The 72,089-nt window shown below is 45.9% G+C and overlaps 2 protein-coding genes across 2 annotated transcripts; one reads left to right on the forward strand and one right to left on the reverse strand.

Annotated features, from left to right (window-relative positions):
• Positions 1-12,895: 12,895 nt before the first annotated feature.
• Positions 12,896-58,835, forward strand: LOC144603551 (ADP-ribosylation factor-like protein 8B-A). Its single transcript, XM_078416926.1, has 7 exons — positions 12,896-13,802; positions 30,384-30,464; positions 47,946-48,019; positions 48,685-48,778; positions 50,542-50,609; positions 53,303-53,373; positions 54,731-58,835. Exons 1-7 carry the CDS (start codon positions 13,674-13,676, stop codon positions 54,778-54,780), a joined length of 567 nt encoding a protein of 188 aa, XP_078273052.1. The 5' UTR covers positions 12,896-13,673; the 3' UTR covers positions 54,781-58,835.
• A 6,635-nt stretch (positions 58,836-65,470) lies between these two features.
• On the reverse strand, positions 65,471-69,444 carry tmem229a (transmembrane protein 229A). Its single transcript, XM_078416927.1, has one exon. The coding sequence runs from the start codon at positions 69,398-69,400 to the stop codon at positions 68,306-68,308; it is 1,095 nt and encodes a 364-aa protein (XP_078273053.1). The 5' UTR covers positions 69,401-69,444; the 3' UTR covers positions 65,471-68,305.
• Positions 69,445-72,089: the final 2,645 nt, after the last annotated feature.

The following is a 72,089-nucleotide window of genomic DNA, read 5'->3' on the forward strand; positions in this document are numbered from 1 at the left end:
ATTGTGTGAAGTGCAGCTGAACTTTCTTATTAATTTTCAGGTACACTTGCACCCCGTCGAGAAGGACAAATATTAATATCTGACCATTTTGCGCCTAATATATATATTTTTTAAATGCATATTCCATTCTACGCAGCTTTTAATTGTGTGCAGAGACACTGCAGCTGGTGAGACAGATGCTGTTTACTGAAAATGCAACCAGACGTCACAAAGGTGAGTTAACTTTAGTTAATTATTGTCACGTGTCCCAAGGTGCGGAAAAAAGCTTTTGTTTGCATGCTATCCAGTCAAAGAAAAGACGACGGTGGCGGCACGGTGGCGCAGCGGTAGAGTTGCTGCCTTACAGCGAATGCAGCGCTGGAGACTCAGGTTCAATCCTGACTACGGGCGCCGTCTGTACGGAGTTTGTACGTTCTCCCCGTGACCTGCGTGGGCTTTCTCCGAGATCTTCGGTTTCCTCCCACACTCCAAAGACATACAGGTTTGTAGGTTAATTGGCTGGGCAAATGTAAAAATTGTCCCTGGTGGGTGTAGGATAGTGTTAGTGTGCGAGGATCGCTGGGCGGCGCGGACCCGGTGGGCCGAAGGGCCCGTTTCTGCGATGTATCTCTAAATCTAAAAATCATGATACAATATTACGATCGAGTCGTCAACAGTGATCAAGGATAAAGGGAAGGTGGACACAAAAAGCTGGAGTAACTCAGCGGGACAGGCAGCATCGCTGGAGAGAAGGAAAGGGTGACGTCTTGGGTTGAGACCCTTCTTCCGACTGAAAGCAATGGTGGTACAGTGGATAAAGGACGAATGAATGAATGAATGAATGAATGAATGAATGAATGAATGTTTATTGGCTAAGTATATGTGCATATACAAGGAATGTGCCTTGGTGCTCCGCTCACAAATGACAACACAAACGTACAGTTAACAATTAAGAATAAAGCATAAACACATCAAAACAATAAGGATACAACATTACGGTCTAAACATGTGGGTGAAAATAAACCAGAGTAAAAAAGAAACTACAGACTTTGGTTATTGAGTAGAACTACCACTCGTGGAAAAAAGTTGTTTTTATGTCTGGCTGTGGCTGCTTTGACAGTCCGGAGTCGCCTTCCAGGGGGAAGTACTTCAAAGAGATACATACATACAGATAAAGAATAAAGATGAAGTCCAATGATGTCCGATTGAAGATAGTTCAAAGGTCTCAAATAAGATAGATGGGAGGTCAGGGCTACTTTCTGGATGATGGGAGGACGGTTCAGTTGCCTGATAACAGTTGGGAAGAAGCTGTCCCTGAATCTGGAGGTGTGCGTTTTCAAATCTTTGTACCTCTTGTAAATTATCCCTCGTGTGTGTAGGAGAGTGTTAGTGCACGGGGATCGCTGGTCGGCGCAGACTCGGTGGGCCGAAAGGCCTATTTTTGGGCTGTATCTTAAAACTAATCGAAACTAAACTAAATTAAATTAAACGTTTGATTAATGTCAGGAGTGCTCCATCTGGTGGCTAAACCGGTAACTGCCAGAATGAGTTTGGTGTGACAGGCAGGTTAGAAGGTAAGACAACAAAAGCTAAGGGTCTAAATTGTGAATCCAGTTTTGAATGTGCAGAGTATTGATACCTCATTATGTCAATATTCTAAATCATCGATGATTTAGTAGGATCATTAAAGCTGATAAGCACTGAGCATGTCCCTTTTTCTTTTTCTTTGCAGTTTTTTATTTCTGAAATTATTCAGGCAGAGTGAAAAGAATTTACGGTGGGCGTTCCAAGTGAATCTAATCTCCTACTGCATCCGTCACCACCACATCACTCACCAAACCCAAGCCCCGGGCCTGCACCTCCATCACCACTTGCACTGAGCACACATACACACACACACATACACACACACACACACACACACACACACACACACACACACACACACACACACACACACACACACACACACACACACACACACACACACATGCACACACACACACACACACACACACACAGACACACACACACAGCCACACACACACACACACACACACACACACACACACACACACACACACACACACACACACATGCACACACACACACACACACACACACACACACACACACACACACATAGACACACACACACACACACTCAAACACACACACACACATAGACACACACTCAGCCACACACACATGCATACACACACACATTTATAGACACACACACATAGACACACACACAAACACACATGCACACATACACGCACATAGACACACACATACATAGACACTCACACACATTGACACACACACACACACACACACACACAAACACACACACACACATAGACACACACACATAGACACACACACACACACAAACACACACACACACACACGCACACACACACACACACACACACACACACACACACACACACACACACACACACACACACACACACAGATATGTAGACACATATTGCCACACATTCCAATACCCATACTTCTCTCTGTTTTGCACCCACAGGCAAGTGTAATGGATTTCATTCAGCTGTTTCTGCAGGAACAAGGAGCTAATCGAGTCCCTCACTGCAGCCTCGACAAAGTGCAAAGACATTGAGGTCGATCATGGATTGAAGCTGTGAAGCTTCCGAGTTTGCTCAGTACCACATCCTTGCTTTCACCTGTCAACTTGGCTGACAGTGACAAAGAAAAATAGACAACAGGAGAAGGAGTAGGCCATTCAGCCCTTGGGCTCTGCTCCATCCCTGACTGCTCCACCTTTACCCTAACCCGTCCCACCGACCACAAAATGTCCCAACCCAACAAGAATCAACACTCAATGGTAAAACGTGTCCACAGGGCTTACCCATCATGATTCTTCGATATGCCGACCCAGTGCTGCCGCCAGGACAACGGATCTTCAAGGCCAAGATAAGACTCAATGCTTTCGAGAACTCGGTACCTGAAAGGTACAAGATGGTGCCTTCAGATGATGCCTCAGAAGAAATCCACTATTTGTACACTACAATTGTTGCACTTTTATACTTAGGTCTGATTGTACTTGTGTATAATATGAATATGTGTAGGAAGGAACTGCAGATGCTGGTTTACACTGAAGATAGACACAAAATGCTGGAGTAATCAGCGGGACCAGCAGCATCTCTGGAGAGAAGGAATGGGTGATGTTACCCATTCCTTCTCTCCAGAGATGCTGCCTGTCCCGCTGATTACTCCAGCATTTTGTGTCCATTATATGATTTTACTAGATTATATGCAAAACAAGTTTAGTTTAGTTTAGTTTAGTTTAGTATAGTTTAGTTTAGTTTAGTTTGGAGATACAGTTTGCTAACAGGCCTTTCGGCCCACCGAGTCCACACCTACCAACAATCACCCATAAACAAGTTCCATCCTACACACTAGGGCCAATTTTTCAGAAGCCGATTAACATACAAACCTGCTTGTCTTTGGGATGTGGGAGGAAACCGAAGCACCCGGAGGAAACCCAAGCGGTCACATGGAGAACATGCAAACTCCACACCGACAGCATTTGAGGACAGGATCGAACCAGGGTCTCTGGTGCTGTGAGACGGTGCTGCTCTACCAGCTGCACCACATCTGATATGCCAAAGCTCCTAATAATGCTGAGAAGACAGCAGCTAATTTGGTGTTGTTTTATATACCATCAGGGACATGTGGAGTTAAAGCCCTTCAAGCATTCTCAACTGAAAATTAACAACTCCAATGATACAGAGCTTGATTTTTCTGTGGAGAATATATATTTAATTTCTGGTTGACACAAGATGCTTGAGTAACTCAACGGGTCAGGCAGCATCTCTGGAGAGAAGGAATGGATGACGTTTCGGGTCGAGACCCTTCTTCAGACGAAGGGTCTCAACCCATCCCTTCTCTCCAGAGATGCTGCCTGACCCGCTGAGTTACTCCAGCATCTTGTGTCATATCATATCATATATATACAGCCGGAAACAGGCCTTTTCGGCCCTCCAAGTCCGTGCCGCCCAGCGATCCCCGTACATTAACACTATCCTACACCCACTAGGGACAATTTTTACATTTACCCAGCCAATTAACCTACATACCCGTACGTCTTTGGAGTGTGGGAGGAAACCGAAGATCTCGGAGAAAACCCACGCAGGTCACGGGGAGGACGTACAAACTCCTTACAGTGCAGCACCCGTAGTCAGGATCGAACCTGAGTCTCCGGCGCTGCATTCGCTGTAAAGCAGCAACTCTACCGCTGCGCCACCGTGTCAACCTTCGATTTAAACCAACATCTGCAGTTTTCATTCCAGCTATATTTAATTTCTGCTTCGTTTGTAAGATTGTATTGCACAAGGGCAGAAGTACTCACCTAGTTTGGAGGTGATCTGCCCTTAATGAGTGTCATGGCTGGAGTTTTGTTGTTTAAAACTAGTACAGCATTTACTATAAATAGTAACTGTGCTTCAAATGCAGTTTAGTGGTTTTGAAATCCCATGAGACTTTATGGGGACATTGATAAAGTCGTGTGTCTATCATCGGTATATACTAGCACCTGCAGTTCCTTGCCACAAATCTTGTCTGCACATTTTAGTGGCACGGTGGCGCAGTGGTTGAGTTGCTGCCTTACAGCGCCAGAGACCCGGGTTCAATCCTGACCACGGGGGCTGTCTGGACGGAGTCTGTACGCTCTCCCCGTGACCACGTGGGTTTTCTCCGGGTGCTCCGGTTTCCACCCACACTCCAAAGACGTGCGGGTGTGTAGGTGAATTGGCTTCTGTAAATAGTCCCTAGTGTGTAGGATAGCGCTAGTGCCTGGGGCGATCGCAGGTCGGCACGGACTCGGTGGGCCGAAGGTACCTGTTTTTAGGCTGTATCTCTAAAGTCTAAAGTCACTGTGAAATCTCCTCTCGGTATGCCTACTTTGAAGAAGTTCTCCTCCTCTCTCCGATTCTTCAGAGATGCTGCCTGAGTTACTCCAGCACTTTGTGTCTATCTTTGATAAAGTCATGATTCGGTTGCGGCTGGCTCAAGTATAGTTGATAACGGCATAGTCTTACAAGCAGAAGATATTAGCTTTACATCATAAGTACTTTTTAAATAACTTTCTTTCTTTCCTTAAACACCAACTTCCAAATTACATCCCAGATATTTATGCAGCATACTTCATTTATTTTGCTGAATTAACTGGAGAAACTCAGAACTCCAGATGCTGTTTTACCAAATAAGACACAAAGTGCTGGAGTAACTCAGCGGGTCAGGCAGCATCTCTGGAGAACATGGGTGGGTGACGTTTCGGGTCGATACCAGAAGGGTCCCGACCCAAAACGTCATCCATGTTCCACAAAGATGCCGCCTGACCCGCTGACTTACTCCAGCACTTTGTGTCTATTTTTTTTTGCTGAATCTCTGTTGTTGGACCAAGGACTTGGATGAAGGGATTAAAAGTACCATTAGCAAATTTGCAGATGATACAAAGCTGGGTGGTAGTGTGAACTGTGAGGAAGATGCTATGAGGTTGCAGGGTGACTTGGACAGGTTGTGTGAGTGGGCGGATGCATGGCAGATGCAGTTTAATGTGGATAAGTGTGAGGGTATCCACTTTGGTGGTAAGAATAGGAAGGCAGAGTATTATCTGAATGGTGTCAAGTTAGGAAAAGGGGACGTACAACGAGATCTGGGTGTCCTAGTGCATCAGTCACAGAAAGGAAGCATGCAGGTACAGCAGGCAGTGAAGATAGCCAATGGAATGTTGGCCTTCATAACAAGAGGAGTTGAGTATAGGAGCAAAGAGGTCCTTCTGCAGTTGTACAGGGCCCTAGTGAGACCTCACCTGGAGTACTGTGTGCAGTTTTGGTCTCCAAATTTGAGGAAGGATATTCTTGCTATTGAGGGCGTGCAGCGTAGGTTTACTAGGTTAATTCCCCGAATGGCGGGACTGTCATATGTTGAAAGACTGGAGCGACTAGGCTTGTATACACTGGAATTTAGAAGGATGAGAGGAGATCTTATCAAAACGTATAAGATTATTAAGGGGTTGGACACGTTAGAGGCAGGAAACATGTTCCCAATGTTGGGGGAGTCCAGAACAAGGGGCCACAGTTTAAGAATAAGGGGTATGCCATTTAGAACTGAGATGAGGAAAAACTTTTTCAGTCAGAGAGTTGTGAATCTGTGGAATTCTCTGCCTCAGAAGGCAGTGGAGGCCAATTCTCTGAATGCATTCAAGAGAGAGCTAGATAGAGCTCTTAAGGATAGCATAGTCAGGGAGTATGGGGAGAAGGTAGGAACGGGGTACTGATTGAGAATGATCAGCCATGATCACATTGAACGGCGGTGCTGGCTCGAAGGGCCGAATGGCCTCCTCCTGCACCTATTGTCTATTGGCTCACAGAGCTGTAATGAGCTTGGCTCAACAAACTCATCAGGAAGGCTGGCTCCGTCCTGGGGGAGGAGTTGGATTCATGGGAGGGGGTCTTGGAGGGGAGGGTGCTCCTCAAACTGCAGAGCATCCCGGACAATACAGCTCACCCCCGCCCCCCCCCTCCCCCACCCCCCCCCCTCCCCCACAATGCCACACTGGTCAACCTGAGGAGAACCCTCAGCAACAGACTGGTTCCATCAAGATGCAGCACAGAACGCCACAGGAGATCCTTCTTCCCTGTGGCTATCAAACGTTACAATTGCTCCCCCTTCTGTCATGGGGTAGATTGAGACTGACTCCCCCCCCCCCCCCTTCCCAATCTTTGCACATCCCCAAGCCTTTCCATTCGTCACTTTAATTTCATGTTTCATGCATTTTGTGTTTTGTTTATTTTGTGTTTTTATGTCTGTTGGCAGATCAATTTCCCGCCTGGGATAAATAAAATTATATCATATCGTATCGTATCATTAATACAGCTTACCCTTAAAAGAAATGGAGTTGATGATTGAAATGATCTAGTTAAATCCAATGTGTTTGATTCTGTGGTGACTTCAAGATTCAAAGAAAAGGTATTTATTCACAAAATGCTGGAGTAACTCAGCAGGTCAGGCAGCATCTCGGGAGAGAAGGAATGGATGACGTTTCGGGTCGAGACCCTTCTTCAGACTGAGGTGAATACAATGTCTGAAGAAGGGTGTAGAAAGGAACTGCAGATGCTGGTTTAAACCGAGGATAGACACAAAAAGCTGGAGTAACTCAGCGGGCCAGGCAGCATCTCTGGAGAGAAGGAATGGGTGACGTTTCGGGTCGATTCCCTGAAGAAGGGTCCCGACCCGAAACGTCACCTGTCCCTGTTCTCCAGAGATGCTGCCTGACCCGCTGAGTTACTCCAGCATTTTGTGTCTAACTTTGGTATAAACCAGCACCTGCAGTTCCTTTTTATTACAAAGTAACACGGAATTGTTTTGCAGAATATGTAAGTGAAATTTGCACCATCTGCCGTACATACAGTATTTGCTGAGAACATATTGAGATGGTGAAATGGTGTATGGAAATACCATCTAATTTTTCTTGTAGAAACAAGGAACTGCAGACGCTGGTTTACCAAAAAAAAAAGACACAAAGTGCTGGAGTAGCTCAGTGGGTTAGGCAGCACCTCTGGAGGACATAGACAGGTGACATTTTGGGTCAGACTGATTGTATGGGGTGGGGAGGGGTGGGGGGGGGTGGGGGGAGAAAGCTGGAAGAGAACAGAAATTAACTAACTTAAATTATATTATAACTGACTAGTATATTTGAAGAAGGGCCTCGACCGGAAACGTCACCCATTCCTTCTCTCCTGAGATGCTGCCTGACCTGCTGAGTTACTCCAGCATTTTGTGAATAAATACCTTCAATTTGTACCAGCATCTGCAGTTATTTTCTTATAGTATATTAGATTATAATTTTATGATATTATAGTATCCACCTGTTACTTGACAGGCTTTGTCCCACCCCCCACCCCCTCTCTTCCAGTTGCCTTCCCCCTTCCATTTACAATTAGTCTTAAGAAGGGCCCTGACCTGAAACTTCATCTATCCTTGTTCTCCAGAGATGCTGCCTGACCCGCTGAGTTACTCCAGCACTTTGTGTCTAATTTCTCTCTAATTTTTTCCTTCCAGCTGGCCAAGTTTAGTTTCGCAGTCATCATCTTGCCTTTTGAAGTGGGTAGTCAATGGATTTTTATAACATGGACTTAGATGGTGAGGATCAGCAAGTTTTCTGTTTGTGGAAGCTTGTGGTACTGTGATATTACTGTGCAGGAAGGGGCTGCAAGTAATATGGTTTACACTGAAGATAGACACAAAAATGCTGGAGTAACTCAGCGGGTCAGGCAGCATCTCTGGAGAGAAGGAATGGGTGGCGTTTCGGGTCGAGACCCTTCTTCAGACTGAGAGTCAGGGGAGGGGGAGACTAGAGAAATGGGAGGGTAGGGTGTGAAAATGACAGATCAAAGGAAATGTGGAATGGTTCATAGTTAGCTGAGGGTGAAGTGACAACGAGGCATACAATCAGTAAAATTAATTAGAAGGACAGTGAAACTAGTCGGAGAACTAAGGTGGGAGATGGACGGAGAGAGAGAGGGAAAGCAAGGGTTTCTTGAAGTAGTTGAACTGTGATATTACTGGTGTACAGAGGATTTCCTCCATTTCAGCGTTGACTTCAGATGTTGTTTAACTTCCACAGTGGGCAAGTTATTGGAATCAGCTTTGAGGGAGATAATGACTGTTTACTTAGGAAGGCTGTTGAACAATTGGCAAGGATTTGTTAGTGGAGTTCCTGCCTTGCTAACTTGATTGCATTTTTGCAGAGGGTTGTTGAGGGAAGTGCATTCATGCATTTCAAACAAAGCTTTTCACAAAGTGTTTACGCCAGGGTCGTCAATTACGTGAAAGCCCCAATATCCAAAGCCAAACGTTGATCCAGATTTGGCAAATGCAGCAGAGGGTAATGCTTGGTCGGTGTGTTCATGCTTGGAAGGATGTTACCTGTGGGATTCTACAAGGCCCAGTACATCTTCTCTCGCCTTTTCACAAGTTCGCACAAGTTCTCGGAGTAGAATTAGGCCATTCGGCTCATCAAGTCTACTCTACCATTCAATCATGGCTGATGAATGTGCTTTTTGTCTATATATTAACGATTGATATATTAAATGGAGGAGACACGACCTGAAAACAGCTACATCCAGGTTCAGGAGCAATTTCTTCCCAACAACCATGAGGCTATTAAACACGACAACATTGCAGCTTCCAAATAAGCTCCGAATTACAGAAACTTGGGGGTAATGTTTTTGTCTTTGCACTACTATTATTGGGGGTTTTTTACATCTAAAAGTACTGCAATTTGTTGTTGTTTATTATGGTGTTTACACGGTACTATGTTTACATATCTATTGTGCCTCTGCATGTAATAATATCATTGTTCCATTTTAGGACAAGATGATGATAAGGCACCTTTGACCCTTGACTATTGAATAATTCACCAAAAAAGAAGACTTTCAAATCTTCAGGGGGATATGGACGATCGGGTTGTTGGGCCAGAAATGCGGCAAATGATTTCAGCTCGAAGATACTGTATGCCAGGCACTGCATCTGGGGAGGGGCAAGAGCTAAAGGGATTGTACAATAAATGGCAGCACATTGTGAAATGTCCAGGAACAAAGAGATCTCGATGTACATGTTCATATATTTATTAAGATAGCTCCACCGGAGAAGTGGGCTTTTCATCTCCCTCACTTTAAATCATGAATGTTTAGTTCAGTTTAGAGATACAGCGCGGAAACAGGCCCTTCGGCCCACCGAGTCCGCACCTACCAGCGATCCCCGCACACTAACGCAATCCTACACGCACGAGGGACAATTTACATTTTATATCAAGCCAATTGACCTACAAACCCCGCACGTCTTTGGAGTGTGGGAGGAAACCGAAAATCTCCCCGCAGTCACGGGGAGAACGTACAAACTCCGTACAGATAAGCATCCGTAGTCAGGATCGAACCCGGGTCTCTGGCGCTGTAAGGCAGTAGCTCTACCGCTGCGCCACTGTGCCACAGCCCTTTATTAACTGCCTCATTTCAGATTAGCAGGCACAAGAGGCCCTGTTCTCTAGTTGACTCCATCACATGTTGCTCTAGGAAACTATCTCCAATGCACTCTGTAATTTCCAACTTGATTAACACAATCTGTGCAAAGATTAACATTTCTCATAATCATTGCTCTGACCTTTTTACAAACACCCATTATTTTTTGAGTTATACCTTTCCTAAAGGTGTCCACTGTTTGGTCTAAACACACTTCTATCAGTGTCTTCTTTCCCTTGATGTTCCTAAGCTCCACCCAAATGAACTCATCATCATCTGAGTCAAGCTAGACACAAAATGCTGGAGTGACTCAGTGGGACAGGCAGCATCTCTGGAGAGAAGGAATGGGTGACATTTTTGGTCGAGACCCTTCTTCATCTGAGTCAAGATTGTCTCTCGCATCTATACTTACTTCACCTCTTATTAATAGTGCTACCTTACCACCTATTCCTTCTAGCCCATTCTCCCTCAAAGGACAAATATCCATGAATATAAAGTTCCAGACTTGAATCCTCCTACAACCATGTCTATTATAGCTTTCAGATCATGCTCATTCTGCTGTTTGTTATGTTAGTTCATCTACAATGTTACAAATGCTTTGCACGATCCATATACTAAAACTCTCGTTTTGTTATCTTGTTTGTGACTGAACTTCAGCCAAAACGGTACACGATTGCGCGACAATTTTAGGCCCACCTTGCTCACCATTGTCACTTTAGTGATAATGCAAGTCGTTTTATTGAAATTGGTCTTATATTTTTAAGGTTATTCACATTTTTAAGTTGAAAAGGAGGGGAGGGGAGGGGGGAGGAGGGAGGGAGGGGGGAAGTGGGGGAGAAGGGAGAGGGGAGGGGGGGGGGGTTGAGGAGAGAGAGGTGGGGGGGAGGACAGGGTGCTGCACCAATGCAGGAGAGGTTTGGGCCCACTTGGTCTAGTAATATATAAAGCTTTTATTTTTGCTTTTTCAATTTTGATCATTTATTTAGCACACTGACCCTATTGTGACCCTATTTGACTCTTGTCCGTAATTTCAAATTATATTTTTGTTTCCTTTCTTTCCTTTCTCTCCTTATTCGCTGGGCCTGAACTCGCTAGAGTTTAGAAGAATGAGGGGGGACTTCATCAAAACTTTCAGTACAGTGAAAGGCTTGGCTGGAGTGGAAGTGGAGAAGGTGTTTCCACTGGTGGGAGAGTCTAGAACTGGAGGTCATAGCCTCTGAATTAAAGGACGTTCTTTTAGGAAGTAGATGACGAAAATTTTCTTTAGTCAGAGGGTGGTGAATGTGAGGAATTTACCACAAAAGTCTGTGAAGGCAGTCAGCGGGTTATATTTAAGGCAGAGATAGATAGATTCTTGATTAGTACGGGTGTCAGAGGTTATGGGGAGAAGGCAGGAGAATGGGGTTAGGAGGGAGAGATGGATCAGTCATGATTGAATGGCGGAGTAGACTTGATGGGCCGAATGGCCTATTTCTACTCCTATCTTATGATCTTATTTCTCCCGCTCTAGTCAGTCTGCTTGTGTTTCCATCTCTCTCTAATTCTAGTTTAAACCCTCCCCTACAGAGCTAGCAAACATGCCCGTGAGAAAATTGACTTGGCCTGCACAGCCATCCATGGCAATGAATTCCACAGATTCACCACCTTGCTCTCATGTGTAGCCTTAATTTTAGTCTCCGCATCCATTCTATCCAGAGGTGAAAGTAGGTTGAAAGTGGCCTGTGTTGTCAGTCCTAATAGGGTAAATATGGGGATATGAGGCAAATGCAGACAGGTGGGACTAGCTGGGTCAGCATGGATGAGTTGGGCCAAAGAGCTTGTATCTAGTCAAGAGCGTTTTATTGTCATATGTCCCAGATAGAACAATGATATTCTTTCGTTCAGCAGCACAACAGAATGTGTAAACATAGTACACTGTAAACAATATAATAAACAAGCATAAAAAGTTAAATGTGTGTGCGTATATAGGCCCTTCGGCCCAGCTTGCCCACACCGGCCAACATGTCCCAGCTACACCAGTCCCACCTTCCAGTGTTTGCCCTATAACCCTCCAAACCTGTCCTATCCATGCACATGTCTAACTGGTTCTTAAACGTTGGGATAGTCCATGCCTCAACTACCTCCTCTGGCAGCTTGTTCCATACACCCACCACCCTTTGTGTGTGAAAAAGTTACCCCTCAGATTCCTATTAAATCTTTCCCCCTTCACGTTAAACCTATACACACATAAACACATATACACATTCAGCCTGAAGAAGGGTCTCGTCCCGAAACGTCACCCATTCCTTCTCTCCTGAGATGCTGCCTGACCTGCTGAGTTACTCCAGCATTTTGTGAAATAATATACACACACACATATATATATATATATATATATATACATATATATGTATATGTACAAAATGCACAGAATCATAGAGTCACATAGCACAGATAGAGCTAGCTCTGAATTATATAGACTTGGGGGGCATTCGTTTAGTCTTTCTGCACTAACATTGTTTGTTTTTATGTGTATGTATGTGTGTGTATATATATATATATATATATGTATATGTATGTGTTAGTGCAGAAAGACTAAACGAATGCCCCCCAAGTCTATATAATTCAGAGCCATCTCTCTCTCTCTATCTGTGCTATGTGACTCGATGACTCTTGTGCATTTACCCAATCTAATTCCTGCTGATTTTATATAAGATCCTCTTGCATCTATCTGTGTCGTTGCCCTGTGAATGTCGAAACAGCGTTAAATCATGTATTTCATGATGCTTGATCTGCGTCGCTGACATTGGGGCAATCACTCTCCCCCCGCCCGCCCCACTGACCAGCTGATGTGACGCCAGGCCCTGGCTCAGTCATATGATCACCGGCTGCAGAGCTGGAGACAGGGGGGGAGAGAGAGAGAGAGAGAGAGACACAGAGACACAGAGGGAGAGAGACACAGAGGGAGAGACAGAGGGAGAGAGAGACACAGAGGGAGAGAGACACAGAGGGAGAGAGACAGAAGGAGAGAGACAGAGAGAAGGAGGGAGAGAGAAGGAGGGAGAGAGAAGGAGGGAGAGAGAAGGGGAGAGAGAAGGGGAGAGAGAAGGAGAGAGAGAGAAGGGGAGAGAGAAGGGGAGAGAGAGGGGGAGAGACAGAGGGAGGGAGAGGGGGGAGAGGGAGAAGGAGAGAGGGAGGAGAGAGGGACAGAGAGATAGGAGAGAGATAGAAGGAGAGAGAGACAGGAGGAGGGAGAGGCAGGGATAGAGAGAGGTAGGAGGGAGAGGTAGAAAGGGAGGGAGAGGCAGAGGGGGAAGGAGAGAGACAGAGGGAGAGAGAGAGACAGAGAGAGAGAGAAGCAGAGAGAGGTAGAAGGAGACAGGGAGAGGCAGAGATAGAGAGGGAGGGGGGAGAGAGAGAGAGAGAGAGAGGGGGGGGGGGGGGGGGGCAGAGGGAGGAGGGAGAGTCAGAGGGGAGCAGCATTCAGAGCCTGAGCCGAGGAGGGAGCGGGAGCGGGAGCGGGAGGATCCGAGGCAGCGGCCCGGGCGAGAGTAGCAGGATCCCGGGGACCGCAGCGGAGCGGAGCGGAGAGGAGCGGAGAGGAGCGGAGCGGGGCAGAGACAGTGACAGAGACAGACACACGGCGACGCCAGGATGAGCATGCTGGTGCTGATCAATAAGCTGCTGGACTGGTTCAAGTCCTTGTTCTGGAAGGAGGAGATGGAGCTGACGCTGGTCGGCCTGCAGTACTCCGGGAAGACCACGTTCGTCAACGTGATAGCGGTACATGTACAACGCACCTCGCCTCCCTGTACAATACTGTACAGTACAGCACAGTACAGCAGGGGAGATCAACCCCTCACTCCCCTCCCCCTACCTCTCCCTCTCCCCCTACCTCTTCCCCCCTTCCTCTTTCCCCCCTCCTTCCTCTTTTCCCCCTCCTTCCCCACTCATCCCTCCCTCCCTCTTCCCTCCCCCTCCTCCTCCCTCCCCCCCCCCTCCTCCCTCCTCCCTCCCTCCCTCTCTCCCTCTTCACCTCCCTCCCTCTTCACCTCCCTCCCTCCCTCCCTCTTCACCTCCCTCCCTCCCTCTTCACCTCCCTCCCTCCCTCTTCACCTCCCTCCCTCTTCACCTCCCTCTTCACCTTCCTCTTCACCTTCCTCTTCACCTTCCTCTTCACCTCCCTCCCTCCCTCCCTCCCTCCCTCCCTCCCTCTCTCTCCCTCCCTCCCTCCCTCTCTCCCTCCCTCCCTCTTCTCCCACTCATCCCTTCCCCACTTCTCCCTTCCCCACTTCTCCCTTCCCCACTCCTCCCATCCCTCCCCATCCTTCCTCACTCATCCCTCCCCCCTCATCCCTCTCCTCCCTCCCTCCCTTCTTCCCATCCCTCCAGGGCAGAGCCACTATTCCAGTCCCTGCCATTGAGCCCTCTGGCTTTGCGCCTGCCCCTCTCTGTGTGTGGGGATCTGCTGGGGCTGCCCCTGCAGTAGTAGTTGTGTGAGCAGCTGAGGGTGTGGGGTGAGCAGGAGCTCTGAACGCCTGTGTCACGCCTTTGCTGTGCAAGCCCCTCCTGCCTGTGCAAGGTTATCATCATTTCCTGTACAATGTCTGGCTGTGTTTGGCCTTTAATTCCCTTTGAACAAAAACACAATTTTATCTTTGCATCTAATAATATATTTTTAAAACAAGCTTTGTATCTTTTTTTAATCAAACCTCATCTGAAGGACAATTTATATGCTTGTATGTGTGAATTTGTTAATATGTGTACACATAAACCACTGTCATGTGTGGTATGGCTGCACCAAGACTCCTTGTGTTACAAGAATTCTTCCCCGAGAAATTATATCCCTTGATTCAGTTGTACCAGAAAATTTACATTCGTAAAGTCACTGAATTTGCTTACAAATTCTCCAGCTGAGGTGACGTATTAAAAATTAATCTTTGTATCCATCCCTTTTTCTTTCAATCTTTTAGGTGCGCTCTATTAATTAATTAATTGCGTTTCATTTTCATATCTTACAGCGTTCCTTTAATTTCCTGAGGCCTTCCCATTTTCCAGTCAAACTAAAAATGATCTTGCTTTCTAATAATTAAGCTGGGCCTGAGAGTCAGAAACATATTTCTCTCTTAGAAATGATAGATTCAAAAAAAAGATTTTCATGCAAAATTCCTCCTCCTGTGCTCTGCGATGGCATCCATTCACCAAGGGTATTTCTTTATATTCCGTGTAGAGTCTTACAGCTAATACGTTTCCCTTAAATGGGCGGCACAGTTGCTGTTTTTACAGCGCCAGAGACCCGGGTTCGATCCTGACTACTGGTGCCATCTGTACGTAGTTTGCACGTTCTCCCCGTGGCACCATGGGGTTTCTCCAGGGAGTTTAAGCTGGAAAGGTTGTCGATAAGATTTACGAGGATGTTGCCAGGACTAGATCGGGTAGATGCATTTTCATAAGATAGTCTTTTTTCAAGGGTGGTACAGTGCTGAATCTGTACAGTTGCTGCCTTACAGCGCCAGAGATCCGGGTTCGATCCTGACTAAGGGTGCCATCTCTACCAAGTTTGCACGTTATCCCTGTGACCGCGTGGGTTTTTCCCAGGTGCTCCGGTTTCCTCCCACACCCCAGAGACGTACAGGTTTGTAGGTTAATTGGCTTCTGTAAATTGTAAATTATCCCTGGTGTGCAGGATAGTGCTAGTCTACGGGGTGATTGCTATTCGGCGCGGACTTGCTGGGCTGAAGGGCCTGTTTCCAAGCTTTAGACTTTAGACCGGAGATTCGGCATGGAAACAGGCCCTTCGGCCCACCAAGTCCGTGCCAACCATGCTGCCCCTTCTGCACTAGTCCCACCTGCTCACGTTTTGGCCCATATCCTTCTAAACCTTTCCTGTCCATGTACCTGTCTAAATGTTTCTTAAATATTGCGAGTCCCTGCCTCAACAACCTCCTCTGGCAGCTCGTTCCATACACCCATCACCCTTTGTGTAAAAAAAAAGTTACCCCCCCGGTTCCTATTAAATCTTTCCCCCCTCACCTTAAACCGATGTCCTCTGGTTCTCGATTACCCTACTCTGGGTGAGACGAATATATTAAATCATAATACAGAGAGTTTTGAAACCGTGCAACGTCAGTAATTTTTATGTTTTGAAATTAATTCTTGTGGTGTTGGGATTGTTGACCAAGCCCCGGGTTATTGCTGGCCCCTCAGTTGTTCTTCAGTTGATGTTGGGAATTTGGGTGGGAATCGTCTTGGATGGTCTCCCCTCACTGTGGCCTGCAGGCCAGGCTTTGGCCACGTGCCGAGGCTTTGAACGGCGGTGGTTCCTGTTGGTGAAGGTATTCCCACGTTGCTGCCATGCTGGGAGTTCCACGCTCGGTCTTGTGCTCAATGAGGAAGCGGAAATGACTTTCCCAAATTACAGAAGTGTGCGATTTGGTGGGGAACCTGCAGGTGGTGGCGTTTGCATGCACCCTGGACCTCTTTGTGGCTGAGGTTTGGGATGTTCTTTAGACCGTTACAAAATGAGGGGCCTGTCATTTAAAACAGGGCAGTGTAGAACTTGAATCTCCCTCAGGGCAGTCATAGAATTATGCAGCGTCGAAACAGGCCCTTTGGCCCAACTTGCCCATTCACACCGTCCACCACTCCGTGAATCTCTGGCAGATAAAATCTCTGCCCACGAGGGTGATGGAGGCCAGAGCTTTAGATATATTTAAGGAAGAGGTAGATAAATATTAGAAAGATTTGGGGGAACTGTCACAGAAGAGGAGCTGAGGCCAACATAGATCAGACATGATCGTATTGATTGGTGAGGCAGCTTCGAGTAGCGAACTTCTGCTCCCATTTTAATGAGTTCATGTTGTTATCTCTCTTAACAAGATTAAGTTGGAGGAATACATTTGCCTTATCTCTGCTCTTGTGTCTCTATCTTTAGACTTTAGTACTTTAGAGATACAACGTGGAACCAGGGTCTTCGGCCCACCGAGTTTGCGCCGACCAGCGATCCCAACACATTCACACTATCCTACACACACTAGGGACAATTTACAATGATACCAAGCCAATTAACCTACAAACCTGTACGTCTTTGGAGTATGGGAGAAAACCGGAGCACGCAGAGAAATCCCACAGGTCACAGGGAGGATGTACAAACTCCATACAGACAGCACCTGTAGTCAGGATCAAACCCAGGTCTCTGTTGCCATAAGGCAGCAACTCTACCGCTGCACCACTGTGCCGCCCTAATCTGCTGCCGTATTCTGGCGGGAGAAATCGTAGTGAATCTTGTTAGACGGCGCTACTACATGGAGGGAACTACCTTTTAAGGTGGTGGGTACCAATCTGCTGGGCGGTTTTCTTCTGGATTGTGTTAGGTTCCTTGAGTGTTACTAGAACTGAACTCAGCCAGGTATGTGAAAAATATTCCTTCACACACCTAACCTGCAGAGTACAGCGAGAGGTTACGAGGATGTTGCCAAGACCTAAGGGTCTGAGCTGTCGGGAGTGGTTGGGACTTTGTTCCTTGGAGCACAGGAGGATGGGGGGTGATCCAACAGTGGTGTCTACAATCATGAGGGGAATAGATGGGGTAGATACACAGAGTCTTTTACCCAGTATAGAGGAATCAAGAACCTACGAACATTTGTTTAGGTGAAGGGAATGATTTAATGGGAACCTGTGGGCAATGTTTTCGTACAGAGGTTGGTGGTTTATGGAACAAGCTGCCAGAAAAGGAGGTGGTTGAGGCAGGTAGTACAACAGCATTCAAAATCTATCTGGACAGGTAGTTGGCTAGGAAAGGATGTGGGCCCAAACGCAGGGAGGTGGGACTAGTGTAGATGGGGCATCTTGGCAGGCCTCGGCAGGTTGGGCTGAAGGGCCTGTTTCCGTGCTGCTTGGCTCTATGACCTCATTGATGATGGGAAGACTTTGGGATTGAGGAGATGAATCACTGACTTCAGTGAGCTGCACTTGCAAGTCATGGTGTTTACGCGGCCGTTCTGATTGAGTTTCCAATCGGTGGTGAACCCCAGCAGTTTGATGAATTCTAGAGGCGAGACAAGAGTGACCGTCCTTGACAATGTGGCAGGGGCAATGGTAGAGGCAGCGGCCATCCAAGACCAGCGGCTAGACAGCCCTTTGTTGCTGGTGATGATCATCGCCTGCCATTTAGAGTGCAAAATAGACACAAAACGCTGGAGTAACCCGGCGGGTCAGACAGCATCTCCGGGGAAAAGGAATAGGTGATGTTTCGGGTGGAGACCATGCCTCACATTTATAGTGCAAATGTTTGTTGATGGTCCCATGCCAATATTGGAACAGCTCAGCTAGAGATGAAGGTGGTGTTTGTATATCAGCCTGCAGTGCAAGAACTAGGATGCGATCTCATCCCACTGCCTTTACTGATGCAACCTGAATCATGTGGAATATATTTTAGATGGTATTTCTGAATTGGATCTTTATTTTATAAGATCTAGATTACATTTTAAACTATTATTTGCTTCGTCGAAAGGATGTATACATTTCAATTATCACAAACAAAAATAAGATCTGTATTCTGTCCTTGGATACCATATGACCTTTCCAATGTTCTTTTTTTAGTGCCAATAATTATTATTCTGCATTAATCCTGCAGCGCTTTCATTTTTGACTCGTGCTAGGAATTGTGCGAGAGGCAGAGGAGGTAAATAAGGAAGGTGGCTGTCTGGAAATTGTCATTCCAAACTGACGGCAGTGAACAATAAGCTTTCATTGTCCTCAACTTGACTGCAAGCTTGGACCACATTGTTCTCCTGCACCTTAGTGCCCGCCGACCAGGGCTAACCTCGTCTGATTCCGTGCTTGGAGCTGTGGCTGGAGAATGAAACCAAGATCTTGTAATGGCGGCAGAGTGGGGCAGCGGTGGAGTTGCTGCCTTTATAACGCCAGAGACCCGGGTTCAATCCTGACAACGGGTGCTGTCTGTCCAGTGTTTGTATTGTGACCTGCGTGAGTTTTCTCCGGGTGCTCTGGTTTCCTCCCACACTCCAAAGACATACAGGTTTATAGGTTAATTGGCATGATATAAATGTAAATTGTCCCTAGTGTATGTACGGTAGTGCTAATGTGCGGGAATCGCTGGTCGGTGAGGTCTCGGTGGGCTGAAGGGCCTGTTTGTGGCTAATTGGCGTGGTAAAATTGTAAATTGCCCCTAATGTGTAGGATAGTGTTGGAAGGAACTGCAGATACTGGTTTAAACTAAAGATAGACACACAATGCTGGAGTAACTCAGTGGGACAAACAGCATCCCTGGAGAGAAGGAATGGGTGACGTTTCGGATCGAGACAAGTTCAGTCTGAAGAAGGGCCTCGACCTGAAACGTTCTCTCCAGCGATTTTGTATCTATTGTAGGATAGTGTTAGTGTACGGGGTGATTGCTGGCCGGCGCCGACTCGGTGGGCTGAAGGGCCTGTTTCCGGGTTGTATCTGTAAACTAAATTAAGCTAAACATGGTATTTAGTTCTACTGAGCCCCATGTTCTGTGTTTTATACAGTCACGACTGAAGAAGTTGTGAAGTGTCCTTCTGATACTTTACTGATCGGCAGGTTTTGGGAGATGAGCTAATACTGTTTTGTCCAACTTCACCAATACACAGATGTGGTCATTCTATTGTTGAGGCAGTTTTGCCCATGTACGAGGATGTTGCTCCTGGATAGCTTTCTTGCCAGTTACCCTGTTGTGAAAATGAACACAATCCATAAGAAGATAGACCCAAAATGCTGGAGTAACTCAGCGGGACAGGCAGCATCTCTGGAGAGAAAGAATGGGTGAGGTTTCGGGTCGAGACCCTTCTTCTGACTCGCCGAGACCTCTCGACCCGAAACGTCGCCCATTCCTTCTCTCCAGAGATGCCGCCTGTCCCGCTGAGTTACTCCAGCATTTTGTGTTTATCTTCGGTGTAAACCAGCCTCTGAGGTTCCTTCCTCCACAACTCGTAAGAAGCACGGCTGAAGTTAATAAAAGTGGGAGCCTTTGCACAGTTGATGGGAAAATGCTCTTTGCTGACAGTTGTAGGAGATATTGTACTCCAACAAGGGTTCTTTGTTGAGCTAGCATAACCGTTCTGTGATAGATCAGTTTTGTATCTCTCGTCTGCTCTTGCATAAATGGCAGGCATGCAAAACTGAGCTGACTAGCGTGCTGTTCACTTCCACCTTTCATTTCCTTGCTATAATCTGAGATGGTTTAGTGGAATAAATCGAACGATCTTTGTACCTTTGCATACGAGGGAGATTATTGTACCTTTGCATACGAAGGAGATTATCTTGCTATTGAGGGCATGCAGCGTAGGTTTACTAGGTTAATTCCCGGAATGGCGGGACTATCATATGTTGAAAGACTGGAGCGACTAGGCTTGTATACACTGGAATTTAGAAGGATGAGAGGAGATCTTATCGAAACGTATAAGATTATTAAGGGGTTGGACACGTTAGAGGCAGGAAACATGTTCCCAATGTTGGGGGAGTCCAGAACAAGGGGCCACAGTTTAAGAATAAGGGGTAGCCCATTTAGAACTGAGATGAGGAAAAACTTTTTCAGTCAGAGAGTTGTGAATCTGTGGAATTCTCTGCCTCAGAAGGCAGTGGAGGCCAATTCTCTGAATGCATTCAAGAGAGAGCTGGATAGAGCTCTTAAGGATAGCGGAGTCAGGGGGTATGGGGAGAAGGCAGGAACGGGGTACTGATTGAGAATGATCAGCCATGATCACATTGAATGGCGGTGCTAGCTCGAAGGGCCGAATGGCCTCCTCCTGCACCTATTGTCTATTATTTTACAGCACGTGCCTCTGAATTGTGAGCCCTCTTTGCAGTGTTTGAGTTGAGTTTAGTTTCGGTTTAGTTTATTGTCACCTGTATCGAGGTACAGTGAAAAGCTTTTGTTGGTGTTAACCAGTCAGCGGAAAGACAATACATGATTACAATCGAGCCATCCACAGTGTACAGATATGTTTAGTTTATAAAGACAGTGTAAACATGCCCACCGAGCCTGCGCCGGCCAGCGATCCTCGCACATTAACGCTATCCTATACATACTAGGGACAATGTACAATTATACCAAGCCAATTAACCTACAAACCGGTTTGTCTCTGGACTGTGGGAGGAAACTGGAGATCTCAAATGCAGGTCACGGGAAGAACGTACAAACTCTGTACAGACAAGCACCCGTAGTCAGGATGGTACCCGGGTCTTTGGCGCTGTGAGGCAGCAACTCTACCGGTGCACCACTCTGCATCTTGTATGTTATTAAGAGCTCCAGTCATTAACCTATTTTCTTTACTTTTTTTAAAATCTATGCTTTTCCTTTTAATGCTCTTTGAAGTGTGATCAACTTTGAATTCCTGAATGTCGCACTTGAAATCATAATTTGACTCATCACATATTTTGACAGGTCTATTTTATGTCTTAATATTATCAAAGCCTAACCTTGAGAAGTATTTTAATGTGAATCCTTCAACAGTCTCTCACATGTCAAACAAGATTTACCTTATTTTTGTAGTTTAAAATTTTGTTTAAGTCTTCAGAACCACTTGATTTGGATAACAGATTAAAAAAATATATATCTAAAATTGGTATTAGATGTGAAAGCAGAACCAAATTCAATTGTTAGCAAATTCCAATTAACACCTACTATGTTGATTTTGTTAAGGAATCCCATTGAACTGTTATAATAATATTAAATGCAAAATGCTGTCAGTGATTGCCGGAATAGAAAGGGGATTATTTGAGAAATTCATTGCTGGTGAGATTTGTATTAATTCTTTGTTTAGCACAGTGTATGTATTGTTCAGCACATTACCTAGTGTACGTGAAGATGCAGGAAAGAGTGTTTAAAAAAAAATCTAATTGTTGAAATTGATTAAAATTTGATCTTTGGGATGGCTGTTCATCAAGGATTTGGAGAGTAGGCCTTGCCTGAAATGGCAGGTGTGCGGTTTTTAGTTTATTAAGGTATTAAATTGGTGCCATGTTTATGCTATACCAGTCTGAATGATATTGGCTGCGTGCAACGTATAAATGAGGAGGAACCTAAGGACAGGGTCAAGACTGTTTTAATATTTTTTGTCTTGAAACGGAACAATGAAGGGTCCCGACCCAAAAACGTTACCCATCCTGTTTCTCCAGAGATGCTGCCTGACCCGCTGAGTTGCTCCAGCACTTTGTGTCTATCTTCGGTATAAACCAGCACATGCAGCATGGTAAGAATAAAAAGGTGGAGGTGAAGGCATGAAGTAGATGATCGATGTAAAGGATCTAATTTGCAAGACTGGAATCGGTCTTGATAATCATGTTTGACACAGATGTAACGGGCCAACATTGGCCCACAGTTCTTGCCTTGAACTGTTCTATGTTACGCGTATGAAACAAATCAGGGGGAAACACAAAGGAACTATTTGTAAAGGAGCTGTATTTAACAAGTGTTTTGTGATGAACTTAGAACAAGTCAAGGTATGAAAGTCAAGATTCACCTGAAGCAGAATAACATCCATTTGGGACAGGATTGGTTCTGGTGATAAATACTCACCTTGGACTCTTCCAATACATCAGACTTCCATTTGGGATAGGATTGGTTTTGAGTGTTTTCCAGAAATGGTAAACAGACTGTCATGAGAGCAACAGATAGGGTAAGTGTACCGAGTCTTTTACCCAGAGTAGGAAAATTGAGGACATAGGTTTAAAGTGAGGGAGGCAGGGTGGGGGGTAAGATTTAATAGGAACCTGAGGGGCAACCTTTTTACACAAAGGGTGGTAGGTATGTGGAACGAGCTGCTGGAGGAGGTAGATGAGGCAGGTACTAGTGCAACGTTTTAAAAAAACGTTTAAACGTTTACATGGGTACATGGATAGGACAGGTTCAGAGGGGTATGGGCCAAACGCAGGCAGGGGGGACTAGTATGGATGGAACATGTTGGCCGGCATGGGCAAGTTGGGCTGAAGGGCCTGTTTCCATGCTGTATGACTCTATGACTGCCAGAACAAGAATAGAATGCTGTAAGAAGGAACTGCAGAAGCTGGTTTACACCGAAGAACGACGTGACATGTTGGAATGATTCATCGGTTCAGGCAGCTTCTCTAGATAGTTGGATTAGATGATGTTTTGGGTCGGGACCCTTCGTCTGATGAAAGGTCTGGACCCGAAATGTCACCTGACTCACTGAGGTGCTGCCTGACTCACTGAGGCACTCCAGCATTTTGTGTCTGTCTTAAGAATTGAATGGTTCCACAGAGGACGACTTGTACCTTCTAGTCTGTCAGGCAGAGCAGCAGTGACCCTAGGAAGCAGATATCATTGAATTGGGAGAGATTTCCGATTGGGCTGTTCTGATTTTACCTGCAGAGAGGACAGGTGGCATTGTTAGGATCTGTGGGATACGATAATAAAAACCAAAATAGACAGATGCCCTTCGGTCTGATTTGTTTGCTCAGTTACACGGAAGACACAAGTTACTGATTTATCAGCATCTTATTGGCCAAAGGTCCAAAGGAGTTTTGTTTAGTTTAGAGATAGAGTGCGGCAACAGGCCCTTCGGCCCATCGACTAAGCGCCGACCAGCGATCGCCCCGTACACTCGCACTATCCTACACACACTACGGACAATTTACAATTCTTACCGAAGCCATTTAACCTACGAACCTGTACGTCTTTGGAGTGTGGGAGTAAGCCGGAGCTCCAGGAGAGAACCCACGCGGTCACGGGGAGAACCTGCAAACTCCATACAGACAGCACCTGTAGTCAGGATCGAACTGATCAATTGTCTGGCACTGTAAGGCAGCAACTCTACTGCCGCGCCGCTGTGCTGCTGCTTGGTGATAAGCACTTACCTTGCACTCTTCCAATACATCAGACGTCCATTTTGGTCAGGGTTGGTTCTGAGCATTATCCACGAGATGTGAACAGACTGCCAGACGCCACATTCCACCTTGATGAAACGTTGGTGCCTGGAAAGACCAAACAGGAACTCAAGAAGAATCAGGAGGGAGTACGTTGATTATAAGAAACAAGAGTATGTTTGAGGAAAGGCCAAGTACATCTTCACTACTTCAAACACAGTCTTCCCTGCTATAAGATAGATGCACAAATACTTAATCAACTGAGGAACAGATTAGAAACATCCATGTCTGGCAATTGTTGTCAAAAGCTAAGTACTTTTTTAATGCAAGGCACAATTATGATAGCCTTTCTGTACAACGTTTGTGGCAATGTAAGGTTTTAGCCAGTAAACAGTTTGAATTTTATCTTCTGTTGTTGCAGACCTTGTTTATCAATGAGCCTTTGGAGTTGTTCCTGGAATTTTTCTGACTTGTCGACTTGTTTGCAGCTAACATCTTCACCTGAATGCAGATCTCATGGGTGTTAGTTCATGCTTTACACTGAGTCATGCTGAGAGACAAGTATTAATGATTTTCTGAAGAAGGGTTGCGACCGGAAGTGTCACCCATCCATGTTCTCCAGAGCTACTGCTTGACCCGCTGAGTTACTCCAGCACTCTGTCTTTTTCTGTAAACAAGCATCTGCAGTTCTTTGTCTCTACTAATGTTTTCCTCTATTCTCATTAAAAAGCACTTTGGTCAGTTTAACACAAATAAGTCAGATGCTGGTACACCTTCCACGTTCTTGGTGAAGGGACTATCCCAGTATTGTTTTCTCTGAATCTTCATAGGTTGCTACAGTTAGTTTTTTTTATTCAACACACACCTTGAAAAAGAGTGAATCAAGTAAGAAATCGGTGTGTTCCTTTTAAATTCTGAGCCATCTCTTCACCGATTCCATATTCCACTGTGCGTTGCTTACAATAATGCTGTTTCTAGTTTCTCAAGTTTTCCAAGTTTTTTTTGAGTGGTGAAAACCACACAATTCTGCATAAAGACATAGTCATAGAACATGGAAACAGGCCCTTCGACCCAACTTGCCCACATCGACCAACATGCCCACCTACACTAGTCCCACCTGCCAGCATTTGTTCCATCTATATACTAAAACTCTTGTTTGTTTGTTCCTGAACTTCAGCCAAAACAGTACATGACAGCGCGACAATTTTATGCCCACCTTACTCACCGTCGTCCCTTTGGTGCTAATGGAAGAAGTTTCATTGAAATCGGTGTTATATTTTTAAAGTTATTCACATTTTAAAGTTTAAATCTATCTCCTAGGGAGGGAGGGAGGGATGGATGATAAAGAGGGTTGAGGGGGATGGAGTGGGGGGGGGAGGAGAAAGGGGGGAAGGGGGAGGGAGGGGGGTAAGAGGGGGAGATGGGGGGGGGGGGGGGGGAGGAGAGGGTGCTGCACTAATGCAGGAGAGGTTTGGACCCAACGGGTCCACATGGTCTAGTATCCCCATAAACCTTTCCTATTCATGTACCTGTCTAAATGCTCATACCACTCCTGCTCATTTACAGTAAAGGATGACTCGGTAGTGTACTGCACTACCTGACTGCAGTATTGTGTACATGCTCTGGATTTTAAACATTGAATTACTACTGTAATTTAATGTATTACTGTACGCTAGGTGTATTTACTTTAAACCTAATCTCTTTTTTTATTCCCCATCAGTAGATTTTAAAATCTCGACATGCAGATTTTTTTACCAAGACAATGTAGATTCTTTCAAGTTTCTAAACATAACTTTTCCAACAGGCTTAGAAACATAGAAAATAGGTGCAGGAGGAAGCCATTCGGCCCTTCGAGCCAGCACCGCCATTCATTGTGATCATGGCTGATCATCCACAATCAATAACCCGTGCCTGCCTTCTCCCCATATCCTTTGATTGCACTAGCCCCTAGAGCTCTATCTATCGCTCTCTTAAATCCATCCAGTGATTTGGCCTCAGCTGCCCTCTGTGGCAGAGAACTTACTGAGGAAGAGTGCACAGGGTTGGGATTAATATATTAATCGGGTTCTATCGTGACCTCGGATGTTGGCTACACGGAGTTTGTACATTCTCCTCGTGACCGCGTGGGTTTTCTCCGGGTGCTCCGTTCTCCAGAGATGTTGCCTGACCTTGTGTCCTTTTGTGCATTAACCAGCATCTGCAGTTCTTTGCTCCACTCAATAGTTCACGTTTATCGCTTACTTCAATGCTTCAGTGGTACTTCCATCTGAGTCTGTTTCTGATCCCTGAGTGTAGTTGGAGCCATTTTGATCTCTGCAGGCTGGGTGAAGGGGAAGCTTTTGTTTGCTGTGCTGGTGTGAATGATTTGATTTTGTTTTGCTTTATGGTATTATGTCTAGTTCCATTACTGGCACCTCTTCTCTGCTGTTTGTCTCCCTGAACAAATAGTACTGGCTCCTTGCCACAACAGGTTTGGCTTCTGAAGGGCCATCCATCGGAATTCCAAGATAGGGGTCGCATAATTAATTGTTTGTACAGTATTTAGCGTTTTGGTATTTTGGAGACGGTGGGGATTAATGGCCGTGGTACAACAGTTGTTAATGGGTATAACTGTTCCAAGTAGAACATCTGGAGAGGATGCTTCCACTAGTGGGAGAATCTAGGAACAGAGGCCATAGCCTCAGCATAAAAGGACGTACCTTTAGAAAGGAAAAGAGGAGGAATTTCTTTAGTCAGAAGGTGGTGAAGCTGTGGAATTTATTGCTACATATGGCTGTGGAGGCCAAGTCAATGGATGATTTTAAGGTAGAGATTGATAGGTTCTTGAATAGTATGGGTGTCAGGGGTTATGGGGAGAACTGGGGTTGAGAAGGAAAGATAGATCAACCATGATTGAATGTCAAGGTAATTTAGCAAATTTGCAGATGATACTAAGTTGGGGGGTAGTGTGAATTGTGAGGAAGATGCAATAAGGCTGCAGGGTGACTTGGACAGGTTGTGTGAGTGGGCGGATACATGGCAGATGCAGTTTAATGTAGATAAGTGTGAGGTTATTCACTTTGGAAGGAAGAATAGAAAGGCAGATTATTATCTGAATGGTGTCAAGTTAGGAGGAGGGGGAGTTCAACGAGATCTGGGTGTCCTAGTGCATCAGTCAATGAAAGGAAGCATGCAGGTACAGCAGGCAGTGAAGAAAGCCAATGGAATGTTGGTCATCGTAACAAGAGGAGTTGAGTATAGGAGCAAAGAGGTCCTTCTACGGTTGTACCGGGCCCTGGTGAGACCGCACCTGGAGTACTGTGTGCAGTTTTGGTCTCCAAATTTGAGGAAGGATATTCTTGCTATGGAGGGCGTGCAGCGTAGGTTCACTAGGTTAATTCCCGGAATGGCGGGACTGTCGTATGTTGAAAGGCTGGAGCGATTGGGCTTGTATACACTGGAATTTAGAAGGATGAGGGGGGATCTTATTGAAACATATAAGATAATTAGGGGATTGGACACATTAGAGGCAGATAACATGTTCCCAATGTTGGGGGAGTCCAGAACAAGGGGCCACAGTTTAAGAATAAGGGGTAGGCCATTTAGAACGGAGATGAGGAAGAACTTTTTCAGTCAGAGAGTGGTGAAGGTGTGGAATTCTCTGCCTCAGAAGGCAGTGGAGGCCAGTTCGTAGGATGCTTTCAAGAGAGAGCTGGATAGAGCTCTTAAGGATAGCGGAGTGAGGGGGTATGGGGAGAAGGCAGGAACGGGGTACTGATTGAGAGTGATCAGCCATGATCACATTGAATGGCGGTGCTGGCTCGAAGGGCTGAATGGCCTACTCCTGCACCTATTGTCTATTGTCTATTGTCTAAGGTAGACTTGCTGGGCCGGATGGCCTAATTCTGCTCCGAGGACATATGAACCTAAGAACTTATTGCAGGACATAATGAACTGCTCTCATATGCAATGGGTTGCAGCAAGCAAAGCTGCTTCAGTAGCATAGCTGACTGTGCTTCAATGAGTTTGTACACTGATCATGTTACCTGGGCCTGCAGTTTAATGGGCTTGGGTTGGAATCCATGTTTTTGCACGCAGATGTTGGCTGTGATAGGATATTGCTCATCGACACATTCGTGGCTTAAAGATGCTGTGACACCAAACTGTTGCCTGATTTCCTTTTGAGATATCAGTTTCCCCATTTGGACAAAGGAATAAAAGATTGCTGACTACAATCGGAAGGTGAATTTGGTAGAAACAAGGAACTGCAGATGCTGGTTTACAAAACAAAAAGACGCACTGTGCTGGAGTAGCTCAGCAGTTCAGGCAGCAACTCTGGAGAACATGGATAGGAGAGGTTTTGGGTCGGGACCCTCATTTAACCCGGAGCCTTTTTCTCTGGACTGCCTCCAGCAAAGGTCTCAGCAAAAGGTTGGTTAGTTAGTTCATTGTCACATGTACTGAGGTACAGTGAAAAGCTGTTGTTGCGTGCTAACCAGTCAGTGGAAAGACCATACATGATTACAATCAAGCTATCCACAGTGTACAGGTACATGATAAAGGGAATAACGTTTAGTATAAGGTAAAGTCTGATCAAAGATAGTCCGAGGGTCTATTCACTTTTTTCCTTGGGTTTGAAGATCAAAGTCTTGGGATCCTACGTACTCGTTGTGCAACATTAATACCCACCCTTCTACCTACTAAAGGCACCTCAGAGCATTGGAGAATTATGAATGATACAGTGGAGAATGCTCTGGAGAATTAAGAATTATGAAGGATGCACATCCATTGAGATAAGTGGCATCAGTTTTATGTCCCTAGCTGACATTGTCAACACCAAGAAAGGACATAAGGGATGGAGTAACTCAGCAGGTCAGGCAGCATCTCTGGAGAACATGGATAGATGATGTTATGGCGTGGCCTAAAACGTTACCTTTCTCTGTTCTCCATTGATGCTGCCTGACCTGCTGAGTTACTCCAGCACTTTGTGGCCTTTTGTGTATTCACCGGCATCTGCAGTTCCTTCTACATTCTCACTGCTCCACTGCGAAATCTCCTCAAGGCACACCTCCTTTATAGATGTTTTCCCCTCTCTCAATGGGCATGATGGTAGAGTTGCTCCCTTATACTCCCAGAGTCCCGGGTTCAATCCTGAGTACGGGTACAGTCTGTACGGAGTTTGCACGTTGTCCCTGTAACTGCATAGGTTTTCTCCGGGTGCTCCAGTTTCCTTCCACACTCCAAAGACGTACAGGTTTGTAGGTTAATTGGCTTGGTATAAATTGTAAATTGGCCCCAGTGTGTGTAGCATAGCGGTAGTGTGCGGGGATTGCTAGACGTCACGGACTTGGTGGGCCGAAGGGCCTGTTTCCACGCTCTTTCTCAAAGTGAAACCAAAATTTAAAATCTCCTTTACAATTTGCCCCTCTCAACCAAATCTGTGATCTCAAGTCTCTGCCATTTTCGTCTGCGATAAAGGCACTACTTTCCCTGCTCTCTCCTCTTATTTCTTAATATTTTTCTCTTCCCACTATCCTGATTTGTTCTTGGATTCAAAATCAGCTGAATCACCTTCTGTCTTTTAATGATCCTTTTTGTGACCGAAATGCTGTAGACTTTTGCATTGTGCTAACTTGAATGTGCGTGCCTACATCTGTTTCACTGTGTACCAGTAGTTTTGTTTACAGATCATTGAGGTAACCTTTCAACGCTTGTCTGTGCTCAGCTGATGTGGTTGTTATTAATGCTGGCAATGGATGCCTGAAATGTGAGAGCATTTATTTTCAACACTGAGATAAGAAAGTAAGAACACAAGAAAGAGGAACCAGATTAGACGCAAGGCCCATCAGCCTGTGAAGCCATTCAGTAAGGTCACGGCTAATTTGATCTTTGGCTTCAGCTCAGCTTTCCTGCCTGTTTCTGTCCGATAACCCTGATTTGGCTTTGTTTAGAGATACAGCGTGGAAACAGGCCCCTCGGCCCACCGAGTCCGCACCGACCAGCGATCCCCGCACATTAACACTATCCTACACAAACTAGGGACAATTTTACATTTACACCATGCCAATTAATCTACAAACCGGTACGTCTTTGGAGTGTGGGAGGGAACCGAAGATCTCAGAGAAAACCCACGCAGGTCATGGGGAGAACGTACAAACTCCGTACAGACAGCACCCGTAGTCAGATTTGAACCTGGGTCTCTGGCGCTGTAAGGCAGCAACTCTGCCACTGTGCCATCTACCGCCAACTTTCTCTGCAGTTCAAGAATACCTTGAATATACTTCACAACTCAGCATCCACAACTTCCAGGGGTGGACAGTTCCACGGATCAATAAATATGCCTCTAGTGTGAAAGATATTGATAAGCAAAAAAAATGCATGCTTTTTGTAAAGAAAACTAAATTCAGCAATGTAGATTTTTTTTAAAGGCGTCAACACTTTGTAAACTAAAAATAGTTTGAACACTGTTAATAGTTTTCCTTTATTCAACTCTGCTCCTTTTCTTTTCCTGAACAGTCTGGCCAGTTCACAGAAGATATGATTCCAACAGTGGGTTTCAACATGAGGAAGTTAACTAAAGGAAACGTCACCATAAAGGTAGGTTGACGGCCACATTTCTGAATCTCCAGTTTGCTCTGCAGTACTACAAAACTTTTAGGAGCTTTTCTTTAGTATAATTTAGAGATACAGCGCAGAAGCAGGTCCTTCGGCCCACCGAGTCCGTGTCGACCGGTGATCCCATACACTAACACCATCCTACACACCAGGGAAAATTTACAATTTTTTTTACAGAAGCCAATTAACCAACAAACCTTTGGAGTGTGGGAGGAAAGCAGCACATCAGGGGAAAACCCATGTGGTCACGGGGAGAACGTACAAACTCTGTACAGAGAGCACCCGTGGTCAGGATCAATCTCGGGTCTCTGTTTTTTATGCATTGTGCTTAGCTTTTGTCAGGCAAAGGTATTTAAGCTAGAATATATTTTTGGCTGAGTAGAATTTATCTAAAATGAGAATGGATCGGAACAAAAATTGGACTGGTTAGAAAACAGAAGGCCGATTTGAAGTTAATTAAAAGGTCTGCCACAGGAGAGATCATGGTATTCCTCTTTTTTTTGCTTTTTAGAGATACAGAGTGGAAGCAGGCCCTTCGGCCCATCGAGTCTACACTGACCAGCGATCACCCGTACACTAGTTCTATCTTATATCCTATGCTACATCGGAAAGCACACACCAAAAATCTTTTCACTCTACCTCAGTACACGTGACAACAAACTAAATGAAAGAAAAACATAACTACATCTATTTGTCTTTCTACACCATTCACTGAAGGGCTCCAATTTGCTTGTGGTCTCACTCTGACAGTGGAGGAGGCCCTGAACAGAAAGGTCAGTGTGGGAGTGGGTGGTGGGAGTGGGAAGGGGAGTTAAAATATTTGGCAACCGGGAGATCGTGTAGACCAAGGCAGACTAAGCTTAATATTTAGTTGCTTACTAGACCAAGTGGACCCGTTGGGCCCAAACCTCTCCTGCATTGGTGCAGCACCCTCTCCTACCACCCTCCCTCCCCTTCCCCCTCCCACTTCCCCTTCCCCTCTCCATCCCCCTCAACCCCCCCTTATCCACCTCCCTCCCTCCCCCCCACCTCCCACCCCCTCCCTCCCTCCTTCCTCCCTCCCTAGGAGATAGATTTAAACTTTAAAATGTGAATAACTTTAAAAATATAACACCGATTTCAATAAAACTACTTGCATTACCGTTAAAGCGATGACGGTGAGTAAGGTGGGCCTAAAATTGTCAAGTTATCGTGTACCGTTTTGGCTGTAGTTCGATCACAAACAAACGAACAAACGAAAGTTTTAGTATATCGATAACTCAGACACACTGTCCCATGAGGAGGCATGCGTCAGTGTGAATACAGTTAACACAATTGCCCTGTGTTTTCAGCGGAGTGTATTACTCACTGAGATTGTGTGCTTTAATGGGACTGCTGGAGTTATGATGAATTAGATGGCCTTTGGTTCAAATTATCTGTTGACAGATAAGTTTTGCAAAGCCAAGTGTAATCATTGGATGACTGCACAATTGCAGGACACTTCTGTTTCAGAAAGATCAGTTCACCTGAAATTTGAGGAAAATGCTAAAACAGAATGGTTTTGTAAGAATGCACATCAATAGAATGGTTGATGGTGCATAATCATCAAATAAATTTCAAGGGAATGAGAAGGAGAGTTCTCACCTTTCATCTTTCAATCTTTTAAAGATCATATTGTTGTTCCCAAAACAAAATGAATTGCTTGTTTTTTTTGTAATCGTAATTATATTTCCCAGTATCTTATAGGACATAGAGTACAGCACAGGAACAGGCCCTTCGGCCCACAGTGTCCATGCCAAACATGATGCCATGTTAAATTAATCTCCTCTGCCTGCATGTGATCCATACCCCTCCATTCCCTCCATATCCTTAAGTCTAACTAAATGCCTCTTAAATCCCACTATCGTATCTACCCCCACCACCACCCCAGGCAGCACATACTAGGCACCCAACACTCTTGGTGTAAAGAGAAACTTTCCCCGCACATCTCCTTTAAATGTTGCCCCTTCTCAACTTAAAGCTGTGGCCTCTGGTCTTTGATATTTCCACCTGGAGAAATGGCTCTGGCTGTCTATCCTATCTAAGCCGCTCGTACTTTTATATACTTCTATCAAGTCCAGAGAAAATATCTAAGTTTGTCCAAACTCTCCTTATAGCTTATACCCTCTTAAGGTGAAAGGAGCAAAGTTTAAAGGTGTGCTGGGCAAGTTTCTTTACATAGGGTAATGGGTGCCAGGAACGTGTTGTGGCCAGGGGTGGTGGTGGAGGCAAATATGTTTGTGGCATTTAAGGGGCTTGTAGATAGGAGGGATATGGATCATGTGTAAGCAGATCAGGTTAGTTTATCCTGGCATCATGTTCCGCACAGCCATTGTGGGCCGAAGGGCCAGTTCCTGGGCTGTATTATTCTATGTTCTAACCCAGGCAGCTTTCTCGTAAACCACTTCACTTTGTTTACCATGTTCTGCTTCATGCCCTCAGAATAGTCATAGTCATAGAGTGATACAGTGTCCCAGCTACACTAGTCCCACCTGCCCGCGTTTGGCCCGTATCCCTCCAAACCTGTCCTATCTATGTACCTGCCTAAATGTTTCTTAAATGTCGGGATAGTCCCTGCCTCAACTACCTCCTCTGGCAGCTTGTTCCATGCACCCACCACCCTTTGTGTGGAAAAGGTTACCCCTCAGACTCCTATAAAATCTTTCCCCCCTTCACCTTACACCTGTCTCATGTGGTTCTCGATTCTCAAGTCTGTGTAGAAAAAGTTCTGAACAGCTCTTTATGAGTAGGATTTCTTGCTGAGAACCCCACTTTATTGCTTCCTGAGAGGCCAGTATAACAGGGGTCTTCATATATGGAAACGGGCACCTGATACCCATACACCAACCCCTTCTATTCCCATCAAAGAACAATCCCACAGCTTTGAACCTGATCTATTCCTCTCATGATTTTATACACAATCATGCAGTTTTTCTTTCAATTTAACAATGACAGGCTTTCTCCCCTTTGTCAGAGGTCATGGGGAGAAGGCAGGAGAATGGGATTTGGAGGGAGAGATAGATCAGCCACGACTGAATGGCGGAGTAGACTTGATGGGCAGAATGGCCTAATTCTTATGATCTTATGGATCTTGTGAAACGCATTGCAGAATTGTAGGTGTCCCCTACTCCTCCCACCCTTCTTGGCGTGATTGTTAAGCTGCACGATAGTCCACAACCCCTCATGAAAATCTCTTGGGCATTATTTGCGATGGGTTTATGAATGTCATACAATTTTCCCTTTGTCTCCAAATGGTGGAGTCCTCGTGGTAATATTGGCCCAGTTCATCGGAGAGGAATTCCAATTGATAGAATTTTAATAAAACACCTTAAGTGACGCATAGATTGGCAACCTTCTTTGTGTTATTACAAGGAGTTTAAAATAATAGTGATTAATGTGGAAAAGCCAATTAGCAATATCTGTAAAAGGACATTTAAAGTTAATAGCAAATCAATAGGTTAATAGAAAGTCAACTGAAGAATTAAGAAACCAATCTACGCACAACTAGAGAGCAGTGCTGAGCTACTATCTACCTCATTGGAGAACCTCAGACTATCTTTGATCAGATTTTACTCTGCGCTAAATGTTATTCACGTTATTCCCTTTATCATGTATCTGTACACTGTGGACGTCTGGAGTGTAATCATGTATTGTTGTTCTGTTGACTAGCATGCAGCAAATGCTTTTCACTGTACCTCGATACACTTGACATTAAACTAAACTAAATTAGAAAGTATAACCTTTTTTAGGTCGGAATATCAGATTCTTTTAATGGATGGGCAGTGTGGGAATATTTAGGGGGAACTTGGAGATGTGGAGGTTAATGTGTTAAGTCAATGTGAGATGCCAATTATTCACAACTAATGGAGGGAGATTTCAGTGTTCAGTCAGGAAACTGGATTTTACTTATGGAATTTAAAAAATAAATTCTAGTTTAGTGTAGTTGTTTGTTCGATCGTACCTTAGTTGGTTTCTATTGAGGGAGTGCAGCGTAGGTTCACCAGGTTAATTCCCGGGATGGCTGGACTGACATATGATGAAAGAATGGATCGACTGGGCTTATATTCACTGGAATTTGGAAGGATGAGAGGGAATCTTATAGAAACATAAAACTCTTAAGGGATTGGATGGGCTCAATGCGGGAAATATGTTCTTGATGTAGAGGGGGGTCCAGAACCAGGTGTCACAGTGTAAGAATAAGGGGTTGGCCATTTAGGAATGAGCTGAGGAAAAACTTTTTCCCCCGGAGAGTTGTGAATCTGTGGAATTCTCTACCACAGAAGGCAGTGGAGGCCGATTCACTGGATGTATTCAAGAGAGAGTTAGATTTAGCCCTTGGGGCTAACGGAATCAAGGGATATGGGGAGAAAGCAGGAACGGGGTACTGATTTTGGTTGATCAGCCAAGATCATATTGAATGGTGGTGCTGGCTCAAAGGGCCAAATGGCCTACTCTTGCGCCTATTTTCTATGTTTCTATGCTTGAAAGTGCAGCCATTCTTAGCCTCGTAACGTTTGCTTTCCATTCACCATCCTGAAGTTCCTCAAGTACTTGCTCGTCTGTCCACAAAAGGGCAGTAAAGTGGTGCAGCGGTAGAGTTGCTCCCTTACAGCGCCAGAGACCCGGGTTCAATCCTGACTACAGGTTTTGTCTGTATGGAGTTTGTACGCTCTCCCTGTGAATGTGTGGGTCTTTTCTCCGGTTTCCTCCCAAAGAGGTGCAGATTTGTACCTCTTCCGTAAATTATCCCTTGTGCATTGGATAGGACATGTGAACAGGTGATTGTTGGTCAGCATGGACTTAGTGGGTCAAAGGGCCTGTTTTCATGCTATATCTCGAAGCTAAACTAAACTTAAAAAGCTCTCTCTTCCGATATATTAAAAATGTATCCTCTTCAAATACCTCCACAATCTTCTGGGGTAGAAAATCTTAGTGCTCCCCATCCTCTGCAAGAAGATATTAGTTTAAAATGTAAATGTTAAAATCAGGTTTAAATGTTTTGATTAGTTCGGGTGTCAGGGGTTATGGGGAGAAGACAGGAGAATGGGGTTTAGAGGGAGAGATAGATCAGCTATGATAGAATGGTGGAGTGGACTGGACAGGCCGAATGGCCTAATTCTGCTCCTATCACTTATAGACAATAGACAATAGGTGCATGAGTAGGCCATTCGGCCCTTCGAGCCAGCACCACCATTCAATGTGATCATGGCTGATCATTCTCAATCAGTACCCCGTTCCTGCCTTCTCCCCATACCCCCCTGACTCCGCTATCCTTAAGAGCTCTATCTAGCTCTCTCTTGAATGCATTCGGAGAATTGGCCTCCACTGCCCTCTGAGTCCCTTGCACTCACCATGTCCTCTTGTTCAAGACCCTCTGACCAGTGTGAAATATCTACTGGTCATTGCCCCTTTAAGAATCACATGTTTAAATGGGAACGCCCCCTGGTTCTTCAGAACTCCACTGAATACAGAAGGGTATAGGTTAGAATGATCAGTGCAGGATGAATTGGGATGGGGCAAGAGAGAGAGTAACCTGTGAATTGTGAACATAGGATGGGTAATGGTGCTCGAGGTGTATGGAGAGTGATAGTTTTGAGTGAAAAAGGAGAGCATAAGAGCAGCACAATATATGAGGTGGAGGGAAGGGGATTAAGGGCTTTGGATCGCTGAAAATAAATGAGCAACAAAAGGCTTAGTTCAATGACGGTTTGGCTGTGTTTGCTTTTTCTTTGAAGCTATCTTCTTTAAGGGTGGCACGGTGGCGCAGCGGTAGAGTTGCTGCCTTACAGCGAATGCAGCGCCGGAGACCTGGGGGTTCGATCCCGACTATGGGTGCTTGTCTGTACGGAGTTTGTACGTTCTCCCCGTGACCTGCGTGGGTTTTCTCCGAGATCTTCGGTTTCCTCCCACACTCCAAAGACGTACAGGTTTTGAGGTTAATTGGCTTGGTAGATGTAAAAATTGTCCCTAGTGGGTTTAGGATAGTGTTAATGTGCGGGGATCGCTGGTCGGCGCGGAGCCGGTGGGCCGAAAGGGCCTGTTTCCGCGCTGTATCTCTAAACTAAACTAAACTAAACTATCATTCAGCAGCAATTTTCTCATTAGGCTAGAGTTTCTAATTAGTAATATACAACCCGGAAATTAGAAACAGAATATCTTAACATTGTTTAGAAGCAAAAGCTCATCTTAATTCTAATATCCGACTGGTATCCTGCAAGGTTGCATGTGATTTTTCTTTTGAACTGTAAATTAAGTTTAAAAAAAAAAAAATTAAAGAAGGCTATCTAGCTCAAGCCTATTTAATTTAGTTCAGTTTATTATTGTCGCGTGTACTGAGGTGCAGTGAAAAGCTATTTTGTTGCGTGTTATCCAGCCAGTGAAAAGACTATATATGATTAAAATAAAGCCGCCAACAGTATATAGACACAGGATAAAGGGTATCACGTTTAGTGCAAGATAAAGTCAAATTGAAGATATGTAGAAGAAGGAACTGCAGATACTAGTTTACACCGAAGATAGACACAAAATGCTGGAGTAACTCAGAGGGTCAGGCAGCATCACTGGAGAAAAGGAATAGATGACGTTTCAGGTTGAGGCCCTTCATCAGACTGAGTCAAGGAACCAATTAACGATAGTTCGAAGGTTTCCAATGAAGTAGATGGGAGGTCCTCTCTAGCTGATGAGAGGACAGTTCAGTCGCTAACCAGCGATTATTCCATACACTAGTCAGTCTCAAGAAGGGTCTCGACCCGAAACGTCGCCCATTCCTTCTCTCCTGAGATGCTGCCTGTCCTGCTGAGTTACTCCAGCATTTTGTGAATAAATCCCATACACTAGCACTATTCTATACAATAGAGACAATTTACAAATTGCAGAAACCCATTAATGTACAAACCTGTATGTCTGTGGAGTGTAGGAGGAAGCCTGAGCAGCCGGAGAAAACCCACGTGGTCACAGGGAGAACGTACGGACAGCACCTTTAGTCAGGATCGAACCTGGGTCTCTGGCACTGTAAGGCAGCAATTCTACCGCTGCACCACTGTGCTGCCCTGGGTAAAAGACTCTGTGCATCTACCCTATCTGTTCCTCTCGTGATCTTGTACCCCTCCATAAGATCACCCCTCATCCTCCTGCGCTCCAATGAATAGAGTCCAGGCCCTCGGGTCCCGGCAGCATCCTCGTAAATCTTCTCATTCCAGCTTAAAACACGAGTGAAAGGTGAGTGATGAGACTGCTTTACGGCTGCCTTGAATCTTGAATGGATCCACCTGCATAAACTCATGCACTGAGTTTAAAAGATTAAAATCTGCACGTAGATTTAGGAGAACTAAATTCTGATCAGCAAAACTGGGCGCTTTTACATTAAATGAGAGATGGAAATTTGTAAGCTTGTGACTGTGAAATTTAATTGAAGAGCATTAAAAAACCAAGAGGTTGTTTATAAAGAAACAAGCGCTGTACTATTTTACAAAATCTAATCAGTGTTAATCTAAAAAAGCATGTTAGCCATGAGCACAGTCGACCAAGGTTGAAAATTCAGGTTCTATTTTTATAAATTTTCTGGAATTCAATGAAAGTACAACTGAGCTACAAGATAATGTTACTCATTAGAAGATTCATCCCGAATTCCAAAGATTGTTAGCGTTTAAAGAACATTAAGGCATGTCAAATGCACTACATGATTCAACTGCTTTAAAAAATTTAGTTTGGCAACAACAACAAAATTAGTTGTAAATTGATAAGGATCTAGGAGAGGTATGGAAGGGAAATGAATGGTCTTTCTTTGTCAAGCTCTCTGTGCATTAATAGTTCACACAATGCAACAATGCGCAAGAGTTTATGAGCAAAGGCAGATGGAACCTGACATGGTTCAAAAGTTCTAGGAGCAGAATTAGGCCATTCGGCCCATTAAGTCTACTCTGCCATTCAATCATGGCTGACCTATCTTTCCCTCTCAACCCCATTCTCCTGCCTGCGGAAGAAGGAACTGCAGATGCTGGTTTATACTGAAGATAGGGACAAAATACTGGAGTAACTTGGCGGGTCAGGCAGCATCTCTGGAGAAAAGGAATAGGTGACGTTTTGGTTTGAGACCCCTCTTCAGACTGAGAGTCAGGGTGGAGGGAAACTAGAGATATGAAAAGGTTTAGCACAAAACAGCCAACACCGATGACCAAGGAAAGGTGGAGCCCACAAGGGTCCATTGTTGGCTGTGGACAAGGTGATAATGAAAGGATATGAACATGAACATGGACCATTGTGGGCTCCACTTTTCCTGAGTCATCAGTGCCAGCTCTGTTTTGTTCTCAACCTTTTCATAGCTCTAGTTTCTCCTCTATCCTGACCCTCAGTCTGAAGAAGGGTCTCGACCCGAAATGTCACCCATTTCCTTTTCTCCAGAGATGTTGCCTGACCCGCTGAGTTGCTCCAGCTTTTTGTGTCTATCTTCCATTCTCCTGCCTTCTCCCCATAACCCCTGACACCCGTACTAATCAAGAATCTGTCAGTCTCCGGCTTAAAAATATCCATTGACTTGACCTCCACAGCCTTCTGTGGCAAAGACTTCCACAGATTCACCACCTTCTGACTAAAGAAATTCTTCCTCGTCTCCTTTCTAAAGGTCCGTCCTTTTGTTCTGAGGCTGTGGCCTCTGGCCGTCGACTCTCCCACTAGTGGAAACATCCTCTCCGCATCCACTCTATCCAGGCCTTTCACTGAATAAAATGGTGGCGATGTAGATTAAGACGTGAAAGTAAAGCTGAGGAGAAAAATAATTTGTGCATGATCTTGGAAGTCTGAGGTGAAATGGTAAACGCAGAAAGAGGTTAAATTTGCAAATCTTTACAAGTGGGAAGATGCTGCCATTTTTCTATCAAAATAATCGTCGGGATGTTGAGTTTCACAAAGGAGGAATCGGTACAAAAGGACTGAAGCTAATCACTGGCTAGGTAACGCTGCGGATAGATGAAAATAATTTATGATTCCACATTCTATCTTTCTTTCAAATGCAACAATGTTCTTAAAGTACTGAGGAAAGTAGTTACGATTTTATTAGGCACTTCACGCCTGCAGAAGCACTTGGCATATATTTGAAATGTATTATTTATATCTGATGATCAGATACTAAATTATCTTGTGCTTCTGAGCACAATATTCAGATTGATCAAACATCCCCTGATCTTGTGCAATATGAAAGAAATAAATCGTTCAATGATACTTTATTGTCGCAGTAGTGAGGTACAGTGAAATTCTTTTCTGGGGACAGTTCAGTACAAATATTGCTATATATAAGCACATTGTAGATACAGTGCAAGTGTATAGAAATAATGCACTGAGGCAGTATACAAGAGTTGCCAGGTTTGGCACCATTTTCAAGTGCCAGTTTCTTAACTTGGCCATGAAGGCCCGTGGCCTGGCGACGTTGCAGTGTCGGCCTGGCCAAGCGTAGACCTTGGTGTCCTCCACCGTTGCGTGCCACTGCAGGTCGAGTGCAATCCGCACACTCGGCCTCCTTGAGCAGCGCCCCCGGCTGCTGCAGGGGTTCCAGCGGCCCACTCCAGCAATGAGGTACACTACACTGCTTCCTGCAGCGGGTCCGCTTACCGACCCTCTGTTCCTTTCGGCTGCCGCCGCTGCCATCTTGGGTGCAGCGGGCCGGGATGTTCCCGAAAAGCAGGCCCAACTTACCTGCCGCTAGGGTTGCCAACTGTCCCGTATTAGCCGGGACATCCCGTATATTGGGCTAAATTGGTTTGTCCTGTAGGACACTGTAGGCCCGGACACTGTAGGCCCGGACACTGTAGGCCCGGACACTGTAGGCACGGACACTGTAGGCCCGGACACTGTAGGCCCGGACACTGTAGGCCCGGAGGCCCGGGCGCCGCCTAGTGGAGGTTGTGTAGCAACTCATCTCCCGGCCCGGGTGGCTGCCTTTGGTGGAGCGGGAGCACGTCGCCAATTGCTGGGTGAGGTCATGTGGGGCGGTGACATCACCTTTTGTCCCTTGGGAGTGAGAAGTTGACAACACTACCCGCTGCAGACCGACCTCAGAGGACCCGACTGGTAGGCCCGGCCCGGCCGCTGCGGTCTCTGCCTGAAGCCGGTGGGCGGGACCGGCAACCCGTCAACAGACTGCGTAACCGGGAGGGAGCTGGGGAAGTCTGAGCTGGGGAAGGAGCAAGGTCCAGTAGGAGGATGAACCAGGGTAATGCCTCCAGTGCCTTCAGGTCGGCTGCAGGAGGTGCCCCCCTCTCCCCAGGACACAAAGATGGCCGGGCAAGGAGAAGAGAGGGACGACGGTTCGTGGGAACTGTTGCAACTGTATCCAAGTCAATGGATATTTTTAAAGCAGAGATAGATAGATTCTTGATTAGTACAGGTGTCAGGGGGTTATGGAGTGAAGGCAGGAGAATGGGGTTGTGAGGGAGAGATAGATCAGCCAAGATTGAATGGCGGAGTAGACTTGATGGGCCGAATGGCCTAATTCTGCTTCTATTACATATGACCTTATGACCTTGGTGCTCTGAGCACGGGCGGACTGGACTTTGGACTTTGAATAATGGTGCCAATAATGTCGGTGCCTGCGTGTGTAACGTATGCAAAAATGCACTGTGCGGTTGCATGTATGGCAGATAAAGCACTATTGACCATTGACTATCTTCTCCTACCTGTCCCGGCCTTAGTGACGAGCAGGGTAGGGCTGGGTTGTTACGTCAGGCCTGTTCCCTAGTGTGTCGGACAGTGTTAGTGTGCGGGGATTGTCCGTCGGCGCGGACTCGGTTGGCGGAAGGGCCTGTTTCCAGCGCTGCATCTAAAACTAAAACTAAAGTAAAGAAAAACATTACATCACGATGGGTGACAATAGGATTACTGCCAGCGAAGTTTTGCTCTCTGAAACAGGGAAACTATTAAGTTCCCCAGTTGACACAAGGAACTGCAGATGCTGGGATCGTGAACAAAACACAAAGTGCTGGAGGAACTCAATGGGTCAGGCAGTATCTGCGGAGGGAATGGACAGGTGGTGTTTCGGATTGGTACCCTTCTCCAGACTGACTGAGGGAAGGGTGTCGGTCTGAAACACATCTGTCCATTGCTTCCACAGATGCAACCTGACCCACTGAGTTCCTCCAGCACTTTTTGTTTTGCTGAGGAATTGTATGTCTTTCAATGAGCAGGTGATTATTTGTGATCAAAATACATCAGCAGAGTTTAGTCCCCATGTAAAAGTCAGGTGACCATCATCCTCGTGCTTTTAATATAGGATATTGCATTTTAAGATTAATAACTTCCTATTTAGCAATGCATAAAAGTTAACTTCGTCAACCTATAAAAGCAATTTAACTGTGCCACCAAAATTAGCAAAGTTCTCATCGATCTAGTTAACCCTTTTCATTCCTTTAGAATCTGATATCCCATTTTGAGCACCCTCAAGGAAGACTGAAAGTAATGGGAGGGTCGAAAGGATTAGAACATAGAAGACAGAACAGTACAGCACAGGAATGGGCCCTTCAGTGGCACAGTGGAGCTGCTGTCTTACAACGCCAGAGACCCGAGTTCGATCCTGGCTATGGGTGCTGTCTGCGCAGAGTTTGTACGTTCTCTCTGTGACCTGCCTGGGCTTTCTCCATGTGCTCCGGTTTCCTCCCAAACTCCAAAGACGTTCAGGCTTGTAGGTTAATTGGCTTCAGTGAAATTGTAAATTGTCCCTAGTGTGTAGGATCGTGCTAGTGTACGGGGTGATCGCTGGTCAGTGCAGACTCGGTGGGCCGAAGAGCCTGTTTCCGCGTTGTATCTCTGTAAACACCACGTTGTTTGTGCCGTACATGATGGTTAGTTAAACTGATCTCATCTGACTGTAGGTGGTCCACTACCCTTTGTGTAAAAAAAGTTAACCCTCAGGTTCCTATTAACTTTTCCCCCTCACCTTAAACCTTTGTCCTCTGGTTCTTGATTCCCCTACTCTGGGGAAAAGATGCATGCATTTACCCGATCTACTCCTCTGATGATCTTGTGAACCTCTATAAGATCACCCCTCGCCCTCCTGTGTTCCAAGGAATAAAGTCCCAGCCTGTCCAGCCTCTCCCTATAGCTCAAGCCCTCGAGTACTGGCAACTTCCTTGCACATATTCTCTGCACCCTTTCCAGCTTGACAACATCTACTAGGACATGTATTAGAGTACAATGTGAAGTCAAAGCATCTACCCAGTGAATCCATACTTTTATTTTTTAATTTTAGTTTTAGAGATGCAAAGCGGAAACATGGCTTTGGCCCACCGAGTCAGGCCAGTGATTCCCACACATTAACACTATCCGACACACGAGGGGCAATTTTACATTGATACCAAGCCAATTGACCTACAAACCTGTATGTCTTTGGAGTGTGGGGGGAAAGCGACGATCTTGGAGAAAACTGACGCAGGTCATAGGGAGAACGTACAGGCAAGCACCCATAGTCAGGATCGAACCCGGGACTCTGGCTCTGTAAGGCAATAGCTCTATCGCTACGCCACCGTACTGTAACACCTATTGGAACTGTTGGAATGCGTATTAGAGTACAATTAGAAATTAGAGCATGCATACTTCTGGTACAGAATGTGCCAGGCAACATAAGGGCAATGGAGTTAACCTAAAAATCTCAGAGCAGGCAGATTGTGTTTTCATTTAGTCCGGCCAGTCCTGCTAGTTTGAAGCTTCAAGCTGTATGTAGGTGCAGCAGGCAGTGAAGAAAGCGAATGGTATGTTGGCATTCATAGCAAGAGGATTTAAGTTTAGGAGCAGGGAGGTTCTGCTGCAGTTGTACAGGGCCTTGGTGAGACCGCACCTGGAGTATTGTGTGCAGTTTTGGTCTCCTAACCTGAGGAAAGACGTTCTTGCCTTAGAGGGAGTACAGAGAAGGTTCACCAGATTGATCCCTGGGATGGCGGGACTTACATATGAGGAAAGACTGGATAGACTGGGCTTGTACTCGCTGGAATTTAGAAGACTGAGGGGGGATCTTATAGAAACATATAAAATTCTTAAGGGGTTGGAGAGGCTAGATGCGGGAAGATTGTTCCCGATGTTGGGGGAGTCCAGAACCAGGGGTCACAGCTTAAGGATAAGGGGAAGTCTTTTAGGACCGAGATGAGAAAACATTTCTTCACACAGAGAGTGGTGAGTCTGTGGAATTCTCTGCCACAGAAGGTAGTTGAGGCCAGTTCATTGGCTATATTTAAGAGGGAGTTAGATGTGGCCCTTTTTGCTAAAGGGATCAGGGGGTATGGAGAGAAGGCAGGTACAGGCTACTGAGCTGAATGATCAGCCATGATCATATTGAATGGCGGTACAGGCTCGAAGGGCCGAATGGCCTACTCCTGCACCTATTTTCTATGTTTCTATGTTTCTATTACATGTTGATCACAGATTCAGCAGCAGTTGTTACTCTTCCACCATTGTTCCTTCTTTCCCCCCTCCCCCCCCCCCCCCTTCCTCCCAGCACACCTTTGTAAAGGAACCATCAATCCTTTGTGTGTGAGAGTAACTGGTTTTTGCAAGAGTCTTGAAATCAGCATTTTGCTGCGTGTCACCAATCTCCCTATGGATTGTTGGGCGTTGCAAGAATAATAGAACACATCAAAGCTCTGTAGATCTATAGCAACCCCACTTTGAATATTTTCTACAGATCGACATAGTGTTGGTGCATTCCATTGTTTGCCCAGGTTTCTGATGGCCTCAGGGGAATAGGGTGACGGCTGGTAAAATATATTTTGCGCTGATTGCAGTGTTTCTTCCACAACCCACTTCTTTCAGCTTCCTCTTGGGATCACGGACAAAACGAGACCAATTAAGACATCGCGAGGTGTAGGAAGTAACTGCAGATGCTGCCGGTTCATGACAAAGATAAGGCACAAAGTGCTGGAGTAACTCAGCGGGTCAGGCAGCATCTCTGGAGAGAAGGAATGGTGACGTTTCGGGTCGGGACCCTTCCTCAGACAGTATAGTGGGGAGTGTGTAGGAAGGAATTGCAGATGCCGGTTTAAACCGAAGATAGACACAAAGTGCTGGAGTAACTCAGCGGGACAGGCAGCATCTCTGAAGAGAAGGAATGGGTGAAACTTCACAGCGCCGGAGATCCGGGTTCGATCCTGACCCAGGGTGCCGTCTGTGTGGAGTTTACACGTTCTCCCTGTGACCTCGTGGGTTTCCTCTAGGTGCCCTGGTTTCCTCCTACATCCCACAGGCATGCAGGCTTGTAGGTTCATAAGATCAAAATATGATAAGACATGTTATAAGACATAGGAACAGAAGTAGGACATTCGGCCCATCATGTCTGCTCTGCCGGTTGATTATGGCTGATCTATTTTTCCCCCTCAACCCCATTCTCCTGCCTTCTCCCCATAACCCCTGACACCCGTACTACTCAAGAACCTATCAATCTCCGCCTTAAAAATATCCAATGACTTGGCCTCCACTGCCGTCTGTGGCGATGAATTCCACAGATTCACCACCCTCTGGCCAAAGAAATTCCCCCACATCTCCTTTCTAAAGGTACATCAGGTTAATCCACGTCTGTAAATTGCCCCTAGAGTGTAGGGAGTGGATGTGTAGATAGGATAACAAAGAACTAGTATGAATGGGTGATTGTGGGTCGGCACGGACTCTATGGGCAGAAGGGCCTGTTTCCATGTTGTGTTTTTCAATCAATCAATCTGTGGGGGCAACTTTAGCCATCGCAACTCAGCGGAGAAGCAGAGGAGACATTGCAGAGGCTGATGAAGATCAACATTAGGAGCCCTCAACATTAACTGCTCCCCAGTCTGCTGTTAATTTAAGTGTGAATAAACAGTATCTCAAATCTCATGTGTAGGAAGGAACTGCAGATGCTGGTTTGAACCGAAGATAGACACAGAATGCTGGAGTAACTCAGGCAACATCCCTGGAGAGAAGGAATAGCTGACATTTTGGGTACAGTCTGAAGAAGGTTCTCAACCCGAATCGTCACCCATTCCTTCTCTCCAGAGATGCTGCCTGTCCCCCGCTGAGTTACTCCAGCTTTTTGTGTCCGTCTCAAGTCTCATCTCAATTATGGCTCCATACCACAAAACTTGCCCATCACAAACCATTATATAAGAAACTAACTGCAGATGCTGGTACAAATCGAAGGTGTTTATTCACAAAATGCTGGAGTAACTCAGCAGGTCAGGCAGCATCTCAGGAGAGAAGGAATGGGTGACGTTGCAGGTCGAGACCCTTCTTCAGACTGAAGAAACCATTATATGATCATCCTTTTTACGTAGAATACAAAAATGAAACCTAACAAAGTCTACACTCTGAACCAACTTTGTAAATTGCTTTAGGTTGTATCGGGTGCAATCTTAGTCTTGGTGTAATATACGGTAAAAGAATGACTTGCACTGTACATAACCTTTCGTAATAAAAAATCCTCTTCAGCGAAGTGTTTGTTTTTAAGGTGGAGCCCGTGGGAAACGTAGCAGCCGATTTATACACAGTAATTGTTCACAAGCAGCAATGCTATCTTCAGTGTGTACGGGACAAATATTGGCAGGACTCTTGGTAATACTACAGTGGGATTTCCATTATCCGTCAGCGTATAGGAGAGAGATACGAGAATTGGTTGCACTGTTACCCAACAACATCCTCCCTCAATGTCAACAAAACCAGCAAACTAATCATTGACTTCAAAACGGGGAGACCTCAGAGATAGGCACAAAATGCTGGAGTAACCCAGCGGGACAGGCAGCATCTCTGGAGGACATTGATAGGTGACGCTTCGGGTCGAGACCCGTCTTCAGACTGAGGGTCAGGGGAGAGGGAAACTAGAGGTATGAAAATGTACAGAACAAATCGGAGCCGGCACCGATGGCCAAGGAAAGGTGGAGCCCACAATGGTCTATTGTTGGCTGTGGAAGAGGTGAGAACGAAGTGATACGAACAGTTAAACTAGCAGGGCGACTAGGGTGGGGGAGGGATGGAGAGAGAGAGAGGGAATGCAAGGGTTACTTGAAATTAGAGAAATCAACATCACACCCTGGGTTGAAAGCTGCCCAAGCGAAATATGAGGTGTTTTTCAGTTTCCATTGGTGGGTCGGCGATGGAACGAGTTAGCAGGTTCCAATTCCTTAGTGTTAAAATCTCAGATGACTTGGTCCTGGGTCCAGCACATAGGATTAGTGTGGAAAGCCATCTTGGTCGGTATGGATGATATAGATTGCAGGGCTGGTTTTGATGCTGCATGACCCTGTGACTGCATTTCTGTCAGACGCCAGAGAGAGAATTTGATAACACAGGTAATGCCAGCTACAAATTGAAGCTTACTAGCCAATGGTTTATTATCACATTTACTGAGGTGCAGTGAAATTAAAAAAATATATATATGCAGTTCAGTAAAGTGTTACTATACCTTTTAATTTTGAGATACCTCTTTGGATTGTGGGGGGAAACCAGTGCACCTGGAGAAAACCCATGCAGATCACGGGGAGAACGTACAAACTCCGTACAGACAGCACTCGTAGTCAGGATCGAATCCAGGTCTCTGGCGCTGTGAGGCAGCAATAGGGTTGCCAACTGTCCCGTATTTGCTGGGCCATCCCGTATATTGGGCTAAATTGCTTTGTCCCTTACGGGACTGCCCTTGTCCCGTATTAGGCCCGGGGGGACACTGTATGCCCGGACGCTGTAGGCCTGGACACTGTAGGCCCAGGGGCCGCTGTAGGCCTGGACACTGTAGGCCCGGGGGGCGCTGTAGGCCCGGACGCTGTAGGCCCGGTGGTCTCTGTAGGCCCAGACAGTGTAGGCTAACGGAGTGTGTTCGGGGAGCAGGGCCGAGTGTGTTCGCCTAACGGAGGTGGCCTAGCAGCCCTCCTCCTGGCCCGGGTGGCCGCCATTGGTGGAGCGGGAGCATGTGGCCGCTGGCTAAGTGAGGTCACGTGGGGTGCGGGCAGTGATGTCTCCTTTTGTCCCTTATTTGGGAGTGAGAAAGTTGGCACCCTCTAGGCAGCAACTCTACCGCTGCGTGCCGCCCCTATACCTATAAGAAAATTCCCCGATTAAGTACAAAGTGTATAGAAATAGTCCACTGACACAGTGTACAAGAGTCGCCAGGTATTTGGTGCCATTTTCAATGTCCAGTTCAGTCTGTAGGCTCGGTCTCCTAGAGCGGGGCCCGATCCAGGCGAGCCCCGGGCTGCTGCAGGGCCTTCAGCTGTCGCCTCCATCTGCGAATCATCATCCCTGTCCTCGCCCGGCCACCTTCAGCCTTTGTGCCCTGGGGGTGCCTCCCACTGCCGAACTGTATCCCAGAGTCTTACTGTGTCCCACAGAGTATGTTTCGCCTGCAGGATATTTGATTAATTGCTTTATGCCTTATTCTCCAGTTGGAAGCCGTCTTCATATTTGACCTTTTGATAGGGCTTCGATAAATGTATGTGCGTTCTCATTTCCCCACAGATTTGGGACATTGGTGGTCAGCCAAGATTCCGGAGTATGTGGGAACGTTACTGTCGAGGGGTCAACGCCATTGTGTGAGTTTGTAAACTGAGATCTTTATAGTCTCAACACATATAGACTCCCCTTCCCCACCTTCTCCCCCCGTCTCTCCTCTTCCTCTGTCCTCTGCTCTCCCCTCCACCGCTACCCCCTTCCACCCCTCCTCCTCCCTCTACCCCTATTCCTCTCCCCACCTCCTGTACCTCTCCCTACTTCCTGCGCAGAAAGGAACTGCAGATGCTCGTTTAAACCGAAGAGAGACACAAAAAGCTGGAGTAACTCAGCGGGACAGACAGCATCTCTGGAGAAAAGGAATAGGTGACGTTTTGGGTCGAGACCATTCCTCAGACCGATAATCAAGTCTGAAGAAGGGTCTCGACCTGAAACCTCACCTATTCCTTTTCTCCACAGGCCCAATAAGTTACTCCAGCTTTTTGTATTTATCTCCCTACTTCCTGTCTTTCGTCTCCTCCCCTCCACCTCCTCTCTTCCCCTCCTATCTTCTCTCTCTTCCATCTTTCTCTCCCTCTCCTCTTTTCCATCTTTTTCCCCTCCCAGCTCCTCTCCCTTCCTTACTTCCACCCCTCCCACTGGCTCCACTCTTCCCCCACCTTTCTCCCCTGTCCTCCTTTCTCACACACTTTTTAAAGAGTTCCCACTGCATTTGACCACTGCTCCTGATGCGTGCCTCTTTTTTTAGCTACATGGTGGATGCCGCAGACTTCGAAAAGATTGAAGCTTCAAAGAACGAACTCCACAACCTATTAGATAAGCCACAGCTACAAGGAATTCCTGTGAGTCAACTTTATTTTTAAACTCTCTGTTTAAATTGGTTTACATGTCATTTAAAAAAGAACAGAGGAGAGACTGGTTGCAAGGGTTCGCAAACTATGCTGTCGTTTATGCATTGCACATACATTGATACAGTTTTAATTTCAATTCACATTGTTTTAAGGCTTAAGTTCGCAAACTAATGTTTCTTGCATGAATGCAACGTACGTGTGTGTGTGTGTGTTGTTTTTTTTTTTGTTTGTTTTTTTTGTTTGTTTTTTGTTATAAAAAGATATCTACTGTGGAATTATCTGCAGGAATTATCACTGTCAAAATTAGTTTCTTGCCCTTTTGTATGAATTTGACTGGATATCTGAATGACATCAGCTCTACTTCTGATAGTTAATGGAGATAGTGGGAGACATGTAGGTCAAAAGTAAATATCGAAAGCTCTACCTAATTACATCCTGCAGCTAAAGCCTTCCATTCCAGGTAGCATCCCGGTGAATCTCTTCTGCATCAATACTAGTGCTACAACATCTTTTCTACAAATTCTAACATGATTAGCTCATCAGGGAACTATGCCATGAGATATTCATTTGAAGCTGTTAATCCAACAAAGGGCACTTCTTATTGCCAATAGCAAGACAATGTGTAGCTTATCCCATTATACTTGTTGAGCATAATAATCATAATAATAATAATCATTAGCCATGCAACATACGAGGAACTTCATTTGCCATACAGTCATAACAATAAAAAGCAATAAGACGCACAAAATACATTTTAACATGAACATCCACCGCAGTGACTCCTCCACATTCCTCACTGTGATGGAAGGCGAAACAAAAGTTCAATCTCTTCCCTTCTTTGTTCTCCCGTCGGGGGCCTCGAGCCTTCCGTTGACGGGACGATCTTGGCTCACGTAGCCGGTGGTTGGGCCCCCCTCGTTGGGGCGATCAAGCTCTTGCTTCGGGGGGGAATCTCAGCTCCCCCGCGCCGGGCGATCGGACCCCGGGTCGGGGCCGGTCGAACCTTCTCCGATTTGGAGCTTCCCGACACCGGTCTCTACCCGAGACTGCGAGCTCCTCGATGTTGAAATCCGCAGGTCGCAGTTGGAGCATCGATCCCAGGCAAGGGATCGCAGGCTCTGATGGTAAGACCACGGCGTGGGGCTCAAAGTCAGTCCCGAGCAAGGCCGCCAGCTCCATGATGTTGGGCCGCAGAGCGACCGGAGATACGATCCGGAAAACAATCGCATCTCCGGCAAGGTAAGAGATTGGAAAAAAGTTTACTCCGACCCCCTCCCCCACCCCCCACATAAAACAAACCATAAAACATTTACACAAACTTTTAAAACTTACCAAAATAACAAAAAAAGTTTGAAAACGACGGACAGACTATGATATCCTACTTTCGTATCCACTCCCTGCACACTAGGGGTAATTTACAGATGCCGTTTAACCTACAAACACGCATGCCTTTGTGATGTTGGAGGAAACCGGAGCTCCCGGAGGAAACCCACGTGGGAGAACGTGCAAACTCCACACAGCCAACACCCTAGGTCGGGATCGAACCCGGGACCCTGGCACTGTAAGACGATGGCTCTTCCAGCTGCGCCACTTGGGTTCACGTGTTAGAATTACATATTAATTTATCCATGAAGACAGGATTGGATATTAAACACAGCGCAGCCAATTTACAGAACCAGTTATATCTTGAAAACGATGTTCAGGATGTTCTTCATTCAAACAATCAGTTTGCATTTTTATTTTTGTTTTTGTAGGTATTAGTATTGGGAAACAAGAGAGACCTCACCAATGCCTTGGATGAGAAACAACTGATTGAGAAAATGTAAGTCATGGTGTTTCCCTGCATGTATTGACGTGTGAAATGGATACAATGATGTGAAAGTAAGTGATGAATGAGTCCATTCCAGTAATAATTTCATCTCCTCCTTACCCACAGGCTAGGATTTTATGTATTTAGTTCAGTTTAGTTTAGAGATACAGCGCAGAAACAGGCTCTTCAGCCCACCGAGTCCACACCGACCAGCGATCCTCGCACATTAACACTGTCCAACACACACTAGGTTCAATTTACATTTATACCAAGCCAATTAGCCTACAAACCTGTACGTCTTTGGAATGTGGGAGGAAACCCACGCAGTCACGTGGAGAACGTACAAACTCAGTACGGACAGCAACCGTAGTCAGGATCAAACCTGGGTCCCTGCTCGCTGTAAGGCAGCAACTCTACCACTACGCCACCTATTATCAGATTATTACCATTCTATTATCAGAATAGCAGAAAGAGGAGTTCCATCCCAGATTCCTCCCAATCTTTTGTCGGAGCCATGTTACTTCATAACATGGGCAACCATCTTGACTTCGTTTGGGGCAAAATGTCTGTTGACAGGGGCGGCACAGTGGCGTGGCGCTAGAGTTGCTGCCTCACAGCACCAGAGACCCGGTTCGATTCCGACTACGGGTGCTGTCTGTAGGGAGTTTGTGCGTTCCCTCCCTGATTGTGTGGGTTTCCCCCAGATGCGCCGGTTTCATCCATTCCAAAGACGTGCAGGTTTGTAAGTTAATTGGCTTTGGTGAAGATTGTAGATTGCCCCCTAGTGTGCAGGATAGTGCCAGTGTATGGGGATCGCTGGTCGGCGCGCACTTGGTGGGCCACTGTTTCCGTGGTGCATCTCTAAACTACACTAAACTAGACACCACAGTGTCGGTCAAAGAGTTGTTGGGAAGGTTGGGGCATATGGTGGCATTCATCAGAGACTGTTTTGCAACTGACATAGCTGAATTATTCAGCAAATGAAATCTGTTTAAATTCCCCTGTAGTAAGTAGTCTAAAAGGAGAGTGGGTGGCTCAGTGAACCTCTGAAACAAAACCAGTGACCAGAACAAGACGATATATCCAAATGGAGAATAGATGCATCACAGCATGGTTTGGGAACAACTCCATGCAAGACCACAAAAAAATCGCAGAGAATTATGGACGTAGCCCAGACCATCACACAGACCAACCTCCCTTCCATTGACTCCATCGACACTTCATGCTGCCTTGGCAAGGCCAACAGCACAATCAAGGACAAGTCTCACCCCAGACATTCCCTCTACTCCCCTCTCCCATCAGGCAAGAGTTACAAACGTTTGAACACACATACCTCTAGATTCAGGGACAGTTTCTTACCAATTATTATCAGGCAACTAAACATCCTATCAGCAACTAGAGAGTGGTCCTGTGCTACTATCTATCTCATTGGAGACCCTCGGACTTTCTTTAATTGGACTTTACTGGACTTTATCTTGCACTAAATGTTATTCTCTTTGTCCCTCTCAGTGCACTGTGGACGGTTTGATGTAATCTTGTACAGTCTTTCCGCTGACTGGAAAGCATCCAACAAAAAAATATTTTCGCTGTATCTTGTTACACAATAAACTAAACCTTGTGTGTAAAATCATTCCTTTTGACCTCTGCAGAAAAGTCCCCAATTCTCCCCATTCTGGCCACAGAATGATATCTCTCCTAGTTGGGTAACAGAGCAGGAATAATAATAATAATAATAATACATTTTATTTGTCATATGTAGGTTGGCACAGGGTCAACGGTAGAATGAAATGTATTTGACAAGACAACGGGTCACCTCAGCAGTAATATTCCAAGGATAAATAAGATTTAAAAAATGACATTAGTAAGGTAAAAAGACAATATTGATAATAGGTAAAAAGACAATATTAAAAATAATCAACATATATGATTTGAAATGTGTTTATGAGTTCAGAAGCCTGATGGCCTGATGGTAGAAACTGTTCTTAAGTCTGGTGGTATGCGCAGCTATACTCCAGTATCTTCTGCCTGGCGGTAACAGGTAGACATGCGATGGTCTTTGGAAACTTTATTGGTCATCAGCCACAGGCCAGATTGACCAGCGGCTTCCAGGGCTGGCTAGAAGATATCCAGAAATGATTTATTAGTAGTCATTCCGTGTGCACTCATTCAAGCTTAATGACTGTCAGGAATGTTTTCCTAAGAGGGGGAAAATCAAATCCCTAGATGGAGTGGATGCGGAGAGGATGTTTCCAGTAGTGGGAGAGTCTAGAACCAGAGGGCACAGCCTCAGAATGAAAGGACGTACCTTCAGAATGGAGATATGGAGGAATTTCTTTGGAGAGGGTGGTGAATCTGTGGAATTTATTGTCACAAATGGCTGTGGAGGCCATCATTGGATATTTTAAAAGCAGAGATTGATTGATTCTAAGAGCACCAAAGGTTATGGGGAGATGGCAGGAGAATGGGGTTGAGAGGGAAAAATCAGCCATGATCAAATGGCAGAGCAGATTCAACGGGCCGATTGGCCTCATTATGCTCCTATGTTGCATTGTCTAATGCTACAGGGCATAGCTTTAAGGTGAGAGGGGCAAAGATGTGCAGGCCAAGTTATTTTTTACACCGAGGGTGGTGAGTGCCTGAAACATGCTGCCAGGGTTGGTGTTATGGTCTTATAGTATTGTGATCTGTGCTTATTTCTTCTGTAGGAACCTATCTGCCATCCAGGATCGTGAAATCTGTTGCTATTCAGTGTCCTGCAAAGAGAAGGATAACATAGGTGAGATAACATCCAATTCCACATCTATAAAAGCAAAATAATGCAGGTGTTGCAACTCTGAGAGGCAATCTGAAATTTCTGGACGTGGTCAGCAGTCCAGACAGAGAGAAAATGAGTTAGTGTTTCAGGTCAATGCCAGTTCTTCAGAATTCAATTCTGCATTTATATTTAAAGTCTATATTTAATTCTTGGCAGAGAATAATATTTTCAGTACCACAGACATATGTTCTATAATATAGGTTCTATAATGCTCTTTAATACTAGTATCAATGAGACAAAGAGGTTCCAGGGAATTTTGGACCATACTGCTCTGCCAAAGTGTTTGTCATTGTTGGACCATTCCGAAGAGTAAACTTAACTTCCAGCTTCTTTTCTCCATCAGTCTTGAACCCTTGATCCATCCTCTTTCCTCACTTATGGATGAACAGGTACTTTGGTTGTGTCTTCCCTTAGGAAGACACAAACAATCTCCCAGATGTACTAGAGGACAGAGAATCTGGGGAGACAGAGGAACTGAAAGAAATTTGCATTAGGCGAGAAATGGCATTGGGTAGACTGATGGGACTGAAGACTGATAAATCACCAGGACCTGATGGTCTGCATCCCATGGTACACAAGGAGGTGGCTCTAGAAATCGTGGACGCATTGGAGATCATTTTCCAATGTTCTATAGATTCAGGATCAGTTCCTGTGGATTGGAGGTTAGCCAAGATTCCCTTGGGGAAGAGTGATCATAACAAGGTGAACGTTTCAAATTCAACTTAAGGGTGAGAAAATTGGATCTGAAATTAGAGACTTTAGAGAGTAGATGTACAGAGTAAAGAAGATAAAATGTCAATAAATCTGAGGTGTAATATCGAAACAATTGCAGTCAGTGTTCAGAATAAGCATTTACTTTTTTGTTTTGAGGGTTTGAAGGGAATTTGTAGGCCCATGTAGAAAGCTGAGGTTTATGTCACTTTATAAGGTTCAGCTAGAATGTATTTAACTTATGTTATGCTTTGATGCTTTCTTCAGATTAACATTATTGATGGCTGGAAATATAATGCACAAAACCACTCACTTTTCCAGTTGTACACATGGGCGTTTGCTATGATTGCTTGTTTACGCACCGTGGAGGAGGTGGAACAGTGTTGCCATGTTTAGTTTAGTTTAGAGATACAGCGCGGAAAATTGAAATCCTGCAAATTGAAAATCACCCCTTGAGCAGAGGATTGGTGTTACTGTTCGGAGATCGCTGGTCGGTGTGTACTCGGTGGACCGAAGGGTCCGTTTCTGCGCTGTATCTCTAAAGCGAAGTGTAAATGTGAATAGTGACAAGATGCTGTAATCGATATCTTAAACTGTGTCCTTGCAGACATCACACTACAGTGGCTTATCCAGCACTCCAAATCGAGGCGTTGCTGAGGTTGGTCATGCTCGGCAGAAGATGATAAGCGGTCTCTCCGTCTTATACACCTTGGAAGGAAGTGTGGAAGAGCAAAACCCTAACTCAGCTGGGACTGAGTGTTTCAACCCCCCAGTTCCTGTCAACATGGACCTCAGTTTCTTCTTGGTGTTCCTCTGACTTCAAGCCATTTTCTACATTCAAAAGGAAAATTGATTTGTGCCATTCAACAGTATTGCAGAGTAATCACAGACCACATATCTAAGGCCCAGACATGTGGCTTCAATATTTGACTGATGTCTCTGTTTTAAAAAAAAATGCAAACTGCCTATATCCTATTTAACAGGGTGCTTATTCTGATTGTGTATTTTTCATTTTGCATGTGACTTATCCATACAGTGCATTATTTCTGCGAAGGATTACTGATTATTTAATCATAATATTTTTACAATACCGGCGAAGGTAATGCTGCAGCTATACTAAAAGTAATCATATTGAGACAGAGGTTGAATTTGGGAGCAAGCTAGCAAGCTTTTGTTGAGTGGGACGAATGCCTTCACTTCCCCCTTTTGACTGCATCACATTCTAACACAGACACTGGAGATAGCTCTTAAATGCTTTTATTCTTCTCATGTAGTGTTTATATTCATAGGTTCATAAGTTACAGGAGCAGAATTAAGCCATTTGGCCCTTTGTCTATTCCGCCATCCGATCATGGCTGATCTATCTTTCCCTCCTAACCCCATTCTCCTGCCTTCTCCCCATAACCCCTGACACCCGTACTGATCAAGAATCTGTCAATCTCCACCTTAAAAATATCCATTGACTTGCCTTCTTTGGCAATGAATTCCACAGATTCACCACCCTCTGACTGAAGAAATTCCTCCTCATCTCCTTTATAAAGGTACGTCCTTTTATTCTGCGCTATATACTCCAGTTCTAGACTCTCCCACTAATGGAAAGATCCTCTCCACATCCACTCTATCCAGGCCTTTCACTATTTGGGAAGTTTCAATGAGGTCGCCCCTCATCTTTCCAAACTCCAGTGATTACAGGTCCATGGAAATGCTGAGTATTTCTTCGTATGTAAACTTCTTGACACTTAGACACCATTTGCTTTCTTAAAGATGTAAAGGGAATGAGTTGATGTTGAATTGAAGATCGATTTTGCCATGAAATGAGAGTTGGTATTCCCTGTATCATCTCACAGTCCACAGACGTCATTGCTGGGCTTACTGTTAATGTTTTAATAGATACAGGATACTTCTCGATTATAGGCAAGAAAAGTCACCTGAGTTGTTTCAGAAGAAGGGAAAATTTGAGCAGAATCAGACGGTGGAATTGTGAGCATTTCAGATCAGTGTGGTCTTCAGATGAGAAAACACTGCATCATTCAAGCAAGATTGACCCATGATAGGCGTAAAGCCCAGAGAAACTCAGTAGGCCAGGCAGCATCCCCGGAGAAAAAAAGGACGGAGATGTTTCGTGTTGGGACCTGAAACGTCACCCACCCTTTATCTCCAGAGATGCCGCCTGACTAGCTGAGTTACTCCAGCACTTCTATTGTGTCTATCTTTGGTATAACAAATATAGACACTAAATGCTCAGCAGAGTTACTCTGACCCACTGAGTTACTCCAGCATTTTGTGTCTATCCTCAGTGTAAACCAGCATCTGCAGTTCCTTCCTAAAAATATCTTTGGTATAAACTTACATCTGCAGTTCTTTGTTTCTGCAGCATTGCTCCATATTTGACATACACTACAGTATTAAACACATTGGTTTCCACGTCCCATTTCAGTCCCTTTTCCTTCAGACCCCAAATAAATGTTGAAAGCACATCTAATTAACGGTAACTTTAGTACACATGAGTTGCCTGGCACTTGAACTTGGTACCTGTCAATTTGTTCTTTCTTCAGCTCCCCCCAACAGATGCCGATGGCCAAACATAAGAAGCAAACAGTGGAGGGAGGAACTGCAGATGCTAGTTTAAACCAAAGATAGACACAAAAGCTGGAGTAACTCAGCGGGACAGGCAGCATCTCTGGAGAGAAGGAATGGGTAACGTTTCGGGTCAAGACCCTTCTTCAGACTAGTTAGGGATTAGGGAAATGAGAGAGTTAGATGATGATGTAGAGAGATAAAGAACAATGAATAAAAAATATGCAAAAAAGTAACTGATAAAGGAAACAGGCCACTGTTAGCTATTTGTTGGGTGAAAATGAGAAGCTAGTGCGACTTGGGTGGGGGAGGGATAGAGAGAGAGAGGGAATGCCGGGGCTACCTGAAGTGAGAGAAATCAATATTCATACCACTGGGTTGTAAGCTGCCCAATTTGCATTTAGCCTCACTCTGACAATGGAAAAGACCTAGGACAGAAAGATCTGTGTGGGAAATGGAAAGGCGAATTAAAGTGTTTAGCAACCGGGAGATCTGAGCAAACTGCTGGAGGAACTCAGCGGGTCAAGCAGCATCTGTGGAGGGAGAGAAATGGTCGACATTTCAGGTCGAGACCCCACATCAGGATACTGCTGGACCCGCTGAATTCCTCCAGCAACTTGTTATTTGTTACAGATTTCAGCATCTGCAGTTCTTATCTCACCAAAATGTGAGAATTGTGGTGTATGCACGGCAAACCGCTGATGATCAGAAGTGAAAAATATGTAAATTCAATACCTTTTAAAGTCTTTAATTGTTTCTTCTTACTGATGCCTTTGTACAAAGACCTCTGATTAGTTTAGTTTAGAGATACAGCGCGGAACAGGCTCTTTGGACCACCTAGTCTGCGCCAACCGGTGATCCCCGCACATTAACACTAGCCTACACACTAGGGACAATTTACATTAGCCAATTAACCTACAAACCTGCACGTCTTTGGAATGTGGGAGGAAACCGGAGCTCCCAAGGTCGCCCGTGCAGTCACAGGGAGAACGTACAAACTCCGTACAGACAGCACCCATAGTCAGGATCAAACCCGGGTCTCTGGCGCAGTGAGGCAGCAACTCTACCGCTGCGACTCTGTGCTGCCCCTGGCTTTTGTAGTGATAGTTGAGGGAAAAGTATTGGCCTGCAGTCCTGGGGAAGTCCCTTATTCATAAAACGGCTGAGCTAAGAGAGTTGTAAATCTGTGGAATTCTCTGCCTCAGAAGGCAGTGGAGGCCAATTCTCTGAATGCATTCAAGAGAGAGCTGGATAGAGCTCTTAAGGATAGCGGAGTCAGGGGGTATGGGGAGAAGGCAGGAACGGGGTACTGATTGAGAATGATCAGCCATGATCACATTGAATGGTGGTGTTGGCTCGAAGGGCCTCCTCCTGCACCTATTGTCTATTGTCTATTATCTACGAGTGCCTTGGGACTTCTCATCCAAAAAACAGGACCTTTGACAATGTAGCACTCTCTTCACATTACACCACAATATCATTGTGTTTGGTTAGAGTGGCCTTTACATTCACAGCATACAAGCTGATGTTTGACGATTCACTCAATGCAAAGTTTTTAAAAGAAAGGAGGGAAAGATTGACTGAAAATAGAAAATATACTAGTGCCAGGATGTCCAGTTCTGAGGGCTGCATTATAAAATGGCTCGCTGTTCAATAAACAGAATTTCGTCATTTTGGTCCAATTGTAAAGTATAACTGCCAACATTTTTTAAAAACAATTAAATAATTTTATTTTATTTTTGCGCTACCATAACATTTAAAAATAAGGCATTATTTTCCATTTTATAGATTTTTTAAAAAATGTTTTCAAATTCTGATTTATAAGTTAAAATGCCAATAAATGTGAGGTGTAATATAGAAACAATTGCAGTCAGTGTTCAGAATAAGCATTTACTTTACCCTCTCCCTCCCCCCTCCCCCCTTCCCCCCTTCCCCCCTCCCCCTTCCCTCCCCCCTCCACACCTCCCTCCTTCCTTCCCTCCCCCCCACTCCCCTCCCGGTTACAATGGAAACCCTACGAGGACGGGCACATCGGGGAAAGAGGGGTACTGGGAAAAGGGGAGGTCCCCCTCCCTCCCCCTTCCCCCATCCCCTCCCCCCTCCCTCCCCCCTCCCTCCCCCCCCTACCCCCCTCCCTCCCCTCTCCCTCCCCCCTTCCCCCCTCCCCTCCCCCTCCCCTCCTCCCTCCACACCTCCCTCCTCCCTCCCTCCCCCTTCCCTCCCTCCCCTCCTCCCGGTTACAATGTAAACCCTACGAGGACGGGCCCAACGGAGAAAGAGGGGTACTGGGAAAAGGGGTCCCCCTCCCTCCGCCCTTCCCCTCCCCCTCCCTCCCCCCTCCCTCCCCCTCCCCCTCTCTCCCTCCCCCCCTCCCCCCCTTCCCCCCCCTCCCCTCCCTCCCCCTCCGCTCCTCCCTCCACACCTCCCTCCTCCCTCCCTCCCCCTTCCCTCCCTCCCCTCCTCCCGGTTACAATGGAAACCCTATGATACGTGCCCAACGGGGAAAGAGGGGTACTGGGAAAAGGGGAGGTCCCCCTCCCTCCCCCTTCCACCCTCCCTCCCTCCCCCCTTCCCCCCACCCCTCTCCCTCCCCCCTCCCTCCCCCTTCCCCCCTCCCCCTCCCCTCCCCCCCTCCCTCCCCCTCCCCTCCTCCCTCCACACCTCCCTCCTCCCTCCCTCCCTCCCTGCCTCACGGTTACAATGGAAACCCTACGAGGACGGGCCCAACGGGGAAAGGGGTGTGCTGGGGAAAGGGGGGGGGGGAGAGTAAGAGTGTATCTGGGGGAGAGAGAATGGGGGGGGTCTGAGAATGGGGACTGGGGAGGGGGACAACAGGGGGCTGGGTGGTTTGGGAAAGAAGAGTACTGGGAAAAGGGGAGGTCCCCCTCCCTCCCCACTCTCCTCCCTCCCTCATCCCTCCCTCCCTCCCGTCCCAGCAGCGCTGACCGCCGGGAGGTGTAGTCGCCGTCGCCTCTCCCGCTGTTTGATTTCATTTATAACAAAGACATTTATTTAAAATGAGGAATGTGATTTTCATTAAGTTTGATTTTATTTATTTAAAAAAAGCTGATGCTCTATAGATAAGTTTATTTCCTTTTCAAAAAAGAACGCTGTTTATTTTAAAGTAAAATAGACCCTCCCTCCCACCCCCCTCCCTCCCCTCTCCCTCCCCATCCCCCTCCCCCCTCCCCTCCCCCCTCCACTCCACACTCCCCTCCCCCCCTCCCTCCCCATTCCCTCCCTCCCATCCTCCCGGTTACAATGGAAACCCTACGAGGACGGGCCCAACGGGCACACTTGTGCTAGTAACATTTAAAAATAAGGCATTATTTTCCATTTTATAGATTTTTAAAAAAATGTTTTCAAATTCTGATTTATAAGTTAAAATGCCAATAAATGTGAGGTGTAATATAGAAACAATTGCAGTCAGTGTTCAGAATAAGCATTTACTTTTTGTTTTGAGGGTTTGAAGCTAATTTGTAGACCCAAGTAGAAAGCTGCAGTTTATATCACTTTATAAGGTGCAGCTCGAATGTATTTAACTTATTTTATAAAAGAGGTCAGCCACCTTTTACACTTTAGCAATTAAATAATTTCAATGACTTAATTGCAGCATTGCAGGATCTCCATGAAGCTTGAAACTTCCACCGACTCTTCAGTGTAAATTACCTGTTGTAATTGAAATGTAACTTTAATATTACTAGGTGCTGTAGCATGTAAGGTTTAAACTGAATAGACCGGTGAAATGCTGGGTTTATTACACATGTTGTTTTTTCAGATCTGCATGTAGCTTCTGCATTAGGACCACATATTCAATATATTCTCATTACATCTATATGAGCATATTTTAGATCATCCTACTCAAGAGACATAATAATTGTATTGAGGCTCTAACTTCGTGTTCAGTATATATAAAAAAAAAGATTATTGGTAAATTTATATTGCAACTATTGTGTTAATATGGTTATACTCAATTTAAAATTGTGGACGTCAATGTTTTTTTGTTATCAATGCAATCGCGAGCATTCAATCCATTCCAGTATATTGGTGTAACAGCATCTGTCACTGAGGATAGACGCAAAAAGCTGGAGTAACTCAGCGGGACAGGCAGCATCACTGGAGAGAGGAACGGGTGACGAAGAAGGGTCTCGACCCGAAACGTCACCCACTCCTTCTCTCCAGAGATGCTGCCTATCCCGCTGAGTTACTCCAGCATTTTCTATCTATCTTCGGTGTAAACCAGAATCTGCATTTCCTTCCTACATACTCACTCCAATGCATTGTCCAGTTAGTTTGAAATATACTTTGCAAATTTCCTTTTTTTTCTGAAATAGTTTCAATATGCATTTTGTTCTGCTGTATGTACTATAATCTCACACATTCTTGATGCATTATGTACTATGTAACCTTCTGAGAACTGAGATATCAAAATATTTCTAAACAAAAACAGCATTTGGTGAGAGGGAAAGAAATTGAAGGCTTATACAAGGAGGCGTAGGGCTGGAGTTGGCTCTTGTGGAGCATATGTTCCAGCAGGGACTAGATGGGCCAAATGGACTCTGTTCTAAATTCCCCATTGTTTGTCCGGCACTGGGGACTTGTACCATTTGGTAGCTCTTTCAAAAGTCCACACAATGAGAAACAACTACACCCTTAATTTCACGATGTATATTTCTAACCAAGAATCTAATCGTAGTGAAAACCTAGTAGGTCCCTATTCTTGATCAGCTTTTATATTGAAAGGATAAACTTGTGATGCTCAGTATTCCATTTAATGTCTATGTGTATATGCGACTGGAATATGTCTGGGTACTACACACTGTTGCCGACTGGAACAAAGTATCCAGTGATTTTTATTTCCTTGGTAGTCGTGGTAGGAAAGGTTTGTGTATATTTGCAGACTAAAAATTCTCTGAATATCATAACGAAATGTAATGCTATTAAAAAGTGAGATGAATCTGAAATGTGGTCGCAAGTGGAGACTGAATTCTTGTAGCTAATGGCTTCAGCTCTAAACCTCTGTATATTTTTTTTACAGGATTAGTCCGATGCAGATGGCAAATCTTTAGTCAGCATTTTGAATGCGATGGCGAACTTAATGAAATGCGGATTATGTGGGAATTAATTTTGTCGGACCTGTTCGTGTGATATCGAATGGACTTGATCAATCACTTGTTTAATTTTATACGAGTGTGTGATTTTTGTTCGAGTGAAGAAACGCAAAGAGTGCTGTAGGAATTCAGCAGGTCAGGCAGCATCTCTGGAGGAAGCAGAGCATATTGGCTGTTCATTTACAGTGTGGTTACACTGTCTTATTGTTCAGATGCCAAATCATTAATTTACATCTGTCATCTGAACCCTTAGTGAGGTTCATGGAATGCTAATAATCATGAAAGTGAATGTGTAATCAGATTGGCATATGAATATATATTTGGGCACCAGACCAAATTTCTCTTCTGCCCCATCGAAAGCAAAATTATTCATATGGGGTGCTATTTTTCAACCAAATAACTTGCATATTGGAATGTTTACCATACGAGTCTTAGAAGCTTCTCAGATATTTCAAAATTAGACACAAAATGCTGGAGTAACTCAGAGGGTCAGGAAGCATCTCTGGGGAAATGGATTGGTGTGGCGCGTCGGTAGAGGCCCGAAATAAAGGCAAGGAGCCAGGTATTTTGGGGGCCGTTATGGTTTTAATACATGGTTATCAGACGGGTCGAGTCTGCCGGAATGGCTTCGCGCCCAAAACCTTGTCCTTTGATATGTAGTCCGGACCGCCCTCCTGGACTGGTCCATTTCCGTGCCGAGGGGTCGGTAGTGGTATGGCCCGTCCCTTGGGAGCCGCCACAGGACACCCCCCCCCCAGAACCAGAGGCATGGAAATGGACCAGTCCAGGAGGGCGGTCCGGACTACATATAAAAGGACAAGGTTTTGGGCGCGAAGCCATTCCGGCAGACTCGACCCGTCTGATAACCGTGTATTAAAACCATAACGCCCCCCAAAATACCTGGCTCCTTGCCTTTATTTCGGGCCTCTACCGACGCGCCACATTGGTGACGTTTCAGGTCGGAATCCTTCTTCAGACTGAAGCCTTTCCCCCCTACAATCAGACTGAATTGTTTTGTTGGTCGTAATCAACGAAAAATAAAGACAAAATAGAGGACCAAAGATGGACCCAAAATGCTGGAGTAACTCAATGGGTCAGGCAGCATCTCTGGAGAAAAGGAATAGGTGACGTTTTGGGTCAAGACCCGAAATGTCACCTATCCATTTAATCCAGAGATGCTGTCTGACATACTAGAATGTTGCCAGGACTAGAGGGTCTGAGCTTTAGGGAGAGGATTAGCAGGCTGGGACTCTATTCCTTGCAATACAGAAAAATGAGGGGTGATATTATAGAGGTGTAGAAAATCATGAGAGAAAAAGAGCATGTCTCTTGCCCAGAGCAGGTGAATCGAGGACCAGAGAACATAGGTTTAAGGTGAAGGGGAAAGGATTTAATAGGAATCTGTGGGGTAAGTTTTTCACACAAAGGGTGGTGGGTGTATGGAACAAGCTGCCAGAGGAGGTAGTTGAGGCAGGGCCTATCCCAACATTTAAGAAACATTAAGACAAGTACATGGATAGGACAGGTTTGGAGGGATATGGACCAAACGCGGACAGGTGGGACTAGTGTCACTGGGGACATGTTAAGTGTCGGCAAGTTGGGCCGAAGGGCCTGTTTCCACATTGTATCACTCAATTACCCACGGAAATACTCCAGCATTTTGTGTCTATCTTTGGTATAAACCAGCGTCAGCAGTTCATTTTTACAACAGACATTTCAGAAGACTGATGAACACAAGAAATAGGAGCGGGAGAAGGTGATATGTTGGTCTGAGACTGCTCCATCATTTAATAAATCATGACTGGTTTGATCTTAGCTTCAGCTGTCTCTCCCGCCTGTTCTCTTTAATCCTTGCTGCCCCATGAGACCAGAAATCTATCTTGTCCTTGCAGATATTGAATGACTCAGGCTTTACTGAGGTAGCGAGTTCAAAAGATTCACAACCCTTTGACAAAATAAATCCCTCCAGCCCCTTGTTCTAAAGTTATGTCCCATGGTTTTAGATTTCCCCTGAATGGGAATTATCTAGGCATCTACTTTGCTGCATCAGAATCTTACATTATTTCCATTTCTTTAAGGCCTTTGATGAGTATAGACCCCACCTGTTTAAGCTTCCCTTGAAAATAATCCTGGCCTTTAGTTTAGTTTAGAGATACAGCGTGGAAACAGACACCATGGCTGTATGTTGAAAGACTGGAGCGACTAGGCTTGTATACACTGGAATTTAGAAGGATGAGAGGGGATCTTATAGAAACGTATAAGATTATTAAGGGGTTGGACACGTTAGAGGCAGGAAACATGTTCCCAATGTTGGGGGAGTCCAGAACAAGGGGTCACAGTTTAAGAATAAGGGGTAGGCCATTTAGAACTGAGATGAGGAAAAACTTTTTCTGTCAGAGAGTTGTGAATCTGTGGAATTCTCTGCCTCAGAAGGCAGTGGAGGCCAATTCTCTGAATGCATTCAAGAGAGAGCTAGATAGAGCTCTTAAGGATAGTGGAGTCAGGGGGTATGGAGAGAAGGCAGGAACGGGGTACTGATTGAGAATGATCAGCCATAATCACATTGAATGGCGGTGCTGGCTCAAAGGGCCAAATGGCCTCCTCCTGCACCTATTGTCTATTGACCAGTGATCCCCACACATTATCGCTATCCTACACAAACTAGGGAGAATTTACACTTCTACCGAGCCAATCAACTTACAAACCTGTATGTCTTTGGAGTGTGGGAGGAAATCGAAGATCTCAAAAACCCGCTCTGTGATGGGGAGAATGGACAACCTCCATATAGACAGCACCCAAAGTCGGGATCGAACCCGTGACCCCCCGTGCTGTAAGGCAACAACTCTACCGCTGTGCCACCGTGCTGCTGCGCTACCATGCCGCCCCGCTCTTCTTTAAAAAATGATCTGAGAGAACATCTGAACAGCCTCCATATCCCTCCATAATGAGACGAGAGAAAACAGAGCTACAAGTACGATAGAGAGCTATAAGGATCTCCAGCACACACTACATTTATATTGGTACATTTATAACCTATCCCACTTATAATAAAGGTCAACATTGTATTGGCCTTCGCAACTCAGCCCCGACCCAGGTCAGATCGCCCGGCGTGGGGGAGCCGAGAATCCCCCCCGATGCAGGAGCTTGATCGCTCCGACGTGAGGGCCCGACCGCTGGTTACGGAGTCAAGATCGTACCGTCAACGGAAGGCTCGAGGCCCCCGACCATGGGAGAACAAAGAAAGGAATAGATTGAAGTTTTTTCCCCCTTCCATCACAGAGAGGAATGTGGAGGAGTCACTGTGGAGGATGTTCATGTAAAAATGTATTTTGTGTGTTCTGTTGATTTTTATTGGTATGACTGTATGGCAAATGAAATTCCTCCTATGTTGCAAAACATACTTGGCTAATAAAGTATGATTATTATTATGATTATGCTGATTACTATTTCCTCTTTTATCACCCCAACTTATTATGTTCTCAATTTTTCTGTCCCGCTGAGTTACTCCAGTATTTTGTGTCTCTCTTGACTTAAAACAAAGTCACTCCTGAAGAATTGAAGCTTTTTTTTAACCTTGTGTACTTCAGTGTCGAAATCTCTGGATATAGTCAGTGGATGAAGAGAGGCATTGAAATGTTAGAAGACACAATGAAACCGTGTTTTCATATGTAGTGCATAAATCTCTATTTAATACAATGAATTTCCCAAACTGGCAGAATATTGAAGTCCTGAATTTTCTGCAATGTTAAGTATGTCAGCATCAGTACAATACAATCTTCACACTATTCCAATTATGAATAATAATGCTTTAATCAGAAATAAATAAATGAATTCGTTTCTGCTTATGCTGCCTGACACAAACAAAAATGTACAGATTTAAACTGTGGCCTTCACATGTTCACCATTTCTAATGTAAGTACTTGTTTTACTCTCTGTGTGACACCAAAATTATAAGGTCATAAGTGGTAGGAGCAGAATTAGGCCATTCGGCCCCTCAAGCCTACTCCGCCATTAAATCATGGCTGATCTAACTTTCCCTCCTCACCCCATTCTCCTGCCTTCTCCCCATAAGCCCTGACACCCATACTAAATCAAGAATCTATCTATCTCTGCCTTAAAAATATCCACTGACTTGGCCTCTACAGTGATCTGTTGCAAAGAATTTCACAGATTCACCGCCCTCACTAAAGAAATTCCTCCTCATCTCCTTCCTAAAGGAACGTCCTTTAATTCTGAGGCTATGACCTCTGGTCCTGGGCTCTTCCACTCGTGGAAACATCCTCTCCGCATCCACTCTATCCAAGCCTTTCACTATTCGGTACATTTCAATGAGTTCCCCCCTCATTCTTCTAAACTCCAGCGAGTACAGGCCCAGTGCCATCATTCGCTCATCATACCTTAACCCACTAATTCCTGGGATCTTTCTTGTAAACCTCCTCTGGCCCCTCTCCATGGCCAGCACATTCTTCCTCAGATATGGTGGCCAAAATTGCTTACAATACTCCAAATGCTGCCTGACCAGAGCATTTCGAGCCTCAGCATTACATTCCTGTTTTTGCATTCCCTTGAATTGTAGAAATTTTTAACTAAGTATTGTCACAACCCAAATAACTCAGTTTTCAAACAATATTGTGACCAAAAAAAAAAGATATATCGACTGCAAATAAATCCACAACAGTACAGTTTAAAGTTGAACTTGTGTGGTTAACCTATGTTTGGAGAAACAATGCTTATTATTTTAGACCAATACAAAAACATTTCAAATCTATATATTTCAGGAAGTCAGCAGCTGAACATCTAGCCTTGCAATCCACATCCAATGTATGTTGAATAAAACTAGTCTAATAACAATCAAACATTTAAAAATTAATATACATACGATTCTTCCATTTCTCTGTGGCCTTCAACATACTAAAGTAAAATCGAGGCCCACAAATTGATTGGGTTTTCATTGATGAAAAAAAAACAACTTAATTCTGTTCTCCACTAAATGTGAGTGATTACAAATACTGTAAAGTACATAAAGACCATGTCATGGTTCAACAGTAGGAAACAGTGCTTTCATTATTCGTTTTGAGAAAGTAACAACGTCGCCTTGTAATGGACACAAAATGCTGGAGTAACTCAGCGGGACAGGTCCGGTCCGAAACTGAATCCGTTCCTTCCCTCCAGAAATGCTGAGAAATGTTACTCCAGCATTTTTGTGCCTATCTTGCGTTTCCACCGGGATCGGCACGCCTGCCCGCCTGCCCGCCCCGCTGAGATACTCCAGCATTGCGTGTCTGCCTTCGGTGCAAAACAGCAACTGAAGTTCCTTCCCACACACACACACACATTCGCCCATTTGTGCTCAGGTTCGTCTAAAATTCACACAGGCCATTGTGATCCAATTGAGTTACATCTTGGTGTTAAAAATTTCGCACGTAGCACCGATAATATGATTGACTAAATACTCGTCGGATTTTCTCTTTTTTAAGCGTTGGAATTTTTTTTTTTTCTTTTGGAAATTATTTGTGCTGTTAATCGACTAAGCAAAAAAATTGTGTTTCAGTCTGAAGAAGGAAGGGTCTCGACCCGAAACGTCACCTAATTTAATTCTTTCCAGGGATGCTGCCCGACCCGCTGAGTTACTCCAGCAATTTTTTTTTGTTGGTGTCGGTCTTTGTGTTTGGACGCCTGTCGGCGGGCCGGGTTGGAAATGATCTCCCTGCAAGTGGCTATTTGTCGTTTGTTGTTAAGAAGCTGTGCCCCGCTCGTCGGCGCTGTAAGCAGCGTTCAACCGGCTGACCATTTATTCGATCATTTCCACCGCAAGCGGCAGATTCCAGGATTACAGCCACAACCGCACACGGTGTTCAGACGCCGTGTGGTGGAAAGCAGAGTTGGATAAACAGCGTTCAATCACAACCAGTCGGGTGGGTTTCCACCAAACGAAAAGGTGCGAGAGCATGCAGGCAAATCGGAAACCGGTTTTGCTGGTCGTTAATAGTTACCTACCTAATCCGACGCCAAGGTATTTATTTCACAATTGCTGGAGTAACTCAGCAGGTCATGCAGCATCTCAGGAGAGAATGAATGGGTGCTGTTTCGGGTCGAGAACCTTCAAGGGTCCCTTCAAGGGTCCCTTCAAGGGTCTCGACCCGAAACGTCACCCACTCCTTCTCTCCTGAGATGCTGCCTGACCTGCTGACTTACTCCAGCACTTATGTGAAATAAATACCTTCGATTTGTACCAGCATCTGCAGTTATTTTCTTATGTTATAACTCCTGAGATGCTGCCTGACCCGCTGAGTTACTCCAGCATTTTGTGAAATAAATACCTTCGATTTGTACCAGCATCTGCAGTTACTTTCTTACATAATCCAACGCTAAAATGATCTAATCGCGACGCTTCGGTCGTTTATTAAAATATATCCCATCGTTATCAAAATTCCCCCATTAGTTTCAGATGAAGTCTTTTAACAAAAAAACAAAAACTAAGAGGGCTGTTTGAGTCAAGATGGAGACGCTTTGCTTTCACCGTTACTGTCGGAGGTCTTGGACCCTCTGCTTGAGGGACACTGCACACGCAGTAAGACGTTGGACAACACGTCCTGGTAGTAGCTGATAGCGACCCAGCCGGGCAGATACATCAGGGTGATGAGACCCATGAAGTTGAGCGGGTAGTGAGAGTAGTCCCAGGAGCAGGCGTTGTAGCGGCGGAGCCCCAGTCCCCAGGTGAGTTCCCAGGTGTAGATGAAGAGGATGTAGACCGGCAGCCTCCGCCAGGTGCCCCAGCCCAGGCGGTGGTACAGGTGGAAGTAGAGCTTCTCCACCACGAAGCTGCAGCTGCCGTACATGAGGAACGACCAGAGGGACGTGTGGCCCAGCAGCGTGCGGTCGGAGCGCTCCACCAGGTTGAACATGGAAGTGAAGAAGATCTCGTCCAGGAAGCCGTGCATCCCGTAGAAGGCGAAGCGCAGGTAGCCGGGGAGACCCTCCGGCGAGGGCAGGCGCTCGGGCCACTTCGACCCCCGGCAGCAGCACCGCAGGCGGAGGAAGCCCTTGAGGACGAGCTGGGAGTCGTACAGTGCCATCAGGTAGTGCAAGAGCAAGGTGGTGGGAGACGAGGGAGGCCCTTCCACCAGCGAGGTCAGCAGGCTCTTCACCCCCACGTACACAGAGGGGTAGACCACCAGGTGGAAGACGGCGGGCCAGCCCGAGAAGTGCTTCTCCTGCAGCGAGACCTTCTCCAGGGCCAGGTAGGCGAGAGAGTGGAGCAGCCCGAGGTAAGGGGACGAGTAGCCCAGCAGCTTCGGGTCGCTGGTCTCCACGAAGCGCCGGGCCGACGACAGCAGGACGTCCAGGGTGATCCCGTGCATCCCGTAGAAATACAGCCTCATCCATGTGGGCAGCGGGGGGCGAGAGCGGTCACGGCCACGGCTTTCAGCACCGGACAGGTCCTTGAGCCGAGGGGCGGCGGTGGAGGCGGTGGTGGTGGAGGCGGCGGTGATGGAGGTACCGGCGGGGGCCCCCAGTCGCTTGCTGCCCTGTCCCGGCTCCTCCGCCGGCAGCAGACGCTGGACATCACGCCGTTTGCTGCTCATCATCCTCTCCTCTCCTCTCCCCTCCTCTCTCCCCTCTCCTCTCTCCCCTCTCCTCTCCTCTCCTCTCTCCCCTCTCCTCTCCTCTCCTCTCTCCCCTCTCCTCTCCTCTCCTCTCCTCTCCTCTCCTCTCCCCTCCTCTCTCCCCTCTCCTCTCTCCCCTCTCCTCTCCTCTCCTCTCCTCTCCCTTCCTCTCCCCTCCTCTCCTTTCCCCTCTCCTCTCCCTTCCCCTCTTCTCCCTCCCTTCCTCTCCTCTCCTCTCCTCTCTCCTCTCTCCCCTCTCCTCTCTCTCCTCTCCTCTCCTCTCCTCTCCTCTCCTCTCCTCTCCTCTCCTCTCCCCTCCTCTCCCCTCTCCTCTTCTCCCTTCCTCTCCCCTCCTCTCCTTTCCCCTCTCCTCTCCCTTCCCCTCTTCTCCCTTCCTCTCCTCTCCTCTCCTCTCTCCTCTCTCCTCTTCTCCTCTCCTCTCCTCTCCTCTCCCTTCCCCTCTTCCCCCTTCCTCTCCTCTCCTCCTCTCTCCTCTCCTCTCCTCTCCTCTCTCTCCTCCCTCTTCTACTCTCCTCCCCTCTCCTCTCCCCACAACGGAAGCCTGCCTTGCACTTTTAAAGGCAAGATTAATAAATAAACGGGCCGCAGAAGCAACCGCGGAAGGTGAAAGTGCGGCTCACCTCCTTCTCTGCCCTTGCGGGCTAGGATTTGGCAGCTTTGACTGTGAATCCAAGCCCGGTTACCTGCCTGCAAGCCGTAGGGAGCTCGGCCGACGCAACACCACCGGCAAACACAGACGTACAACGTCCCCACACAGCAGCCCAATATTCCCCCAGCCTGGACGCATCCATCCGTAAAGCCGCAAGCGTGAATGCAAACTACCCGCAATCTCCCGAATGTCCATCTTCCCAGTAAGGCCGACCCTCTCCACCTCCCCCCCCCCCCCCCCCCCCCCACCACCCCCCACCCCGCCTCCTCTGTGCAAAAACTACTGCCGTCAGTTCTCGTTTTAACATTAGTGCAATATTGCGATCTTCCCCTGTCCCCTCCCACTCCAAACGTGCAACGTTTCGCATTAAAACGCCTCCCTTCCTCCCCACACGCTATCCCGTCCGCTGCCTGCAAAAGCAGAGGCACCATTCATAATCTTCTTGATTAGTACGGCCATCGACTCTACTCCCCCCATTCAATCATGGCTGATCTAACTTCCCCTCTCAATCCCATTCTCCTGCCTTCTTCCCGTAACCTTTCACACCCATAATGACCATGAACCTGTCAAACTCCACCTGAGAAATATCCACTGACTTGGGCCTCCACAGCCTTTGTGCCAATGAATTCCACAGATTCACCACCCTCTGACTAAAGAAATTCCTCCTCATCTTTTTTCTAAAGTTGCGTACGGCCTTTTATTCTGAGGCTTTGGCCTCTAGTCCTAGACTCTCCCACTAATGGAAACATCCTCTCCACATCCACTCTATCCAGGCCTTTCACTATTCGGTAAGTTTCAATGAGGTCCCTCCTCGTCCTTCTGACTCCCAGCCAGCACAGGCCCAGAGATGTCAATCACTCATCGACTCAGGTTCGATCCTGACTAGGGGCGCCGTCTGTACGGAGTTTGTACGTTCTCCCCGTGACCTGCGTGGGTTTTCTCCGAGATTTTCGGTTTCCTCCCACACTCCAAAGACGTACAGGTATGTAGGTTAATTGACTGGGTAAAATGTAAAAAATTGTCCCTAGTGTGTGTGGGATGGTGTTAATGTGTGGGGATCGCTGGTCGGCGCGGACTCGGTGTGCCGAAGGGCCTGTTTCCGCGCTGTATCTCTAAATCTAAAAAAAAATCTAAAAAATCATACGAGTTGCCTCCTTAACAAGGAGCTTTTTCTTGCATAATCTCAGTTACAAACAACGGCTCAGATCAAAACTACCCTACAGTTTGTAAACATCAATCATCGCATTACAACATCATCATCCATATCCCCATGCACTGGAGAACCCATGGCAACCAGTGTTCACGGAAGGCCTCCTAAGTCCCTGTGAACACGATGCGTTCCCTTTCTAAGGACACGTGGGCACGGACGTAGGCCCGGAAGAGGGGCAGACAATGGACTTGGGCAGAACCCTCGACTGCCCACTGCCTGGACCCTTGAATGGCCATCTTGGCCAGGTTATTTTGGCTCTTATGTGCCAGTGTGATTTCCTGGTAGGGTTGCCAACTGTCCCGCATTAGCCGGGACATCCCGTATTCTGGGCTAAGTTAGTTTGTCCCATATTAGTAGAACTGCCAACTTCCTCACTCCCAAATAAGGGACAAAGGGACACCTTGTCCCGTATTTGGGAGTGAGGAAGTTGGCAACCCTATTTCCTGGTGAACTGCTCCATGGTTCAACTGCACATTCGCTCTTGGCAGTGTAAGAAAATAACTGCAGATGCTGGTACAAATCGAAGGTATTTATTTCTAAAGCTTGCAGCCCAGCGGTATGAACATTGACTTCTCCAACTTTAGATAGTTCCTCTGTCCCTCTCTTCCCCTCTCCCTTCCCAGTTCTCCCTCTACCTTCCTGTCTCCACCTATATTCTTCCTTTGTCCCGCCCCCCTGACATCAGTCTGAAGAAGGGTCTCGACCCGAAACGTCACCCATTCCTTCTCTCCTGAGATGCTGCCTGACCTGCTGAGTTACTCCAGCATTTTGTGAAATAAATACCTTCGCTC

The sequence above is a fragment of the Rhinoraja longicauda genome, chromosome 20, assembly GCF_053455715.1.
Source record: "Rhinoraja longicauda isolate Sanriku21f chromosome 20, sRhiLon1.1, whole genome shotgun sequence".
Taxonomy (NCBI): Eukaryota; Metazoa; Chordata; class Chondrichthyes; order Rajiformes; family Arhynchobatidae; genus Rhinoraja; species Rhinoraja longicauda.

Excerpts from the sequence above, each read along its gene's own strand:
- LOC144603551 (XM_078416926.1), top strand. The coding sequence starts at position 13,674 with ATGAGCATGCTGGTGCTGATCAATAAGCTGCTGGACTGGTTCAAGTCC. Across the intron at positions 30,465-47,945 it reads AAGGAAACGTCACCATAAAG|ATTTGGGACATTGGTGGTCA; the intron begins GTAGGTTGACGG and ends ATTTCCCCACAG. Across the intron at positions 50,610-53,302 it reads AAACAACTGATTGAGAAAAT|GAACCTATCTGCCATCCAGG; the intron begins GTAAGTCATGGT and ends TTTCTTCTGTAG.
- tmem229a (XM_078416927.1), bottom strand. The coding sequence starts at position 69,400 with ATGATGAGCAGCAAACGGCGTGATGTCCAGCGTCTGCTGCCGGCGGAG.